General features: G+C 39.9%; 1 protein-coding gene and 5 long non-coding RNA genes across 9 annotated transcripts; 2 read left to right on the top strand and 4 right to left on the bottom strand.

Annotated features, from left to right (window-relative positions):
• Positions 1-5,462: 5,462 nt before the first annotated feature.
• On the bottom strand, positions 5,463-17,249 carry LOC146525238 (uncharacterized). Its single transcript, XR_014874102.1, has 2 exons — positions 15,374-17,249; positions 5,463-15,217 (listed from the first exon to the last, which is right to left on the bottom strand). It is a non-coding gene; the product is annotated as an uncharacterized LOC146525238 (long non-coding RNA).
• Positions 17,250-18,465: 1,216 nt separating this feature from the next.
• Positions 18,466-30,218, bottom strand: slc67a1 (solute carrier family 67 member 1). 2 transcript variants are annotated; one of them, XM_085159527.1, is made up of 10 exons: positions 29,588-30,218; positions 26,201-26,298; positions 25,978-26,123; positions 25,692-25,824; positions 25,286-25,398; positions 24,448-24,558; positions 23,176-23,276; positions 22,459-22,560; positions 21,085-21,205; positions 18,466-20,827 (listed from the first exon to the last, which is right to left on the bottom strand). In XM_085159527.1, exons 1-10 carry the CDS (start codon positions 29,741-29,743, stop codon positions 20,640-20,642), a joined length of 1,269 nt encoding a protein of 422 aa, XP_085015653.1. In that variant the 5' UTR covers positions 29,744-30,218; the 3' UTR covers positions 18,466-20,639. The 2 variants fall into 2 exon arrangements, with proteins under 2 accessions (XP_085015653.1, XP_085015658.1); XM_085159532.1 differs by having other exon boundaries at positions 27,818-29,704.
• A 7,173-nt stretch (positions 30,219-37,391) lies between these two features.
• On the bottom strand, positions 37,392-38,124 carry LOC146525236 (uncharacterized). The gene is made up of 2 exons (XR_014875090.1): positions 38,014-38,124; positions 37,392-37,981 (listed from the first exon to the last, which is right to left on the bottom strand). It is a non-coding gene; the product is annotated as an uncharacterized LOC146525236 (long non-coding RNA).
• A 1,649-nt stretch (positions 38,125-39,773) lies between these two features.
• LOC146525235 (uncharacterized) lies at positions 39,774-44,307 on the top strand. Its single transcript, XR_014875089.1, has 3 exons — positions 39,774-40,146; positions 43,666-43,860; positions 43,959-44,307. It is a non-coding gene; the product is annotated as an uncharacterized LOC146525235 (long non-coding RNA).
• An 82-nt stretch (positions 44,308-44,389) lies between these two features.
• Positions 44,390-46,701, top strand: LOC146525234 (uncharacterized). The gene is made up of 4 exons (XR_014872033.1): positions 44,390-44,524; positions 45,071-45,609; positions 45,714-45,815; positions 45,958-46,701. It is a non-coding gene; the product is annotated as an uncharacterized LOC146525234 (long non-coding RNA).
• Positions 46,702-55,138: 8,437 nt separating this feature from the next.
• Positions 55,139-64,205, bottom strand: LOC146525233 (uncharacterized). Of its 3 annotated transcripts, XR_014874997.1 has the most exons (6): positions 63,155-64,205; positions 61,129-61,209; positions 58,312-58,416; positions 57,409-57,566; positions 56,924-56,982; positions 55,139-55,970 (listed from the first exon to the last, which is right to left on the bottom strand). It is a non-coding gene; the product is annotated as an uncharacterized LOC146525233 (long non-coding RNA). The 3 variants fall into 3 exon arrangements; XR_014874999.1 differs by lacking the exon at positions 63,155-64,205 and having other exon boundaries at positions 56,924-56,979; positions 61,129-62,118; XR_014874996.1 differs by lacking the exon at positions 63,155-64,205 and having other exon boundaries at positions 55,140-55,970; positions 61,129-62,118.
• Positions 64,206-72,089: the final 7,884 nt, after the last annotated feature.

The raw sequence follows: 72,089 nt of genomic DNA, 5'->3' as shown, positions 1-72,089 counted from the left end.
ACCAACCTGAGTATGCTTAATCTCATCTGCTCTCTGAGAGCAGCATGGCTTGTTGGTTAGCACTGTTGCCTCACAGCAAGAAGGTCCTGGGTTTGATGTCACCATCTGGCTGGAGCCTGTCCTTTCCAGATACTCAGGCTTCCTTCCACAGTCCCAGGACATTGCAGTTAGTGGGGTTAGCTTAATTGGTGATTTTAAATTCACCCTAGGTGTGAGTGTGAATAGTTGTCTGTGTCTCTGTGTTAGCCCTGCAACACACTGGCAACCTGTCCAGGGTGTAACCTGCCTCTTGCCCGATGGTAACAATTTTCAGACTTAGCAGTAAAAATAGTAACAATTTTTGTAACAAAATTGTTACTATTAAAATGATTGCCTCCCATTAAATTCGTCCCTCCCAATTCAAGTGTATAATGGTAAATGTGGTGGCTGCTATAGGACAAACATGTCCTATAAAAAATTTCTTTATACTATATTTTAAAAATTGTATTAAACAATAGAAACGCTTAGCAGTAAATCAGAATAAAAATGAATATGATCAATCTTATATTTTTGTGGTACTCAGATAGAAAATTGACTGCAGACCAGATCCCCAGAGTTTCTCCTTAGTACTTGGCAAGACTTAATTCATTCTGAAAGAGGCTGTTAAGCTTTTTTAAAGGAGTCCGATATGAGTCAACGAAGCTCACTTCTGTCCGATCGCAGTGATACTGAGAGGAGTTGTTAAAATTTCGTTAGCTACTTTTAGCTGCTGTTAACTGTCAGTAGGGATGGCAATCAAGATCCTGGTCTTGTAGCAACATAAAGTATTAGGAACACCACCTAAAGCCCAGTTCTGACTAGGGTACTTTTTCCCTCTTACTTCTTTTTTTCCCTTCTCCATGTAAATGAATGTTTATATGAGAGGTGTCTTTCCTCACACTAACAGAGAAAAGAACAAGCATCAATAAGATGAAATAGGTTATATTCAAATGAAGACCACAACAGTCTTTAAAACCCTGCAAGCAGGAACAACCAAATCTGATACTACGAGTCATGGTGCCAGTTATTTATCACACACCCGTTGAGCAAGCAGACTGTGACCCTGAAATGATTCTATTCCCTCCTAATCCACATACAGTATGTCTTACACACTTACAAACAAATGATAAAACAAGATTAATATTGTTTTAATGTTGCTTTTTTATGTGTGTGAGGGCACATACATGCTGTGAAACAGATGTTGTGAAGGGTCGTTACTTTGCCATGGAAAAAATTTGGACATGAACCTCTTTAGTTATAGTCTGTGGTCTTGCTGACCCCAGCCTGGCAGCCAGACCCTGAACTTCAACAGTTAACAAACTGATGAGCAGCTAGGCTTTAGCCTCTGTTTCTACCTGTTCATGTTTCTAAAGTAGCATCATTGTGGTGATCACTTTAAAGTCTCTTTGTGCTTGTTTTCATCTTCGCTTTGTGTTCATAGCTAAATACTTTGTGTTGTGTGTGGGACTGCAGCCTATAAGCTCATATTTTTAAATGGTAATTATGAGACAGTGTGCTTCAACAATTTTACGGAAAAACATGAATGTTTTGTAAGTAGTAATGTAATGAATTACTTCCTCGTGGGAGTAAATCAGTAATCTACTGCTTTACTTTTGAGAAAGGTGTTTTGTGTAATACATTACTTGTTTGAGCAACAATTCCAATACTGACCACAACAAAGACAGGAAATACCTGCTTGTAGCCACGCTATGATATCCCGTTCCGCAACCACTTCAGTGACAAGATTGTACCATGTATGAGCAGGAAAAGTTTAAAGTTATGGCTGAACTGTCCCAGGCATCTTTTGTTGCCCAACTACAAATGGGTGGACCTCCAGGTCAACGTAAAGCTACGTGACCGTGACCGCTCATTATATCACAGCGGAGTGGTAGATACAAAGCCCTGTACTGCTCTATGTTGCACCTTAATTTGTTTTTATATAATTGCGTGGAATGAGTCTTGAGTTGAATGTTTTTAATAGGCAAAAAATACTTAAATAAGTTGATAAGTAAATGTTAATTTTTTTTTTTTTTTTTTTTTTTTTTTTTTTTGCCTGTCCCATTTGGCTCTTTTGCCATCAGAATTATTGTCTAAAGGCAAAGAAAGATGCCCAATGGATTTTCTTTACCAAATTGACCATCCCAGCTTTGCCGTAATGGTCCATTTGATTCACCTTTTATTCTTTATTTTATTTTCACTTGCTGAATACGGGACAGACTTGACTGGGGGAAAGAAAAGGGAGAAAGAAAGAGGGAAAGAAAAACAGTTGAGAAGAGGGACGGGGGAGAAGGGCAAAAAACAAAAACCAACAGAATAAGCAGAAAAAAAAATACATATATCGATCACCTGGATCACCTGTTGAGAAAGAAAAAAGAAAACAAGCAGAAGAAAACGAGAGTAATACAATAAACAACATCACAATGATATATGGGAATATGACAGTAAATACTAAATATTAATCATTATTGTGCAGCACGTAAGATCGACAGCGCAGTGTGCATTGAGGTAGGAGCCAAAAAGGGTGTAGTTTGTGTGTGTGATCACCCGTGTGTACACCTGTGAGCATGGACGCGCTTGTTTTTCTTAAAAGGTTCCCTCATGTAATGATCTGCTAGAGGGTGTTGGGGGCCACTGCCCCGTCCTCCAGGGCATGAAGCAGGCATGGAGGAGATCAAAACTCCAGACATCCAGAGGCCCTCAGAACACAAGAGACCAAGGAAGACCAACAGAGGGGCAGCCGTGCCACTGTCCCAGAAAGAGCCGAGGAGAGTCCCAGATGAGGGGTCACCCAGCAGCCACGGAGCAGAAGCCAGGGGGGGCTGCAGTGACGTGCCCGTGAGCTCCGCCGGCAGCCAGCTGTGCCTGAGTGACCGAGCCCCAGGCCGAGAGGCCGGGGACACCCCACCTCCGAAGTGGCCCAAGCGAGCCCCAGGCTCCAGGCCCCGATAAGCAGCCGCCAAGGAGTGAGCCGGTGTGTACCCGGACGCCCACCCCCGGACACAAAGAACCACCAACGCACCGATGTCTGAGGGAGTCCGTCCCCGGCAGGGGAAGTGGTGGGGGGAGATAGGCCTCCAAACCTTGGAGGGCCTGAGCTGTCCTCAGAGAGGTGGCGTCTGATACCCAACCTGACATATGGACACAGACATACAGGCACACACAGATACAAACATCCATTCCCACCCTCATGCTCTCATATGCACTTACTCCACACTCAACCAACGTGGAGACAGACATAAAGAGACGCTGTACACACAATCACACTCCCTAAGCGTACTCTACGAACCGGGTCTACCCTTCAACCGTCAACCGGGTACCCTTGCCCCTGGAGGGGGGAACTGCACCCAGACCCAGGTTGTGTTACCCTTTTCCCTGCGGTGGGGAGAAGCAGACCGCCCCGACTCCGCAGCAGCAGGGAGGCCCCACACTCCGGACCCCAGTCGGACGGCCAACTTCTCCTCCTAGCCCCCCTGCTCCAGCAGACCGCAGAGAACGAGGGTGAGAGAAGACTCCTAACCTCCCTCCACCCGCTCATTGTAGTGTTGATGTATGTGTGTTCTAAGGTGCATTTAAAACCCAGGAGGGCATGGAGCTACCTGCCAGAGAGCAGCAGGTAAGCGCATAGTCCCTCCTGCTAGCCCTCAATGTCTACGTGTATTTAAAATTGAGAGGTGGGCAACGACGCCAGGGGTGAGGTGTACACCCTGATGGCAATTGGGATTCCGTGTAGCATGCCCACCCCCAAGATCCTATATGTATGTGTAATGAGAGTGTGAGTAATGTGAATGTCTAAGTTGCGGGATAAGATTGAGGCAGAGGCAGCCAGAAGGGGACAGAGGGGGGGGTTACCTTCTCTGCTCCCTGGTGACACACCCCTACTCCAAGGCCCTGCATGTGTGGGTGGTTGTGGTGGAGCGGGAAGAGGGAGGCAGCTGGAGATGGGGAGGGAAGGAAGGGAGGGGCAAGTGACCCCTCCCTGGGGCCAGCTCCCCCGCTGACCCCAGTAGGCACCCCCATACTCCGCGACCCGCCAGGGAAGGGGGGCCCAGGCCCATCCGAACCGGGGCCCAGCGCAGCGGCGCCGCCCGGCCCCACAGAGCCCGGGGCAGTCCACCCAACCCCACCACAGAGAAAACTGCACCCACCCCATCATCCACTCATCTTCCAGACTACATAAGACAATAGACGCCCAGGCTGAGATCTTCCTCCACCCCTCCTGTATCTCCCCCTCTTGCAGAGAGAGTTCCTGAGAGAGGAAAGCTCCTGCAAGATGTGACAACCCCCCCCCCCCCCCCCCCCACCAGTTGAAGAGCCCCCCAGGTGGCTCGGCGCACCGGCGGCACCCTGCGCCAGTGGCGGGCCCCCATATACCCACCGGCTCACAACCCCGGCAACACACCAACCAGGACCCAGGCCCCCGAGGCCCGGCCAGGGCCCCAGGCCAGAGCCGGAGCGCCCCCAGAACCTCACGCCCGTCCCGGACCCACCCAGGGGCAGCCAGGCTACCAGGTCAGTAACCCCCGTCCGTCAGCACAGACCCTCCCCTAGCCCCGCTGCACGTAGCCACGAGGAAACCGTCACCTGAGAGCCAACAGAGCCCCTAACTGGCCATGACTGCTACCCCGGGTTGAGCCCCCCAAGGAAGATGCTCCCGGGGAACCCCCCGACGCCCTAAGCCCGACCCTACCCCCACACCAATCACAACAGTGAAGGCGAGACCAAAATATGACCCCCCACCCCCACTAGGTAATGGAGCTGATCAGAGGAGCCCAGAGCGATTGCTCTGATGTGGTGGCAGAGGCTGTATCAAGACTAATGTAATCTAATAGATAATTTCTATATTGGTTAGAATTAAGATTGTTTTTATTTTTCCAGTTCATGAGGACTGTTTTCTTGGCTATGCATAGGGCAGTGAAAACCATATGGGCTATATTCTTTTCTGAAGTGACATTATCTAAGCTGCCCAACAAACACACTAAGGGGGAAGTTGGGATGTTACATTTCAGACACTTTGATAAGTCTTCACATATCTCGCGCCAAAACTTCTGAACTGGTGGACAGAACCAAAGAGCATGGATATAATTGTCCGGTGAATTGGTTTGGCAGTGTGAGCAGTTGTTGGTAGATGCAAAGCCCATCTTGAACATCCGATGACCTGTATAGTGCACTCTATGTAGTATTTTGTATTGAATTAATTGAAGACTGGGATTTCTGATTAGATGAAAGGTTTTTAAGCAAATCTGAGACCAGAAGTTTTGGTCTAAATTAACTGATAAATCCGCTTCCCATTTTGCAATAGGAAGTGATATTGATTCATCTGTTTTAGAAAGCATTCTGTATATTTTGGATAGTAATTTGGGGGTTTTAAGAGTAAAAAATTGAACCACACTTGGTGGTGTTTGTAGTTCAACTTGACCCGGTTTAAATTTCTTTTTTATTATGGATTTAATTTGTTGATATTCTAAAAAATATTTTCTTGTTGATCCCATATTGTGTAACTAGTCTGTCAAATGAAATAAATTCTGTTCCTTCTAGTATATGTTCTACATATTTGATTCCTTTACCATTCCAATCTGAAAAGTTTATCATATTATTGTTTTGTAATATGTCAGGGTTGTTCCAGATAGGTGTACGTTTGCATGGGATTAATGAAGACTCTGTCAACTTCAGAAACTCCCACCATGCTGTCAGAGAAGAGCTGATGTTGATGCTTTTGAAGCATTCATGTCGTTGGATGTTTGAGCTGATGAATGGTAGATCTGAAATCTCTAGATTATTGCAAAGTGCTTGTTCTACATCTAGCCAAGGTTCATCTAAAAGGGTATGTTTTAGCCATCCTGAGATAAACTGAAGCCTGTTGGCTAAGAAGTAGTGCTGAAAGTTAGGTAGTTCTAATCCTCCTTTATCCTTGGTCTTTTGTAGTGTTTTTAAGCTTATACGTGGGGGCTTATTTTTCCAAAGGAATTTGGACATATATGAATCTAGAGATCTGAACCAATCTTGCGGCGGTTTAGTTGGGATCATTGAGAATAAATAATTTATTTTTGGTAATACCATCATTTTTATAGCAGCAACCCTTCCCATGAGTGATATGGGTAGACATTTCCATCTAGCCAGATCACCTTCTACTTTCTTTAAAAGTGGGGTATGGTTTAATTTAGTTAGATCTGCAAGCTTGGGAGAAATATTAATACCTAAATATTTTATATTTCCCGATTGCAGTGGAGTAGAAGAGGAATTATGGAAGCAGCAATTAATAGGAAGGACTGTAGATTTTGACCAGTTAATTGAGTAATCTGATATTCTTGCAAAAGAGTTTATCAATTCAATCACCCCAGAGATATTGGTTTGTGAGTTTTGGAGAAAGAGTAAAACATCATCAGCATAAAGGCTGATTTTATGTTCCACGTTCTTGCATTTTATGCCCTTAATTGCTGAATTCTGTCTAATTGCTGCTGCTAGTGGTTCGATAAAAATTGCAAACAGTGAAGGGGAGAGTGGGCATCCCTGCCTGGTGCCCCTCAGGAGACATAAGCTGGAGGATGTCTGGTCATTTGTTCTGACACAAGCTGTTGGGGAATTATATAATATTTTTAACCAGTTGATGAAAGAAGATCCAAAACCAAATTTGTGTAAAGTTGCAAATAGAAATTTCCAGTTAACTCTGTCAAACGCTTTTTCTGCATCTAAGGAAAATATTGTAGTTTCAAGGTTTTTACTGTATGAGTAGTCTATCAAATTAAGTAATCTACGTGTATTTGTTGATGAGTGCCTACCTTTTATGAAACCAGTTTGGTCAGGATGAATTAAGAGGGGGGTTATTTTCTCTAGTCTCTTCGAGAGAGCTTTGCAGATTATTTTGAGGTCTACATTAATAAGGGATATTGGACGATAGCTTGAGGGATATACAGGGTCTTTGCCTGGTTTTAGCAGGAGATTAATGTTTGCAGAATTCATATTTGATGGAAGTCTGCCCTTTTCTTTGATTTCTAACAGCGTTCTGTAAAAAACTGGTGCTAGAATCGTCCAGAATTCTTTGTAGAATTCTGCAGGAAAGCTGTCTGGACCTGGAGCCTTATTATTGGACATACTTATCAGGGCTTCCTGGAGTTCACCTGATGTCAGTGGCGAATCCAGTGCTATTGCTTGAGAGTCTAATAATTTTGGGAGAGTTATGTTGTCTAAAAATTGATCAATTTCCTTTTTAGATGGGTTTATTTGTGGTGAATACAACGTTTTATAGAAATCCCTGAAAATGTTATTTATTTGTTTCGGTTCATATATTGTGTTCCCAGATGAATCTTGAACAGCACATATAGTTGTTTTTTCTTTATTTATTTTTAGCTGGTTTGCTAGAAATTGACCGGATTTATTACTATGCTCATAATTTTGTAAGCGTAGTCTTTGTACTAAGAATTTTGTTTTTCTATCAATTATCTCATTTAATTCTAGTTTTGTTTTGCGTATTTTGTTCAATGTTTCCTGATCTTGGTGGGACGCGTAGGCTTCTTCTAGTGATTTGATGTTTTTTTCTAATTCCTGAATATTTTTGTTTTCTTTTTTCTTTTTATGTGATGAGAAAGAAATTATTTTACCTCTCATCACAGCTTGCCCTGCTTCCCATAGAACAGAAGCTGATGTTCCGGGAGTGTCATTAAAGTCTAAATATGAAGTCCACTCTTTTTTAAAATATTTAATAAAGTCTTCATCTTTAAGCAGTGATGTATTAAATCTCCAGTTTTTACTTGGCATAGTATTATTCTTGTGCATTAGTGTTAAAGATACAGGAGCATGATCGCTGACAGCTATAGGGTGAATCTCAGTGTCTGAAATGCCACTCAGCAGTGAGCTGCTGACCAAAAAATAATCTAGACGAGAGTAGGAGTGATAAACATGTGAAAAAAAAGTATATTCCTTACTGGTGGGGTGAAGGGAGCGCCATGCATCGCAAAGACCAAAGTCGCTCATATACTGTTTGATAATATTTGTGGACTGCCAATTACACTGAGTTCCTGCTGTATTGAGCCTATCCATTTCTTCATTCAGTCCAAGGTTGAGGTCGCCTCCAAGCACAAGTGTGCCATCTAAGTGTTCAGAGAGTGCACTGAAAAAACCATGAAAGAATGAGGGATCATCAACATTTGGACCATATACACTTACAATACATAGCTTTTTATCAAGTATAGATAGTTTAATGATTAAGAATCTGCCCTCTGGATCTATAACTGTATCGAGTACTGTGAAATTAATTTTTTTATGGATTAAAATTGCTACTCCCCTTTGTCTAGAATTATAACAAGCTGAGAACACATTAGGAAACTCAGGTGTTTTAAGTTCATTCGAACCTCTAAGAGGTCTGTGGGTCTCTTGTAAAAGGACAACATCTGCCTGTAGTTTTTTGAGTTGGTTAAATATTTTTAACCTCTTTTCTCTGGAGCCAGCTCCATTTACATTCCATGTAACGAATCTTAGTGCACCCATAAATGTCTGTACATAACTAGGGGTGTACTCTGTGTGTGTCGCTTAGACAGGTGGAGAGAGTACATCACTTGTTCATAAATAAGGAGAGGGAGAGAGAGAAAAAAATGTGTGGCGAGATGCTCCCTGAGTCTGACTATGTGTTTGCATATTTACTAATATGAGTATGCTTGGCTTAAGTCTGTGTATCCTGTAGGTCTGTGTGCGCTGTCTGACTGATGTAAATGTGCTGCCGTTGAGCGCATGACTGTGCGTGATCGTGCAGTGAGTAAGTGTCGAAATAAATGATGTTGTTTGTGGATGAGTGTGGAAGCAGGTGATCGAAGCAGTGAAAGAAATAAAGAAAGAAACCAAGGACGAGGGTGAGCAGCATAAAAACAAGAGGGGGAAAAGAGAGAAAAAAAAAAAAAAAAAACGAGAAGAGAGAAAAGAAAACGTAAACATTCCAATTAACTCACTGACGGAGAGTGACGGTGTTAATACTGCTATGAAATCACACTTAAGATGCGATTTGATACCGGTAAGTTAAACAGATGTTAATGCAAATTAGTGTGAGTGGATAGGGAAAGGGTGTATCGGATTCTTATCTGGTCTGAAGTTAATACAGCCACGGAGTGATGTTGGGGTCGCGGTGGAGCTGTCCGTCCACGTACAGCCGGTCCACAGCGATGACAGCGCGGGAGCCTTTCTGGATGAAGCCACGTCGAATTGGGAAGAGGACCCTGCGTCGTTCCAGGATCTCTTTGGGGAACTGATTGTTCACGCTGAAGTCCGTTCCTTTTAATTCCCTGCCGCGGCTTTTCACATGTTGCTTTTGTTTGAAGTGGCCGAATTTGGCCACGATAGGACGTGGTCTCCCGGCCGTAGCCCGAATGGGGCCGAGGCGATGCACCCTATCGAAGACGATGTTCTTCACCGTGTCCTCCGGCAGCTTCAGGTGGTTTTGATGAAGCTTTTTACCGTGGTCTCCGCGTCTTCTCCAGCGGCTTCTGGAATACCAGAAAATACTAGATTATCACGCATGCTACGAGCTTGTAGATCAATAACCGTTTCTTTTATTTTTTTATTTTCTCTATTGAGCTGGGTAACATTTTCTGTGAGAGATTTCACCGACTCCCTTAGCGTGGCATTTTCAGCAGCGAGCGTTTCCACTTGCTGCTGGCTGAATTCCAGGGATTCTCGCAAGCATTTAAATTCCCGGTGAAGAATCTCCACCAGGGACAGCCTTGCGTCGAAACTGGACAATCGCTTGTCGATTGACTCCAGTATGTCGGCAATATCTTTGCCAGCTGGCGATGTTGTGCCGGGGGAATCTGCCGGGCGTTGTCTTTTCGACGACGGCGTCTCAGATTTGGCCGGGGAAGCTGCACTCTGGGCCTTCTTCATCACGAGATCCTGAAAGCACTGATCAATATAATCTTGGAGAGCCTCTAAACTCTCCCCGTTGTTCTCCAGGGTGTTGGAGATTTTTTCTTTTTTTTTGCTGATCCAAAAATTGATCCGATCCGTGACTTAAAACCATGATCCGAATCGAACCATGAGATTTTTGATCCGTTGCACCACTAATAACCAGTCTCTAGCCACATGGGTAAAATGTGATTACTTGAAAGGGTGATGTCACTGTATTTAGGTATGGTGGGGGGAACATGGTGGCTTCCACAAACCGGCGCCTGCTCCTAAATGTTTTTAATGGATTAATTACAAGTTTATGAGAATTTTTATGAGATAGATTTATGAATTCAATATCCTTTTCTTCTGTTAAATAATCTAAAAAAATTACTGACTGTACCTTTAATATTGTGCTGATATCACTCCAGTTTGTCACAATTGCTATTTATTCACTAAATGGACAAAGACATCCTGTAAATACAACAAATATTTTTTTTAGTCAACCTAACACAGTTTTGGGTTTGGATTATTGTTTAAATGGCATTTTAAGCCATTTGCCATATCACACTAGGGAACAAAATACACAGTGCTGTATAGTATACTGTATATTTACAGAGGCCCATATGGGTATTTATGAAAGGGAGGCACAGACAGTTTTTCATTTGAAAGACTTTTCGGATTCCGGTTAAATAGATACTAAAATTGCAAAGTAACAACACTGGAGGCTGAAATTATACCACATATATTTGTTTTATGGACAGCTGTGGAACATGCTCTGCATATTACCCTGCAAAATATTTGTCTCATTTAAACCAACTGCAATCCTCTTCCAACTGTAACAGCCCCAACCTCAAGGACAATTATAAAGTTATAATGAAGTTTCAGGCAGTGTGAAGATTTTTTTTTTTTTTTTTGTCTCTTGTACGCCTTGAATGTGAACAGTTTTAAGTTAAATAAAAACAACAAAACACACACATAAAATACAACTACCCACAGCCATTCACTGCTAAGGGTTTGTAGATCTCCTAAACAAACCGCGGGACCCTGAGCTGTATCAAGAGGCTCAGCCGAGGTCCAATCTGACATTTATCTCTCGGGCCATTCTGCTGATGGCAGCACGACATCGCTTTAGGAAGCAGCTGTTTACTGTCAGAGATCTAGGTCAGGACAGAGAGGCAGAGCTGGACACTGCTAGCAGACTATATGGCCTCTCGTGCATCTGTAATAGCCTCTAAAGGATACAGGAGGGGGGTGGACGTGGTCACATCAGAGGAGCGGCAGATATTGGAGTACATGATAAAGTAAAAACATTCAGTCAAAGGCCAATAAACAATGAAAACTTAAAATCATCCAGTTCTAACAAAGCGCATTATAAAAGTAAAGAAAAAAGCTCACAACCAGTCAGAAAAGGGCAAAATCTACTGTACGTGCTTTCAGTCAAGTCCTCAGCTGATGCCATTTTTCCATTCATGGAAGAAATGTTTATAAAACAGCTAATAAGAAATTGAAAGAAATAATTTTATGATGGCACAATATTATCCTTCCAAATGATAATTAAACCTACTCAGAACACCAGAGCTAATTGCTGTTAAAATGTATATAAATGTAATTTATTATTTCCAATTATAAGATTAAACTTTTATTGTATTTACAGTGTTGTTAGTGAAGTATTTGATATCTTGGGCACTGAAATTCCTGTTACAGTTCAATAGAGAATCAGCTTAAGAAGATTTGAATAATCCTTGTCAATGTCATCTATGATCAAAGAGTAGGATTACAAGTTCCAGGTATTTACTTATTTACTATGAAAATAAGTAAATACCTTGAGATATTATAGCAACTCACTCACAAATTGACCTGAATACTTATAGATATGTATGCAAAAATTATTTTTTAAAAAAAACTAGAGATGGCACGATACCACTTTTTTATGTCCGATACCGATACCGATAGCATAAATTTGGATATCTGTCGATACTGATAAGAATAGTGTGTTTAATCAATAAAACTTTTTTTTTTTAATATCTTGCTGCATTTTGTAAAAGTTCATACTCAAGTTTAAATAAACAACAACACTAAAGCTATTCTGTTATACCTGTATGTAAAAAATACACTGCACCCAAAATATTTCATAGTTCAGCAATACGGATCAAACTAATAACCTTAAATCTACTCCATCCTTCCTATTCTGGTATTTTAAAGAGTACTTAGCAGAAATATTAAGCAACCTAACTAATAGGGTTGTAAACTCCCAGCAAAATAAAAATAGGGAACCACCCTCCACCTCATGATGCTTAATCGATGTAATCAACTTTAATTTGATGTAGTGTGGAAAAAAAAATGCACAGAAATAAATTATTTTTCAAGAATAATTAAATAGATTCAACATCTTTCTTCAACAGAATTGCAGACAGATGGTATCTTCCCAAAGGAAAAAGTACTAGCTTACTAGGGTATATTAGACTTAATAGTCACTATATACAGTAATGGACTTCTATTCATTTTACATCAGATTAAAACTTTGGGTGTAAGATTCAGATAATTATTTAATAAAAAATGAGAATAAGAAAGAAAAGTATGTCTTTGTGCCCCCTTTTTCCATGTTAATGCCCCCCTGGCTAAACTTTGCTAGATCCGCCCCTGCACAGTTACCAGCCGTCAGCTAGGTAGAAAAAGATCCTGGTGTAGAAAGTAATATTAAATAAATTCTAATAACAGCTTATCAAGGTTAAACGTGCTGCTGTTGTTCAGCCGCTGGTTTCCTCTTTCTGGTGAGAAGTGGGCCAAAAACAAACAAGAGAGACGGACTCGCGACAGAAAAGCTGATCAGCTGATCAGTTGCAGTTTCATGATTGAAGTAGCAGCAGGAGAGAGAGAGAGAGAGAGAGGCAATCGCTCCATATATCGGTCGTTAAGCTTAACGTGGGAATGCTTTACAAACATTCAGAGATGAACTTACACACTTGCTTTACTTCTCTGTGGGATAACTTCCTCGGAGATTAAATGCTGGTTTGGTAGCGAGGCTACACACACACACACACACACACACACAGCCGCTCTATCACGTGATGCATACTGCTGCGACGTGCTATGGTTATGAGCCGAGTTATGCCATGTTGCAAGTTTTGTGAGGTGCTTATTTGATATTTAATGGATCGGATTACATTTTTTATTTCTCTCCAATATCCGATCCAGTAATTTACGTCAGTATCGGACCAATACCGTACCATTTTCCATCTCTAAAAAAAACCCCTAAAACTTGCATCTTCAAAACACATGAGTAATTATTTATGCTCCTATCAGCAGTCTTTTGTCCAATAATGTAAAAACAAAATGTTGAAAATGATTCAATAAATAATCTGTCATTTTCCATTAAAGTAATTTTTAATGTCAGATTATGTACATCTACTTTTTTCTGTCTACATTTCATTTCTGCATTAGCAGCAGTAAAACAAACTGTTTATACATTTGCTGGCAGATGGCTATCAGTCAAAGACCTAATTTACTTCAACCACTGCTTCTGCTGCTGTGGATTAAGGCAGATGACTTTAGATGAGATTAGGACCCCCGTGGAAATGCAGAGGAAGCAAGAAGCTTACAGCAAATGAGGCAACTTAACTGACAATATTTTGTGAAGTTAACAATACAATGCCACTCCTTTATTTTACAAAATGAAAGAGAGTTGTACTTTCTAAAAGGCATGTCAGAGAGAGAAAAAATGTGCGCAAATTATCACAAAATCAGGAGACAGATGCAGACTTTTCAATTTCAGAAAATTCAAAACTGTGGCATTTATACAATGAGTCATACCGGAGGGTACATTTTTGTGTCACCTGGGTATCATGCCCTTTTTTGACTGTACAAAAATGTTAGGATGATAGTTTATGTTCTGTTAATGTGGTTTACTTTTTTTTTGATCTGGAAAGTTGAGCTCAGGTATGTATTGTTTCCAGATGTTCATGAAGAAAAAACAGAATTATTTACAGTTTTATGCTGTTAAAGAACAAACAAGCTATTCACATTATTATTTGAATTACATTATTTTTGTGTTTGCAGTTGGCATGAATTCACAGTACAGTAAGTGTTTACTGTACGTCTGGTGTTAACAAGGGATCCAATGGGGCTCTAATACCCCCCACCCGCCCACTGCCCATTAACCCTTCTCCAACCCTCAGGCTCATCTACTGACTGCTGACACAGCCATTACTCACCAGTTTAAAGCAGCTGCGTAGCTCAGCAGGCTTGGTGAGATTTTGGGGACGAGGGTGCTGCATGATCGTTTGGGAGGAGGTGGCTCACTGCAAAGGGTCAAGCTGATGGGTAGCTGGGATTACCACTGACACACCATCTGTCACCCAAATGTTGTGATAATCAGAGAGAGGAAATCAATACCCTGACTAAATATCATAGACATGTAAGCTCTTTTAACCTAGAGTAAAGGCCAATTTTCACAGTGCCTTGCTGATGCGCAGAAGGAACACGGCTGATAACTGATTCTCAGAATTGTTAGAACTTTATCCTATCCTGAATTCTGAAATGGACCCATCCAGCTACAGTAAATCCCAGATAAATCCAGCAATAACTTCAATTGTTTTTAATCTGCTGTATTAAGAACTCAAAATACCCACACAACATGTCATTACATCATACAGGATAGTCTAAACAATATGACCAATAATGGTCAGATTTATCTCTGGAGAACACAGATGCTGCTCTGTATGAGTCATCCAAACAACATCCAAACAAAGCTTATGGCTGATAATTCAAACAGACGCACATGTTTCCCGCTTTTAACTCCTACACCATATTGTTATCTAATCGGCTCTGTTGTAATTAAAATTCAATCAACATCCTGTCTTTTTAGACATATTACCTTCAAACATTCAAATCTCCAACTCTTAATCCTAAAGACAACAAAGACTTTTCATGCAGCCACATGTGTCATAAAGAAGCCTTTTGTGTTATGCCATATTAGCTTCTATGTAACCAATATGGTCTTCCACAAGCAGAGGATGGGAGATCCTGGCTGATGTAGCAAGAGGCGACAATCCTCTGAGGTCAGTGCAGTGGGCATTTATTGTTCTGTTGTTGAATGTGATGCTTCTGAGAGGCGTCAGTGGAGGATTAGCGATCGCTGGCACATGTCAGGGAGTGAGAGTGTGGACCAGAGCGTGCAGGACAAGCCAGGCGTCATGGGGCTCTGAGCCTCCTGACACAAGGCTGAGCATGCTCTTCACTGAGGAGGGGGCAGCTTGTCTTCAAAGGTGTGAAACAACACACACCCTGGACTTTTTCCACTTGTCACAATCTCATGTAAGCAACTGACATGACTCTGAAAATAGAGCAAATGATAGCTGGTCAGTGCACATTTGATATTTACTCCAGAGAAAACAGAACAGAATGAAACACAAAAGGGAATAAACTAAATAGCACTTAATCAAGGAACTGAGAATGCTGGGAGATAAAGGACAAATATAAATAATACAACCAATGATTCAAAGAAGCAAAACCCAAACAGTCCAAAGCCCATGGCACCATGAAGGTCCAGGATGTATCCTGCTTCTCACCCTGTGGCAGCTGGGATAGGACCACATCACCACTACCCTGAACTGGATAAGTAGGGACAAAATAGATAGATGGATGGTAACTAATAGTATTGTTCCATTTTTTATTCAACTTCACTGATTCTGTAGTTTAAGTCTACCTGCTACACAATGATCTCATAATCTGCTGAAACCCTTTAGAAATTGCATTATTGCCATTTCATGCATTATATGTATATATCACATTTCTGTCTGAAAACAAAAATATAAATAAATATTTTAATTTTAACTTCATAGGCCTGACACGGTTAGAAAAAAAACTCCTTTCTTCATCTTGGAATTGCACAGCCAGTGTCCTCAGCCGTTTACAACAAAGTCAAGCTGCTGCCATGTAATCAGAACGGGAACTCGAGCTGTCCCTCACCAGGTCGCTGTGGCCCCACTCATTATCTTATCACCTATTGTAACCCACTGTAATTCCCCCGCTCATGATTGATGATGTCGCTGTCTGATTACACCAAGACAAAACCCCCCTAAGATCACCTTTCACTCCAGTGGCCAACTCCAAGAGTTCCATGAGGTCTGCTGGAAGGATGATGGAGCAGGAGCTGTGCAGCCATGTTGAGCTTCTGTCATGTACACATCAGGTTTTTATAAACTCTGAACAAGAATCAGCACTCTGCTGTAAAACAGTTCAGACACATTCTTTTACCAACGTAATTAAAGACTATTACCTAATGGACAAAAGTCGCACTGACTTGGGGTGAAAGTAATTACATTTTGGTTAGACTGTCTCATGTTTGATTGATATGGATGGTAATTTTCTAGATGTACCTCACAAGACACTGATCAGTGTGCTTCTGATAAGGAGCACCGTGTGGTGCTGCACAGAAAGAAGTAAGAAAGCCTCGGTATAAAACATTTAGACTGAAGGCTTCTCTGCTACAGATCATGTCCCTGGCCTGCCTCGAACAAATCAGATAGGTAACCTGTGCTCTTTTTAAAAGAGACAGTGAGCCTCATCTCTCCATGCGGCAGGTGGAGACAGATGCCTCATTATCTATACCACAGGGGACAAAACAAGCCTGGGACCTGACGGCCCCCCCCCACTGGCATTTAGTTTCCAGTGCGCTGACACAAGGAAACCCTGGACCATCGCCGGGCAGCGCTCATCTCTGACCTCAGTGAGCGCAGGTCGCTCGCAGAGTCACATTAAACTTTCAGAGGACCCAAAGGTCCCCATCAGGAGTGTTAACAGCAGCATTGTCCCAGATCCCCCTGACTCAAATGGCCAAGTGTAACAAGGCACCCCCTCCAGTGGTCAGGACTGCATCACCCCCCCAGCCCGGGTCCGTAGATACAGTGACACCCTTCAGCTCCATCTGCAGCTCCTTTGACTCACATAAAGAGGCAGAGACAGGAGATTCAAGAGCATGCTCCTTGTGTTTTACGAGCTGCACTGACACTCTACACCTATGGAAGACATTTGATGGCTTGGACTCCAGCGAGTAATGAGTGAGGGCAGGTGTGGGATCAGCATGAAAAGATAGAATTCACACTGAGGCAGCTGATCACATTAAAGGTGAAGTTCACCTGAGCAGGGTGCCAACTAAAACTTATTAAACACATCCTTCCTATCTTCTCGCTTCGGCTTTTGGGGGGTTTACTTTAATCATCATTTAAAAGGTGTTTTCTAAACACCTTTGTAAGTAAATGCAGTTTTAAATCTAGATTTTTTATTTTTTTATACTTTTATGCTTAGCTTCAAAACGTCTCTTAAAATATAATTTATAAATATTCTGGAATTTTCCTGCTATTTCTTTTTTTTTTTTTGGCGGGGGGGGGGGGGGGGGGGGGGGGGAGGCAAAACAAAAATAAATCACCTCACTGTCATCTGCCAACTCTTTTGTTTATTTGTTTGTTTTCAATCCAGGATTGCCGATCATATTATTTAAAAAAAGCAACAACGACAACAACAATATTCAAAATGAGCTTATTTTGTAGAAACAATGAAAACACCTGCTCCAGATTTTATGACATCACTCCAACATGCAGCAGCCTGACGGCCAGAGGAAGCAGACTACTGCCCACACTGTGATGAAGGTTTTATTTATCCTTCTCAGAGTATGGAAATTTTTTATGTGAGCTATTTTTTTGATACAAATACTTACTTTTTTAATTCACTTTTTATTTTACTCCAGACTTATTTACTCATCCAAATCATTCCAGACTGATCTGAGCTGCACAGAATAGCTAACTCTGGCAAAGGCAGTCCTCGCGAATGTCACTCAATCCACAGATGCACATATTAGGTTTTCTTTGCTCTTTCTTCATGATATGTTGCAGATAGAAATGTATTTGGAACATGTCTGCAACAGTATGCAAAAAGTATTTTTGCATGCCCTTTACATGAATGTTTGATTAAAGTTAATGATTTTAATAATGAAAGATAGACAATACCATTATGAAAACAACATCAATTCAGAAACTTCCTGATTAAAATCTTTTTACAAATCCCCATTGAAGTATATTTCTTCTCCATAATATCATATTTCCTCTACTACCATGCAGCTTATATAAACAACATGAAGGAAGAGAAAAAAAAAATCTCTTCCTTCATGTAGTTATTATGAACTGTGTGAAGGATGAGGCCTGGACTGGTTTTGATTTTAAGATGATATTTCAACATTTGTTTTAACCAGATTTCTGATTTCGTTTTAAAGTTCAGGCAAAAGTAGATTTGTTCTTCGCGTTTCTTTAAGCATGGACAAAGAATTCACTTTAATTCAGTATATTAATATAACGCCACACTAACAGCTGTCTCAAGGTTCTTTATATTGCAGAGTGAAGATCTTACATTGTTAGACAGAAACCCTCTAAATCAGAGCAAGCACTTGGCAACAGTGGGACAGAAAAACTTCCTTTCAACAGGAAGAAACCTCCAGCAAAACCACGCTCAAGGAGGGTGTGATGGGTTGGAAGGATTTGGTTTTTCCTTTGGAATATCCAGGAACTCATATCACTCATATCGAAACTCACATTTGTGGTTTCTTTACTCTCTGAATTAAGTTCTCTCAGCATTTGCTTAAATGATTTCTTACATTTTCTTTTATCTTAAGTCGAAATGTCAGGACAAGGAAGCCTATAAGAATACATGTAGTAAAAACTACATTTCTACCAGTACGCCGTGTGGAAGACCTCTCTGCTTCTAGCTCAGTGATGCGAGCTCTGAACATTTCTACAATTGCTTCATCTACAGCAGCCTGTCATTGAGCCAAGCTGTTATAGGCATTTCGACTTCTTTTTAAACACCTTCTTGCTAATTTCTTTGATCTTCATTAAGGCAGGGGACAGCTTTCAAGCACTTTCAGCCCCTGCTTCATCAGACACTCTGTGTGGGTAGTCCATTCCTGCTAGCTCCAGTACTTGATACCATGAACAGGCTGACATATGCTGGAAATTTAATCTTAACCTTTAATCCTAATCTTTATTGTGTCTCTGTTTACTATAATTACACCTGAGTCACCTGGTGTATAAACAAGAATCCCTATTCACACTGCGCTGTGTGATCTGGAGAGAGCAAGATACACACACAATCATGTATTTTGTGTTCATCTGGACTGCTTAGTTTGTATAAGGAGAAACTCTACTGGTGACACTGATGCCACTTACACAGCACACAGCTGGATGCTAAAAATGCTAAACCAAAACTGATCTGTGTTTCTAAACTGTATAAGAAATGTACAAGAAATAAAGAGTTAATGAATGCTTTAGGCCTGAAATATTCAATAATTTTAAATACAGCAGGTAAAATTAGTTTTGAACACGTCACCAGTTTTCTAAGTAGATGTATTTCTAAATGTGCTATCGAGATGAACTTCTCACCAGATGTCGGTAACAACCCATCCAATCCACACATGCAAAGAAATCAAACCTATATTTAATATTTTCAATACTTTTTTTTTACCAGCTGTATGTTGGTTGCAAACTCTGTTAGAGCTCCAAACAGACTTTGCCAGACTAATACAGCTTTGATGTTGTAGATGTCTCATAGATTTAAATTCAGATAGGATTACAGCTTATAAAAACCTTTTCCAAATTCATATCAGGTGTTGTGAAGACCTATAAATATGTATCTGCAACAGTATGAAAACGTATTTCATTTTTGGGAAAAATTGACTTGATGGTGTGTTACATTAGACACGGATTGGCCATTTTGTAGGTGGCTGCAGTGTTATGATTTTTCCATTTATATACAAATGGAAAAGTTAAAGTGAACAAAGGCAAGCAAAATCAGAGGACACTAGTTAAGTTCTGTAAATGTATTTTAGTTACTTCATTCCAGTTGGTGGTTACTGGATATTGGGGGCACTTAGACTTTTTGTGGGTTGCCAAAATACCCAGAAACGCTCCAGCGACTTTATATCCATCACATGTTTAACATGAGGTGAAACAGAACAAAAAAGGTTTGGGAACCACTGGTTTAATCTTTAACATGTTGTATTTTATCAGTTCACTTTTTTTCACCACATCATTCTAAACCTAAATATGAACGAGTAAGTAAAAGTAGTTTACTTACAGTGGTGAGTTGAAGCCTGGCTGGGTGATACTAAGGGTGTTCCAGGACAGCACTGGCATCAAAGTCTCTGAACTATTCTGGCAATTATTATTATTAAATTTGCTTTTTTTTTTTCCCCTCACACATTTATTTATATGAAAGTTTACAGCCATTAAAAAGCGTGGTTGTTTAGAATTAAGATTGGTCCTTTTCAATGCAAAGGTAAGTCTACAGTGCATTCCTGACTTTGAATTTATATAGAAAAAACAAAAGCATTTCCGAAAGTTTAATGCAAAACAATAACTTAAGAAAATTAACTTTTATTCTAAATTGTAGTAGCAATGGAGTTGGCCCTGTTTTCAATCATAATCAAACTGATTAAACTCTGATGTTTATGTGAACAACGAGCCAATAAAACCATCAGCCAGTAAAATGGAGGATTTGGTGCCATCTAGTGATCTGACACTGAATCAACAGAAACTTGAACAGAGCACAAAATCTGGAATAATGGGATATGATCTAATTATGGCAGTTACTAAAAAAAAGGGAAATATGTGTGTATGTGATGCTTGTTTTTAAAATCAACAGCTGATTTCCATCTCCTCTCCTTTTTTTGAGTTTTTGAACAAGCGAGACAAAAAGACTGAGAGGTGTCACTTTCTCTGCTCGGCTGTCTTGTTGAGTCGTCGCTGTAGCAGGTAGACAAACACAACAATATTCATGAAAAACTGGATTAAACCTATAGAGGAAATGCCGTAGTTCATATACAGGAAGCCCCCTATAGTAGGTCCCACTGTGCGAAGCAGAGATTGAACAGATGCGCACAGTCCCAGCATTGTGCCTGCAAATGAGAACAAGATTAAAACTGGCAATAATTCTTTACACTATGTCACAATAGGTTCACCTGTAGTTTTCTAAACCATTTTATTTGGTATTATTACATTTTATCTTGGAATGCTGGAGTGTCTTTGCTTCTTTAGTTTAAAGCAGCTTTATTCAAATGCAGTCACACATCAAGTGATCTAAAATGAAGCTTTTTAAGAGTCGAGCCTGTCAAACACCATCTGGTTGTAATAAAGTAAAGCGGGATGGTCTCACCTGTGTCAGAGGACGGTACACTCTTGGTGAGGATGCTGTCTGTGATGACATTAAACACACTGAGAGAAAACATCATCGGGAGGATGTTAAAGCAGAACTGCCACACATTCTGTATATATGCCTGTACAGAGAAATATCAGAAATAAACAGTTTTCAGCAAGGAGTTCAATGGCACATTATATTCATTGCTAGGTAATTATGTTTAATAGGGGTTGCTGTCACAACGAGTCCAACGAATGCCTGCAGCAGAACTCTAGTGGGCTGTGCTATTGATTAAGTTTTTGCTCTGGATTTCTATGGATTTTTTTTTACCCATATTGTTCATATTGTTTCCTGGCCTCCTTTTAACTGTTTCTTTTTATTCTGTCTTATACTATTGCTCTGACCAACTTTGAAGGACTTTGGTCAACTTTGATGTATTATTTATTATGTGCTATAGAAATAAATTTTGATTTGATTTGATGACGCTCCCCAATTCAGCTGTGAATCCAAATATCTGTCTTAAGGGGCTTTGGCAGTGTGGCAAAGGGGTTAACTGATAGTGAGGCCTGTTAGGGGCAGCACCATGTACGAAACATGTAAATGTGGCTGTTAGCATATTGATGTATCAATTCAAAGCTCTGCTATGAATTGATACAGTTTTACGCCCCAGTCACAACTGGTGGTTACCAACCACTTGGTAAAATTGAGTATTTCTCAACTAGTTGTGAGTGGTTCACAGTCCATTGGAAGTCCCAGTCATGCAGGCCTAAAGCAGTCACCGAGCACTTGATATCCTCTGGTCATCGAACGCTCTCCATTTAATGTTTGCGACGGACATTTTCACCTTTCACTTTTTCAAGTTAATTAGTTGACATTCCTTCCATGCAAACTATGAGTGGCTGGAGTACTCTAGCAGCAACCAAACCAATCACAAAGGTTTCAGCTGCAGCAACCTGTTTTTGACGGATTTCACCCAGTGCCAACCAGCAATCTCAAGCTGTTGAACAAGCTCTTGGGCTCTTATCTGAGCTGATAAACACCAAGAAACATGAACACATTCATAATAATAAAACAAACAAAAAATACCCTAACAAATTCACACTTGTATACAGGTGAACAAGTATTCAAAAAAGTACAAGCACAATATCACAGAGGTTCAATACCAGGCGATAGTAAAAGTTGTAGTAAGATTTACTATAAAAAAAAAAACTCATGGTAAAAAAAAAAAAGGGGGGGGTTAAAACTTTTCATTTTACTTGCATCAAACAATGGAAACAATTTTTTTTTTTCATCAAGCTGAGACAAGAGTTTTGCTTCTTAAAAAGAAAAGCTATGGAGTACTTGAGTGAATACTTTCTCTCTAAGGGGTGTGTGCTTATGTTTTGTGCATACCTGAGCCAGTCCCACAAAAGAGGACACTCCAATGGATAGAAGCAGCAATGAATTGTCAGAGTACCTTGCCGTAAGCCGACCGATCACTCCTCCTTGAATAACCTGAACAAACATCTGGGTTTTACTCATTTCATCTTGCAGTCTGGTATAATCTTAAGCTCAACCCCCCAACATATCACATACAGTCCATTTGAAAAGTGAATCTTTTAGTCAGTGACCACTGGCTTCTTGGTAATCTCTCTGACAAAGACCAGACTACTTAGTTTAGCTATATTGGAATTTCTTGGACCACCGTTGGTGGTTCCAAAGGTTCCCCATCTGACATTAAGAGGCTATCACAGGTTGGGTTTTTTTAGTCTGACAACTGCAAGACCTTAAACAGACCTGTAAGTAACTTTCCTAATTGATGAATTCAGCTAATCACAGGTCTAATGAAGTTATCGAAGCATATTGGGGACTGTTGTTTTAATGGAGGAACCATCAGAGCTCAACCCCAAGTGCGAGCAAGGATACGTCTGCAAACATGGTGTTTTATTCTTTCAGTTGTTAAAGAAAAAAGAAAAACAAACAAAATACTCCAAAAACCTGTTCCTTAATTTGTCATTTAGTCTAAATTAAACAAGTGAATCATAAGTGAATTTTGGTCTGTAATATAACAAAACATAGAAAACTTGAAAAGGCTAAAATGCGCCAATTCATTTTGGATTTCAGTCTTACCATTTGGACGATGCCAAAATAGGCCATCAGGTAGCCATTCTGCTCAGGTTGCAGCTTAAAGAACTCCAGTGCAATGATAGAAAACATCACTTGAAAAATGCCTTAGAGCACAAAACAATTTTGTTAGATTTACATGTGATTTATGATGACACCATCAAAGTTGGCTTTGTGTCTCTTTGTGGCAATTTAATTTTCTGTTTGCAAAATGTTTTCAGGACTGCTTAACTTCAGTGCTGGCCTGATATGCTGATTTACAACGTTACAGTTGTATTCAAAGTAGCTTGCAAAGAAAAGCGTCTGGACTTCTTTAAGTTGCTTGAAGACGATTCACCTCTCATCCGAGAAGCTACACCTTGGCTCAAGATACACCTTGGCTCAGGCGATTAGAGGATCATCAGGGGGTCCTTTTGTCCCTCTGTGGGGGGATACTCCCACTAGGTTTAAATCTGGGACTACCCACGATTTGACCTTAGAACTGAAGAAGCTTCTCGGATGAGAGGTGAAACGTCTTCAAGCAACTTAAAGAAGTCCAGACGCTTTTCTTTGCAAGCTCCTTTGACTATGACGACCTGGATGACTGAGAACCTTCACAGACATGTTACAGTTGTATTTATCTTGAAGTTGTTCTTGGTGCCATTTGTCTAAAGCCTGCTCCTGTAAGGCCAACTTCCCTTTACACAAACTTGCTTCTGATTGGCTGCTCCTTGCAATTCCAGAAGGTCCAGTTGGGGCTTCTGTGTACTCTGCCTTGCTCTCAAATTATCGTGTTCACAAGGTTTTCACAAAACTTCAGGATTCAAACTCATCAGAACATTTTAGTAGAAACACCTATGGTATCAATTTGAAACTCCTATGTTGCCTTTTTCTCGAGTTATTGCATTCACAAACCTGGGGGTCCATGCTGCCCACCTGCCTGCCTGCCCAGCAGGGTGATGACGAACCCCCATCGAGCCTTTTATAGCTGAGCCATCACAAGAGTATGAAGCCTGAACATTTGGCTCACAGATGTTTGACCAGAATTATTTAAAATTTTGTCCTGGTTTAACATGAGCATATACAAATTTAGCTACATATTCATACCCATTTTAATACACATAAATGTAGATGAGCCCAATCAGAACATATCACCATAGGTAACCTCCAAAAACAAAATGGCAAAAAAGAAAAACATTTAAAGAGTGTGTAACTTAAACACAGTGATATTAGGAAGAGACACAACGTTTGTATATTGCAAAGGCTTAAACCAAAACATCTTCACACTTCAAGTCTCACCTGATGGCAAACCAGCGACTATCTTGATAATGAAAGTCTGCATCACTGTTGGAAACTTCATCAGCCTCGTAATTTCACTCAGATTGAATACTGACTTCCTTCTGTTGTCATCTGAAGTAAAATCAAAGTGCAAGAGGTACAATTACCATCTCATTATGTGTTATGTGTTTCTACCAATAAGTCAAAGTAGAATAACATGTATGTAGAGAAGTCCCAGGGAAATTTCAGTGCTGCTCTCAGATGAGAGGTGAAACGTCTTCTAGCAACTTAAAGAAGTCCAGACGCTTTTCTTTGCCAGCTCCTTTGACTACGATGACCTGGATGACTGAGAACCTTCACAGACATTCCATACCATGGTTTGGATTATTTGAAACCAAAAAGTGACTCTCTCCAAACATCTCTAAAAAATGTATTACCTTTTTTCTCTTTTAAATACATCTATATGGAAAAGAATGGCACACTGCAATTTTAAGGACATTTGAGTATGTAATTATGGAAGATGATACAGTAACACAACATCAGAGACTCAGTGGTATTCTGATAATAATCTACCTGGATTATTACATGGGATTTTAAAGACTGGCATCAATGGTTTTCTATGAGATGATCCAAAATGTGAAAGAAAGAAAAAAAAAGCAAGAGCAGAGTCATAGTTTTTAAAGAAAAAAAGTGCAGCTGAGAGTGACAAAATCCAGTTGAGTAATTTTTATGTGTGCAATGAAGACAGCTGGATTCGAATTACCAGCTCATCCCTGTTGTTGTGATCATGAAGCCAAGGCCACTTTGTACAGACTTCCCAGACAGCTGAGAACATTAGGTTGAAAAGAAGTAGGCTTACCTGTAGTGTTGCCTCTGGTTGTTTCAGCTTTTGTATTTTGGGGGATGAACTTTAAAACCAACAGCAAGCTGAAGGCACTCCCTGCAGCACCAAAACATGCAGTAAACTTCTCCCTGAGAAATACAAAGTAAAAGTGGTGTATGGGGGACACTTTTGGCAAACACACACAATGACTGTGATTTCCATGTTTCATAAAAGCGGAATATTCTAACCTAAGCCAAAATGTCTTCCTAAACTGTATAAAGCGCTTTGAGTGCTCGGACAGAGTAGAAAAGCGCTATATAAGAACCAGTCCATCCAAACCAGAGATGTTTTTTATTTCCTTTGGCTCTGTCAAAGAGTCAATGGTTGCTCAGGTTGGTTTCACACCAGTGCTGCTGTTAATGATACACACTGTGACACTAACCCATAGAGTTTGCTCAGCTGTCCGCCTAATGTGGAGCCAACTATCATACCGATGCCAAAACACAGACCAAGCTTGGATAAGGCGTCGGCCCGTTTCTCAGGTTTTGAAAGGTCTGTAACAACCATTTGTGATGCTGCAGACAGAGGTGGGACAAAGAAAAAAATCAAGTGAAACTTTATTCAGGATAAATAAAATGAACATTTAGAATAAATCTGAATAAATGTAAAAAAAATAGTTCAGTCACATTGTTAGCAAAGGATAAAAAAACGGTAGGTTTGATGCTCACCAGGGAGGACATGCATAAAGATTGTGGGGATTTTATGGATGAACAACATGGCTGGAGTGTCTGCTGTGGCCAGCAGCAGAAAGAAGACAACAGTTGAAGCACATGCCAGGGACAAAGCTGTCCGTGCCCCAAATAGATCTGCAAACCTGCCAAAAAAAAACAGACCCTACAGTCACATTTTTCTACACTGTGTCCAAGCAAAAAATAGCGAACAGAAACTCACCTTCCAAACATTGGGCCCCCGAGCAGCTGAATAACTCCAACTGTAGTTTGCAAATAACCAAACCACAACGTGTCGAAGCCGAGCTTCTTTGCCAAATACTATAGAGAGCAACATAAGTAAGTGACCGTTATTTTTTTGTGACAAGTGGTCACAAAACAGAGTAAAATAAATAAGGAAATTAAACACCATAAAAACAATACAAAAACAATTTAAGATCAAAACGAAAATAAAAATCATTAAAAGTATCAAAGAAAAGCCTGATTAAACTAAAAAAAGATTCTTAACTGGTTTTAGAAAGAGTCCACAGAGTCAGCTAAAGTTAATTGTTGCGAGAGACTGCTCTAAATCTCTGCCCTTTTGTATGTGGAATGACCATTAGATTCTGAGCCTGTGATCAAACCCTACAAGCAGAGGTGTGCTTGGTAGAAGATAAGGCAAACAGTTCGGAGCCTGGCCATTAAGTGCTCTGTATGTGAAAACAAAAATTTTATAACAAATTGTAGAATCTACTGAGAGCCAGTTTAAAGAATATAAAATGGTAGTGATTTGAGCTTGGCTGCTGAATGTGTTAATAGTCTTATTACAGTTCCCTTGCTTCATTGCTTTCGAAAGACATTAATGAGAATTTACCCAAGCCAGAAAACAAGGCATTACAGTAATCCAAGTGCAATGATGCAAATGCATGACTAATTTTCTCCAGATCCACCAAAGAGACCATATGTTGCAATTCAGAAATGTTACATAAATTAGAAAAAACAGGAAAAAGACTCCCCTGGTAAGATAGACTTTACTGCCAAAACCCAGAGAAGAATCAAATATTACACCAAGACTTTAAACACTGGATTTAACTGCTGAACAAAATGAACTAAGACCAGTTTAAGACGAGGTCATTGTTAGAGAACCAATCACTAAACAGTGGACTATCCAGCTGTTGGAGCTTAAAAGACATGTACAACTGAATGTCATTAGCATAGAAGTGATAATGAGTGTCAGAAAATAACTTGTGTCTTGATAGACACAATAAAAGTACATCCTTGTTTATGCTAGTCAAGAGTCCGCATTCAAGGCCTTCCTTTATTTTTTATTGATTTATACACTTTAGAAGAACTGTGAACTAATACCCAGCCAACATACCAAGGCCAACATTGGGTATGTGGATGAACTGTGGGGGTGTGTGGGCAGGGCAAACCCACAGTCATCCCACCCAAGCCCCAAGTGTGTGTGCTCACACAGGAACCACAGCAGTTTTGCCCTTTAGGGGCCCTGTATGGGTTTTCTAAGGGTAAGTTCACTTTGTGTATTGATGTTGTAGGGAAAATTTGCTACTGCTAGAAATGTGCTTAAGTCGGACAGCAGGGCCAACCCCTAAGATCAGTGGGACCTTCTTTTCTTTTCTATAGTAACCATCCCCTCAGATTTGAAAAAACAAAAAACAATATTACTAAACATAAAACAAAAAATAATCAAAAACTTGCGACTTCCAATTAGTAGGAAAATCAATCTCCCACCATGACCCCGTTGCTAGGTCTAGGGTAAAAACCTCCATAAAGGGGGGGGCCCTATAAAAAGTTTGAAAACTGAAAATATTGTTCCCATCTTATAGTCCAACGTATTTACCTCCATCCGGTGTTGCTCCTCCCGTTCTTTGAATTGATGAGGCAGCAAAGTTGGGAAGATTTTACGTCACAGAATGAGAAGTTTTAGAGTCACTTATGTTTACTGCACTATGACTAGACTATGACTAAATGATGTGTTAGCTTATATTTTTAGATTATTCTGAAATTTTAATTTCTGCCAGTTTCCTGCTGCTTCTTTTCCAAAATCCTTAATTTACATTTTAAAACATGATTATTTCCATTATGCCACATACATGTAGTTCTACTTTATCTATCACATTTAAAAGCTTATAGTTAAAAGGCATTTTGATGCTTCCAATCATGTTATTTTGACTCCTGTTTCATGTGTGATAAGTGTGCCAAAAACTACAAATTTGTGCCCCTGGAAAGACAATAAAACATTAACTCATGTACAAGTGGCCTTTCTATGTGGAGCTTGCATGTTCTCCCTGTGTTTTCTTTCTAGCTTCCTTCAACAGTCCAAAGAAATGCATGGGGTTCGATTAACTGGTGATTCTAAATTTGCCACAGCTGTGAATGTGAGTGACCCAAATTAGAATAACTGGAAGAAAATACATGGGTAGTATTCGATAATGCATTTCTATACTGCAGATTTGTTTTGTGTATCCAAATCTGATGACTAACTTTATGTTTTCGATCACTGCAGTGAAACTAAATTTTCAATACCATGGATACCTCTCGGCGCCAGCTACAAGGCCGGAGCTGAACAAAAACACCCTGATAACGACTGTGTTTAGTCTGTTCCTTCCCATTCCATGCAAGGCCACCTGGGTTGGCTGGAAGACTGTTTACTTAGCCTGGCAGGGCGAAGGACACTGTCTCAGCTGATCTATCGACACGCACACACATACATATACTGATACTGATAAGCACTCACTGACGCATCACCCTCCCTACCCCGGATCCAACGCCACCTCCAACGCTTACCTCCCCTCTGATGTGGACATCGGGTCAGTTGGAGGCGCAGTCGAAAGATTGCAGCGGTCCCAGATCAGATGTACACACTGGAACTCTTTCCCATGTTGCTTGTCTGTGTTTATTGTGCTATGGTGTGTTGATATCTGTGCATTCCTGTATTATCCTTTTGTGTTACACATTTCGATGTTTTTTTTTCCTCGCTACCTAGCCTGACCTGTCTCCCCAATGTGATGTTTGTGTATTGTATGTACGGTCGGCAAGGTCTGTCATCTCGGTTGTGGGCAAAAGACCTGCAACTGACAAATAAAGGCTATCTCATCTCTCATCATCTCATCAATATCTGTTCTTAAGTATGAAATTTAGTAAAGATCCTAAGATTTAGCAATACAATACAACACTTTGCTACATGTACATACTGGCATAGTTCTCATCCATACAAAGTATAAATACTGCCTATGTTCCTGAACAGCCACATATCTGCTGCTTTAACAAAGTGAATTTCACAACTCTGGGACTAATAAATGTCATCTTATCTTATCCCATCTTATCTTGTCACAGTGATTAAGCACATTTCAAAGCAGGATGCTTCACTGTGTGTCACTGATATTCAATGATATGAATACCCCCTTCTCCAGTGTTTACTATAACTGTATCTAATAGCTACTGTTAGTGTTTCATATAAGACCTGTGGTCAATCTTGCACTCTTAATTAAAACGAGATTTTCAGCCATAGCTGATATCAACGTCAGTAAATCCAGCCTCAATCATAACTGTGCGCACTTCAGGGAATATGGGGACATTTCATCTTCTTCTTCCCATGTCATATACTCACAGGGGTTACTGAGAATTGTAAAAACATCCAAGTGGTATCCAAAGCGGCGATGAGATACACAGCGTAAATTGTTGTCATCCTCTGTGAATCGTCTGCGACGTTTGAGGAAACAGAAGCTTTGTCCGTTTCCTCGTTTCTTTCACCTCTTCGACTCATTTTTGCTCCTTGCTGACAACAGCTGTAACAAACCTTAATGTGTGCTCTCTTCAACAAAAGTAAACTGGCAGACAAAAACGTCCTTTGATCTAGCGACCTCTTGCACAAATTGTTAGCCAACCGGTACTCTGGTTGTACTTTGGAACATGAAGGCGTTACAAAGTTTGACGTTAGTCGGTTATGAAGATAGTTTCCGGTCTTTACATTGTTTGGTCATCGGTACAGGCGGACCTATCGCTGCCTTTATCTACGTATCAGACAGAGCAGTTGCTAAAAAAACAGCAATGGGCACGTAAACCTCTATGAAAGAAAATCCTCAGGAAGTTTATACAGTGATGCTTTCAGGAACTCCTTCTAGGCTCGTACATTAAAGCATTTTCGAGATCTCTCATCTTCCCTGTCTCGTTTCGAGCATAACATTGATGTGTTTTTTTTTTAATATGATACAAAACAACATATCACATGTTAAAACTGTAAGATCTTTTTTACTGAAAAATATATATTTGGGTTAATTTGTCTCTCGCTTTTTATAGCATTAGAGTTATTCAACAGTTAAGAGCCTCGTTTTTGTGTTTTATCATTTTATACTGTGCCAGTGTTTCAGTGAGAAACCAACACGTTCTCACTCCCAACTCGTCAAATGTGTGACGCATAGTCAGGCTCCCTCTGCAGGGTGCCCCCCTCGTGTCGAGAATTGACGTGCAGGGTTCTCCTATTGAATACTATGCTGCTTCCTAATCGTTGTTTATTGAGGACAAAAAATTTCCGCGGAAGAGCCTGTTGTTCGTATATTTATACATTTCCGAAATCACATTATAGTGACATATACTGAACACAATATATTATATAATGTAAACAACTACCTGAGAAACAGCAGATACAGCAGATAAATTAATTATAGACTATTACTTTTGTATCATTTATTGCATTTGTGTAGGGAGAGGTGGGTAATGGCGCAGCTAGAGACTGGGTGACTTTATTCACCCGCTTCGGATGTTATCAGCAGTAGCGGTTTTAGATACGGGCAACACGGGCGGTTGCACGGGGCGGCATCGTGGTGGGGCACATCGGCAAAAAAATAAATAAATAAATAAAAATTGCTCGTACTCATGCTGCCCCGACGTCAGCCAGCGCATACTGGGAATGGCATAGGCACCGATCGGTTTTCTATCGCCCATTTGCTGGGAGTAAGGGCGCCCTCCGTTTGCGAGATGCGCCCTTAAGGTAAGCAGAGGAGAGGGAATTCATTTAATTCCTCCTGAATTAAATGAATGAATGGATAAAAGTTAAATGACTACAAACCTAAAGCCACTAGTTCCCACACTGGAGTTCCCTAACACTGTGTTAACTGTACTGAGCTTGTATCAACAGTTGTAACAGGCTAAGCTACCTGAGACTGCATTGAACGATTATTTCTATCTTAATGGTTTCAGCTCATATGTTCTTTTTCCTTTCAGTAGATCAAAGCAGCTTGTGCTCTTTCTGCTCCCATTTTGATGGCAAGAAGAAGAAGAAGAAGAAGAAGAATGCTTCAGGAAAGTGGCCTTCATGGTCTCAGTGAACAGTCATGGTCACACACTGCATGTGGTTTTAAAAGCAACATATCTGTTCACCACAACAATCGAGATGTTTAGTATCAGCTACGGTTTGTTCTTGAACATCAGTTCTGTTTTCTACTTTGACCACTTAGACCAAAAAAGTGTTGTTTTCATATTCTTTCTTTTAAATCTATAAAGCACCTGTTCATTTTTTTTTATTAAAATTAGTTTCACATAAATGTTAGTTTTTCCCTTATGATCTTTTAATGCTTACACTGCACTGTACACGTCTACATTAGAGACATTTCTGTTACCTATGTATGAGACTGGGCTGCTTGACTACAATTTGGAAATGGATGCAAAATCACACGGATTGTGCTATTGTTTGTTTTTTAATATGATTCAATTTAATTCAATTCAATAAAACTTTATTGATCCTGAAGGTTGACCCCGAGGGAAATTTGGGTTAAGGCCAACACAGGACGTGTCTGACTAAGCAAAGATTAATCTGATCCCATTTCTACCTGTCTCTACTGTTTCAACTGTAATTGTCAGGATATATATTTATTCCAGCTCTCATAGGGCAAAGGAATGACTCAGACTTGTCAAATGTTCTTTGACTTGATACACAATTTGAAGTTCATAATTTTCTTACAAATAAAACTATAATAACAAACATGAACACCTGTGCTTATTTCTGAGACATGGATTTTTTTTTAATGTGTTCACATTTAGACAGTGTACATTTTTATGCTGAAACTGTAATGGTGAACCTGAGGTGATGGTCAACACAAGACAAATATATAGAAATATAAAACAATATTGAAGTGATGTCTTTACCCTCTGCAGCGTGTGGACGCACACAATCACCTTATTCACTGTAGTAAACATGCGCCGCTAGCCCACGTGACTGACTGTCTCCATGGTTACATCGTATATTATTAGCTATGTAAATAGCTTCCAAAGATGCCGCCATAGCTCTCTGCAGCTGTAACACTTCCACGCTTTGCAAATCATTTCACGTTTTTGATAGTTATGAAGACAGAAAATGTTTTTAAAGTCATGCTAGGCAGTTGCTATGGTGGTTGCTGTGGACTTGGGTGGACCGCGCGTCCGATTCCTGTTATTAGCTGTCCGCCGTAGGAAGGCTGCGTTCCATTTAGAAGTAGTGACAGTCTGCCGTAACTCGAACTCAAACCCCGCTTTGTTCTTTATTTAAAGGCATTTTATAGCCGTTCATGACATGCATGCACCACACACATATAAAACACTTTGCTTCACTATGAGAATGCAGCTTTACTAAAACCTTTAAAGTATCTGATATAGGATAGAAAAATGAAGCAACCAGAGATTTAATGATGAAGAGTCTGGGTTCTGTAGTTCACGTTTTACAGTCCTGAATGACTCTCTGCACATCCATACAGTAGCGGTTTTAGATACGGGCATCGTGGTGGGGGGCGGCATCACGGATATCGGCAAAAAAATAAAAAATAAAAATTGCTCGTACTCATGCTGCCCCGACGTCAGCCAGCGCATACTGGGAATGGCATAGGCACCGATCGGTTTTCTATCGCCCATTTGCTGGGAGTAAGGGCGCCCTCCGTTTGCGAGGTGCGCCTGCTGCTTGCGGCGCAGAGAGGAGAGGGCGGGGCGGCGGGGGATTCTCTGGCTGGTTTGAGCAGCATCTAATAACCAGGGCCGTGCAGAGAGGTTTAAAGGGGCGGGTGCTCAAAGTTAAAAAGGGGCACATTGAACCAGGCTGAATAACAACAACACACATTCATCAAGAATCTAATATGGGCAACAAGGCAAAGCAAACGTAGCCGATGTTATACCTGATGGGTACAATGTTGCTGTTGAGGGGTTGCTGCTGATAGTGCTGGAGGGCAGGGCTGTGTTGATCTGAGACTGTAGACATTAAAAAGTCCATAGGAGAGATGGTAGCTGATTAAACAAGTGTCATGAGATAATAACAAAATGCAAAGATTGGTGACAGCGCTTGGAACCATAAGGCAACAAAAAACTGTGAGAAATAATTTAGGCTGAATCACTCTTTGCTTCTCTTCTTCCTTCCATCCCATCATCTCATATATCACTCTCCACTTGCTGTCTATCTGAGAACAAGGCACAACTTGCTATTGCAATAAACTATAATTTAAAAATCCACACCTAACAACTCTTGCACTTAATCTATAATAAAATGATGAGAGAAAAATGTTATAACTGGTACAACGGGTACATGTGCTCTTTGTAATCCAGCTGCTGAGGGATCCACTGCCTTTAGTAGCCTCACACAGCTCCTACTGTTTCCTCCTCATGTCCTTACCAGGCATGTCTGGACAATGTTATATCATGAGTAATATTTTTTTTAAAAATCCATCTAAATAAAACACACACATGCACGCACAGTGACATTTTAGACCTTCTTCAGAATACTGTATATACTATGGGCATCACTGTGCTGATCCAGAATCCTTACATTATTATTTATTACTAGGGCTACAATAATAAACCAATGAGGAGGGGGAAGTAATAAATATGAAATAATGTCATTATGATGATTCCATTTGTTTCACTATCCACTCTGTGCAGGGGCAAAGCTTATTACATTTTTAAACTGTAGAGATACAATGATTTTACTGCTGTAAAATCCAAATTTTGTCTTATGTAAAATATAAATCTAATATAATCTGCTTCTTAATGTATGTTCTTTAAAATACAGCGTGTGTTTTTTAATATATTATATAATAATGCATAATTATGTGGACATGCATATTAGATCGTTTTTTAGTGAAATATAATCCCTCCAGAAAGGCAGGAAAAGCCCAGAAAATTACTTTAAAACTAAATATGTTCTAAATACTTTAAAACTAAATATGTTCCCTAAAACGGTGACAGAGCTACAGACCCATGACAGCCTTACACAGGTAGCCAGCAGCTATGACCAGCACTACTTGTGCAGTTAATAAAAGGACAGGTAATGTTTGTCGCGCTGTTGCACACACAGCACGCTCGTTTGTTTCAGTTCGTCAGTTGCAACAAGACAACTTACCAACGTGTCCGTAATAAGCTAATACTCCTGTGTGCTATACACTACAGTGTACACTGTACACCTACTTACTGGTTTTGTCGCATCAGTTTGTGTCTCTGAGTTAACTTGTGTTTCTCCTACAGCTCCGGACCGCAAATGCGCATGCTCTTTGTGAGCTCGTTCCCGGCTCGTAACCAGCGCGTTCTGCCGTCAAGGGCGATCATTGGTTAAATGTGATCATGTGACTGATGCAAGCCAGATCCTTTTATGTAGCAAAACTGTGATTAAAAGTTAAATATTATTGTTGAGGGGTGCAGACAGGACTCCGCACGCACACACACATTAAAAAAAAAATTAATAATATTTTTTTAAAAAGTTGCCTCAACAAAAGGGCACTTTGGGCACCCATCAGGAAAGGGGCGGGTGCTCAAGCCCCTCTAGCCCCCCCCTCTGCACGTGCCTGAGTTTCAGCATAAAAATGTACACTGTCTAAATGTGAACACATTAAAAAAAAATCCATGTCTCAGAAATAAGCACAGGTGTTCATGTTTGTTATTATAGTTTTATTTGTAAGAAAATTATGAACTTCAAATTGTGTATCAAGTCAAAGAACATTTGACAAGTCTGAGTCATTCCTTTGCCCTATGAGAGCTGGAATAAATATATATCCTGACAATTACAGTTGAAACAGTAGAGACAGGTAGAAATGGGATCAGATTAATCTTTGCATTTTGTTATTATCTCATGACACTTGTTTAATCAGCTACCATCTCTCCTATGGACTTTTTAATGTCTACAGTCTCAGATCAACACAGCCCTGCCCTCCAGCACTATCAGCAGCAACCCCTCAACAGCAACATTGTACCCATCAGGTATAACATCGGCTACGTTTGCTTTGCCTTGTTGCCCATATTAGATTCTTGATGAATGTGTGTTGTTGTTATTCAGCCTGGTTCAATGTGCCCCTTTTTAACTTTGAGCACCCGCCCCTTTAAACCTCTCTGCACGGCCCTGCTGAAACTGTAATGGTGAACCTGAGGTGATGGTCAACACAAGACAAATATATAGAAATATAAAACAATATTGAAGTGATGTCTTTACCCTCTGCAGCGTGTGGACGCACACAATCACCTTATTCACTGTAGTAAACATGCGCCGCTAGCCCACGTGACTGACTGTCTCCATGGTTACATCGTATATTATTAGCTATGTAAATAGCTTCCAAAGATGCCGCCATAGCTCTCTGCAGCTGTAACACTTCCACGCTTTGCAAATCATTTCACGTTTTTGATAGTTATGAAGACAGAAAATGTTTTTAAAGTCATGCTAGGCGGTTGCTATGGTGGTTGCTGTGGACTTGGGTGGACCGCGCGTCCGATTCCTGTTATTAGCTGTCCGCCGTAGGAAGGCTGCGTTCCATTTAGAAGTAGTGACAGGCTGCCGTAACTCGAACTCAAACCCCGCTTTGTTCTTTAATTAAAGGCATTTTATAGTCGTTCATGACATGCATGCACCACGCACATATAAAACACTTTGCCTCACTATGAGAATGCAGCTTTACTAAAACCTTTAAAGTATCTGATATAGGATAGAAAAATGAAGCAACCAGAGATTTAATGATGAAGAGTCTGGGTTCTGTAGTTCACGTTTTACAGTCCTGAATGACTCTCTGCACATCCATACAGTAGCGGTTTTAGATACGGGCATCGTGGTGGGGGGCGGCATCACGGATATCGGCAAAAAAATAAAAAATAAAAATTGCTCGTACTCATGCTGCCCCGACGTCAGCCAGCGCATACTGGGAATGGCATAGGCACCGATCGGTTTTCTATCGCCCATTTGCTGGGAGTAAGGGCGCCCTCCGTTTGCGAGGTGCGCCTGCTGCTTGCTGCGCAGAGAGGAGAGGGCGGGGCGGCGGGGGATTCTCTGGCTGGTTTGAGCAGCATCTAATAACCAACTCGCAAAATAAAACAAAATAAAAACAAAACAACAAACACGAAAACACCAGACATCATGATGCAGACTTATAATTTGAAATTCGAAATTCTATACAAGAAAAGTGAGCACGAGAGCCCTCGGTGCGCCTGCTTGCTGCTGAAGTCAAAGTAAACTTTATTGTCATCTCCGCTACACACAGTCCAGTATATAGAGAGACGAGACGACGAGGCTCCAGTTACAGCAGTGAAAGTAAACAAACAATAAATATAAGAAGAGTAAGAAAATAAATATACACTTTAGGACTCGGGGTAAAGGGATCAATAACAATTTAAAATTTATAATTTGCAGTTTGATGATTTAATGCAGTGGCGATTCTAGGATCAGAGCTTTGAGGGTGCTGAGCACCCAGAGAGCTGCTCATCCAGGCAAGGTAAACTTTACTCATCACAATGAGACTTCTTCACCGTCTCTGTCAGTCCCTGCATCCCTAAATGCCTCCAGTTGTCCCGAGTTCTCTCTGACTGCCTCCTTGGTGCATTTAAACCCCTGTTCCTCCCTGTCCTCATCGTCTGTTGTCTTCATCTCCGTTATCAGTCATCATAATTTTACCCTCTCTGTGCAAGTCTGCAAATTTCTTTATTAAATCATAAGTTTCTTAAATTCATCAAGTCTCTCTGTGCCTGGGTCCTAACATGATATCACTGTTTTGTACAATTTAATCCCCACATTTGTGAAAGAAAAGCAAAACACTTTTTTGAAAAGTCTGTAACAAAACCATCAAATCTGATCAAGGTTATTAAAATGCTGTCAAAGAAGAATGGATTGGAATTTAAAAAAAAAATACATATCCTAACCTTAATTACTGGGGGAAAATGATGAATGATGCTCATAGTGAGTAAAAAGTAAACTGTGTGCATTTTTTGGACAGAGATTCACTTCTAAAGTGTATGTATAATACAATACAGATACATAAAAAATACACTCCAAAAATAGAAGAGTCCTTGAAATATACAAAATATTATTAGAAAATGGAGACACTTGGCCTTTGGTACAATGTATACAATGTATGAAAATATCTTTACTGCAGATACTACTATGGCTCTGCAGATTTTTTCTTTTCTTTTAACCTATGTCGCCTCACCTTGAGGTTGGTAAATCTGTCTATCACATTTTGGTGGTCAAGTCTCTCACGCATCTCTTTCTCAACTGACATCACAGCCAGGTGCTGGAGTCTGCTTTGACCCATGGTCCTTCTCAGCCAGGTATGGAGCTGACTCAAGACACTAAAAGACCTTTCACAGCTACAGCTGCTAACTGGGTTTGTTAGGGCAACCTGAATAACAGTTTTCAGTTTGGGGAAGATCTAATTATCCAGAAGATTGTACAATGTTAACATATCTGGAATGGCACCAGCCTCACTCTTGAGCTTTATAAAGTCTTTGGCAACCGTGACTTCCTCTGACTGACGGTCAATATGGTAATGCAGTGCCAGGGCTGACAACCCAGTTTGTTTTGCAGATTCTGTATAGCAGCTTTAATATAGGGAGAACACAACTTCCAGATTGTATGAGTTGTTTGTATTAGTTGTTTGTCTTTCTTTTTCTTTGCCAGTTTAACAGTTCCTGTTTTGCCTGTTAGTACTCCCTGTCTGTTTTCTTACCTGGTACTTTCTGATCTTGTACTTTGTCCTCATGTTCCCCTCTTTCCTCTCTCCCTCTTTGGACTGACAATCTGTACACACACACACACACACACACACACACACACACACACACACACACACACACACACACACACACAACAGGAGTTATAAGGTTAATGGGCATCCAGTCAGTTAGCTAGTTAGTACCTTGGGTTCAATATCGGCACATGCACATATGGCAAAATAACCAGTTTCTCTCATTACATTTCAAACGGGACAGTGGTAACAACAGCAGGCTACGGACAATGTTAAGTTTTAGATTTTAAATAGGCTGTATACATTTCAATGAGATCAACAGGGCAGTCAAATATCGCTAATTTTACTACAGAGCAAACATTGTCGGAAAACACGTTTTCAACTAGGGCTGCCACAAACGATTATTTTGATAGTCGACTAGTCACCGATTATTTTTGCAATTAGTCGACTAATCAGATCATGCATCCATTGGATGTACAGCGTACAGCTTATTGCACCAGCATGCATCTGCTCTCATATAACTATCATTAGCTTACAGCTCTAAGTGTTTAAGGTATGTGCTAACTAAAAATAAAGACAAGATGATAGTTTATTAAATTTGAATGAAATTTGCAGATTGTTTCAGTGAAGTTTAATAAACTCATTGTTATCTAAAATATAACAGGACACCGGAGTAAATTCTCCAGCATCTCACACTTCTGATAATCAGCTGTCTGCTTGACGTTTATTCAGCTGTATAAAAACTATAACTTTAATCTCAGCCAAACCAATTTACTCAGGAACAAATAAAATACTAAAAAAAGGTGGTCTCAGCCACCATTGCTCTGGCAGCAACAGCGCTAGAGCGAGTTGGAGAGAGCCGAGCTGGAACAAACCATTTTGGGAGGGGGGAGGGGTTATCCATACTCTTGTTGTTAAAATGTTCCATCTCAATTAAGTACTGTATGCTTTTTATACTTTTAGTAGTGTGTCCCACAAACAGCAAATATTTTCAAAAAAAGTAAGACATCTTTGGGGGTGCTTTGATTCATTTTTGGGGTGCTGAAGCACCTCCAAAACTGGGCTAAAATCGCCCCTGATTTAATGTCTCACACACAGCCCTTCGAAAGGGGAGGGGGGCTGGCTGCTTCCAAATAGAGGACATTTCGTTCATAATGTTGTAAATCCAAGCCCATTATGTATTCATGATTTGAATCCTGGGTTGTGTGAAATCTCAGAAATAAACCCTAGACAAAGTGAATCTGTGAACTAAGGTGTAGGTGTGTTAGGTTATGTTGTGGTGATCCTCAAGTTGGGGGATTTGTGTTCATACTGGAGTGCAAAATTAAAACCAAGATGGACAAGAAAAGTTCAAAGCCATCAGGTCCTCAGTTTAGAAAAAAGAGAAAAGAGGAAGAGAAACGAGCAAAAGATACAGGTAAGCAGATGTGTGATTGGATAATGGCAGGTCATCCTGAAACAATCAGAATCAGAATCAAAACACTTTATTAATCTCTAAGGAAATTATGTGAATTACAGTTGCTCCAAGAAGAAATGGTAAAAATAGCAACTGTAACAGACTAAACTCCAAACAATACATTATGTTACAGATTTTAATATTAATTAGTCATTGTTAATTGTTGATTTGTCCTGTTCTCATTGTATGAGGAATTATGATGGCTGTTTGGTAGCTGTTTGCATACAGTGCATCAATGCATACTCTCTCTCTCTTCATATGTGTGTGTCTGTGTGTGTTTCTCTGGCGAAATTCAGTATGGTTCCGACAACAGTTTTATGTTAATGTATAATCCTAAATATGTTTTATGTGTGTGTGTGTGTGGGGGGGGGGGGGGGGGGGGAGTGTTCGCCCGGGGGCGCCAAATGGGCTAGGACCGCCACTGGTTATCAGTCCATTGTGGAGGTAAACACAGACGACACGAGAGCTCTCGATTGACACTGCTCGTTTATTACTTATCACCACACAACTGAACTCTTTTCCCTCCAAAACACAGCAACAACACTTCCTGAGAACTGGGTGTGAGTGGAGCCCTCCAGTGGTCCACCACACCATACAATGGGCATTATTAGCACAAATCAGTCCCATAGATATGGGCCATCTCCTGCTAGATTGTTCAGAAGGTTGTTATCATCCATCCAGATGGAGGATCACTAACAGGAGCGTGGGAATACTCCAGAATCCACTCTGGGTGGAATCCGGTGGATACAGCAGTGTTTACAGGTGAGACCATTTAACCGGACAGCATTTATAGAATGACTATTAAAAGTCAGCGAGTGTCAATAATGTTAATGTGGTTATGTTAGTAATACACCGAGTGCTAATATAACAGCTTTAAGATGCATTTGTAGATATTATTACGTGTTTTACCGTCTTTATGGTGCTAGCTTAAAGTTACGGTGTAAACGTTAGCTTATATTGTAGTAAAGCTATTACTGTTTAAACGATGTTAGCACAGAAATATTAGCTTCTGTCATGACTGATGAAGTTACTAGTTAATAAAGTTTCCAGTAAAATGTTTAATCGCAGCCACAGACTGACAGTAAATATCCCGATTAGCTTCAATGCATCTGTAATAAATATGTGCAAGTTTCAGTGCTTCGTTTAAACTGTATGATACTTATACTGACCCAGGGTCAGTGTAAAATACAATCCTAGCTGTGTGAACAAAGCCTCCTTTAATCCTGCATGACAAACCTCAGGATGCAGGTTATTATTACTCTTTCCTGCTGGCACACCTGTCACACCTGAGAGCCAGCTAGAAACTTACAGTGACGTGGACATCATGCAAAGACTGCCAGACTCTGTAATACTGTAAATGATCAGTGACTCAGGTTAACACTAAACTTTAAACAGTACCTCTGTGTCTCTGTGTGCTGAACATTTAGGATTGAGTCAGGCTGCATCAGCTGAATCTGTTATTTGTAAATATCAATATTTTTTATTCAGATGTGGGGATAATATGTAAGACTGCAGTGAAGCGATGTACCAGATTAATCCCTGGCCAAAGGTATCTTACATAAATCAGACTACTGATCCAGCCACATTAGCCTTTTGTGAGGTCTGTTTAAAGTAGACTAAAAATGAACTCCAGGTTCCTGAGAGGTGGACTGTGAGCACAGAAACACATGTTCATACATACAGCTGCAGCAAGCTTACATTAATTTTAAATAGATTTGTTACTCTGATGTCTGTCTCTCTGTTAGTCCTCTGACAGACTGGTGCCTGTCCAGGTGTGCTCTACCTATGACTACTGGGAAAGGCTCTAGCTCCTGTAATAGAAAATTTCTATTATTCTCATTTAAAGTATTTAAGTGCTTATGCATATGCTTAGTTGTGACACTGTTATAGACTGTTCAGTGAAAGTTTCTAAAACTAGATGAACTTACTTCAGCATCAGCAGTTTGAGAAAACAACTCCCTTTACAGGTGCTGATTCAATTCAATTCAATTCAATTTTATTTATATAGCGCCAAATCACAACAAAAGTTGCCTCAAGGCGCTTCATAGATACAGAGAAAAGCCCAACAATCATATGACCCCCTATGAGCAAGCACTTTGGCGACAGTGGGAAGGAAAAACTCCCTTTTAACAGGAAGAAACCTCTGGCAGAACCAGGCTCAGGGAGGGGCGGCCATCTGCTGCGACCGGTTGGGGTGAGAGAAGGAAGACAGGATAAAAGACATGCTGTGGAAGAGAGACAGAGATTAATAACAGATATGATTCAATGCAGAGAGGTCTATTAACACATAGTGAGTAAGAAAGGTGACTGGAAAGGAAAAACTCAATGCATCATGGGAATCCCCCGGCAGCCTACATCTATTGCAGCATAACTAAGGGAGGATTCAGGGTCACCTGGTCCAGCCCTAACTATATCTTTTAGCAAAAAGGAAAGTTTGAAGCCTAATCTTAAAAGTAGAGATAGTGTCTGTCTCCCGAATCCAAACTGGAAGCTGGTTCCACAGAAGAGGGGCCTGAAAACTGAAGGCTCTCCCTCCCATTCTACTTTTAAATACTCTAGGAACAACAAGTAGGCCTGCAGAGCGGGAGCGAAGTGCTCTAATAGGGTAATATGTAGGGATGGGTACCGGTATCCGGTGCCATCATGGCACCGGTTCTGACATAAACGGTAGTAACCAGACCGAAAAGCAGCGCGTATTTCGGTGCTTTATTTCGGTGCTTTTTTTTTCCTGAGCTGTGATACACTTTCTTCTTCCTTACATTTCTATTGGCGGTTGGCAAACAACTGAAAGGTGCATTACCGCCACCAACTGGTATGGAATGATACACTTTAGATTCTAGCCAATCATTTTACGTTTCGAGGATAGTAGGCGGGTCCAGGTACGTACGTTCTTTTAGAGCAGAGCTACAGATTAAAAATGCCCAAGGCGAAGCGGTCAAAAGTCTGGCTGTACTTCACAGCAAAAGATGCAAACTCAGCAGCCTGCAACAAGTGCTTTAAGCTGATACTGTCAAAGGAGGTCACACTTTAAATCCGATGAACCTAGCCCTGCCAGTGTAGCAGAAATGATGATGGCAGCAGCAGCCGTTCTTCTCTGCGTGAGTAGCTTAATGTTGTTCGTGTGTAATTTACGTTGAGTAAGCTAACCGCGTTATTAAATTAATGCATGTAACGTGAACTAGCAAACACCATGCGGCTGTCTTCTTGTTTGATGTCAGATACTCCCTTCACCCTGGCCAAAAAGGCTAAAATGACCGAAGAAAAAGTGGAAAACAGCTAAACATGAGAGGTTTTTGGACAAAGTTTGTGTTTTTTCCATTGTTTAAGCTGCTTCCAGCCCAGAGTGATACCATATATGCCGTATACCTGCAGAAAAGACTAACATTGTTATCTTTTTACAAAAAAACAGCTGAACATGAGAGGTTTTTGGACCAATTTTGTGTTTTCCATTCTTTAAGCACCGGTTTGGGCACCGTTTAAGCACCGGCACCGTTTCAAAAGTACCGGTTTGGCACCGGTATCGGATAAAACCTAAACGATACCCATCCCTAGTAATATGGTACTACAAGGTCATTAAGATAAGATGGGGCCTGATTATTTAAGACCTTGTATGTGAGGAGCAGGATTTTGAATTCAATTCTGGATTTAACAGGAAGCCAATGATAAGGCCAAGGGCACAAAACAGCATAACCATTGATCCGTTAGGTTTCATAGCGAGACACGTGAAGTCTGGTAGGATCAGTTTGTAACTTCCTCCCTCTTCCTTGGAATGCATAAAGGAGTAGGAGCACGACTTCTGTGGCAGAGCTGACATGACTGAACTGTGATGTTTGATGTGTGTTGGCTCTCCTGCGCGCAGTAATAAATAGCTTGATCACAGCCCTTTCTGTGTTGCAGACTTTATCTACAAAATTCCACGATACCCCCCACCCTCCCACTGTGAACATGAATTGAATATTCAGAAGAAAATGAATGGATAGACTGACATTTGTTTAAATACTTCTAGAAATCTGAGCTGTTGGTGTAGTAATAATATTAGAGCTAGCAATCTTTCTTACTGAATCTCTACCATGAGTCACGTTACCTGAGATTAATTCTATGTTTACCTGACAGCCTGGACAAATGTGCTCTGTGAAGGATCTTAACTGCTTACATTTAAGGAGCCTGGTCATATTTAATTGTAATATGAACCAATGATTTTCTGATTGCTGATTCTAAGAGAGTCTTTGTGGAAATCCCGTTTGGCTTTTTGTCATTTTAATTCTCTTTTCCATTTTCCAGAACAGTTCTCCACAGTCGCTGTCCACATGGGTCAGTGAGACCAAGAAGCACACTGCTAATGTGTGGACTCTGACCAGCAACATCCAGCAAGACCCAGACAGCGTTTTCTATCTCCCAGCTGGAGTTTTTTGTTTGTCTGTGACTGGAGAGTCAGATTTTTGTTGAAGCTGGAGGAACAGCCTCACACTCGCAGAGGTAAGTCAGTTTGTAGAGATCCCTCCCATCTTGACTTTTATGTGCTAGATTTCTTATCTGAAACAGTAATATTTCAGTGACTGCTGCTTATACCACAGGTTAATACACGCTACTGATCCCTAATGGGAGAATCATCAATTTTGCCAACAAAGAAGCCTGGTGGATGTTTGTTTGCAGTCTGATGATGGGACATCATGCTCTGCATCTTCAAAGTTTGTCTCTTGATTATTATTCATACACAGTAATGTGAAGTATGCATATATCTAGTATAACTGGACCAACCTGGTGCTCTTCATTTATGGAGGCTGTTGAGTCTGAATGTTGGATGTTGTGTATCTCTTTGTTGGCTTTGTTGTCCTCAGTGTTTTTGCAGGATCAGAAATCAAAACCAGGATGACCGTAAATGTTTCTTCTCCAATTGGATGATGATAAGACTGTAACATGGGATGCCACCTTTATATTATATATATATATATATATATATATATATATATATATATATATATATATATATATATTATAATTATCACTTTTTCTTTAGCAACTTCAAGTCTGTCAGCTTGCTGAGGTCACAGAAACAAGAAAAGAAGCTTGACTTCAGAGTGTTGTTTGCAGTTTTCTGTTGTCATGATCTCCCCTGAAGTTTATCACTATTACCCAAGCAGTAAGTCCACAGTACTGTAATGATGATTCTGACTTTGGTCATGGTTGCATAATATTTTAATAATATACAATTATTGTTTGTAATTCATATTTTTTTCTGTTAATCAAAAATTTACTTTGTGAAATTTGTATTTGAGAATGAAGAATGTGACAATATATTTTTGTTCAATATTTAATTCATTCAGTTGCAATTGTTAAATGAAAAAAAAAAAATAAAAAAAAAAAAAAAAATATATATATATATATATATATATATATATATATATATATATATATATATATATATATATATACTAATTTAGCAAACGAATTTATCAAAAATATATATAAATATATCGGTGTTAGTTTTAATAAATTAATTTGACACCTGTATTGAAAATACTATATTGTATTCATACAGAATCAGTATGGTATTATTGTTTGTCTGTTCACTGATTGCTGAAACTAAGAGCTACTTTGATCTGTTTAGATCTAAAGTATCCAAACTCGAGCTCTAATGTTTCTTCACCCTTGTGTGTGTGATATCTGATTTCCTACATGCTGGCAGAGCAGAGCAGTCGTTTGTGCTCACAGATGGAGGCGGTGTGGAGAGACGGTGGTGTTTCCTCAGAAGAACTAGCAGAGTCACAAAGGGCACGAGTCCATCTCACCACCTTGACTTGCTGACTGATGCTCGTCTGCACTGCACAGAGGAAATCAACTGACTGAGTTTTGTCCAGTGCAGTGTTATGCAATGTATATTTGTTTTATGCTTACAGATATGTTTTTCTTGACAGAGGCTCTGCAGAGGTTAGGCAAAGCAGAGAAAATATGTGCTTTACAGTTTACTGTGATTTACTGGGATATTTGTTGCCTGATGTTTAGCAGGAATGGAGAAATGGAATCAAAGGGAGATGTTTTTGCTGTTTTTGTAATGATGTAAGTAAATCTTCAATATTATTTATTTGCTTGGTTATATTAGGAGTGTTTCTGAGTGAGGGAGAGAGGAGTCATCATCCAGGTAAAGTGACGTGGATCAGTGGATGCACTTGTCTCCCCTTTAAAGGAGATACTCTTAGAGAGAGACGATCCGAGTCATCCTTAAATGTTAGTGCTTTCAAATACACAAACATTTTTAAAGGACAAAAATGAACATCCCACTTTGACTGTAATGCAATTGAATCTTTGCATGTGTGTTTTCAAACTCTCAGATGGGCAGCATATCAGTCTTGGACTGTCTAACCTGCCGGAGCAGCACTGAATGATCACCACACTTGAGCATGTTCCTGCAACATTTAGCAGCTTTGCTTTTGGTAAGTAGAGTTACCTAACTACAGTAACTATAAACACATGATATCCATTTCTAACAGCCTGGTTACTTCCTGACAGTTTTTTTAGAAATCATGTGGTCACCTGACCTAACACTGTTTCTTCTTCTTCCCCTTAATGTTGAAGTGTCAAATGTCCAACAGCTGGAGAGGAAACTACACCAGTGTACTGGGATGTTTCAGCAACACGTGCCAGATGCTGTTCCTTCATGGTGACATCATCAGAGACAGCCCCACCCACCTCAGGACCTCGCCATTGATCATGATGATTATAATAATGACAGCGAGCGGAACTAAGACTGTAAAAATCCACGACCAGAATGTTTAGATGCTTTCTAATTATTAATGAATACTCAGAGCCTCTTTCTGTGTTTTGTCTGTTTTGTTTTTTTTTACCTCATTTGTTACTAACAAAGTTCACCAAACTCACACAGTTTACATTCTGTATGTTTCCATTTTTACCAGCCACACTCTAACTGCATTTAAGAAAATAATACTTAGAAATCGTCGTTTTTCTCTTTTGTAATTGATGATAATTCAGTGAATATACTGCGCTGCTTCCTTTTATTGCATCTCACATTGCTTTAAGTTTTTCAGTGTCCAGTTATTTTTTTATTGCTGTTTGAATTCTCTGTATGTTTGACCCTGTAGACTGTTTGATGGACTGCTTGTCTTCCTGTTTGTAACCGCCGCCTGTTTTTGAATAAAGATTTGGATTTCTGACTTTAACACAGCCTCTGCGTGTCCTCCCTTTGTGTCCTCTTCCTCTGTGAATGTGTTGCATGTGTCACAGATTCATTTTATTAACAGCTTTCCCACAGTGAGTTGCATCTGCATTCATTCACAGCACATTTCAGAAGGATTCAGATTAATACAGTGATCTTATAGTCAGAATTATCCTGACAGACAGCCACTGTAAATTATCTTTCATCAGGTAAATTTTAAAGTTCAGTATTTCAAAGCAGGAGTTATGAGGAATCATATTGGCATTAGGACTGTAACAATATGTACTTACAAAGTCAAAGTTTTTTAATTATGTTAGAATATTGGAAGACAATCAACTTTTAGTGTTTTCTGTATATTAATTATACTGAAATAGAGATGGTGACTCTAACTGTACAGAAGTATACTAAACAACTGACAATCTAACAGACATCATTGGCCTGAGCCGTCATGCACAGTGAGTCTGATCCTTTGCTGTGAGAGTATGACAAGCATGTTTCTGGTCAGTTTGGAAGAATTAATATCACAATGTTGATCTTTTTTTAATATTCCTTCTCTTTTACAACAAAAACTGTGATCAAAGCTGCTTATGTTCACAGCATGTAATAATAGTGACAGTCTAGGGCATTGTGGTCTGTTGAGCTAGGGTTAGGGTTAGCAATTCAGACATATGTAATCAATATTACTCTTGCAGGGCTCTGTCCTGGGATGCTTGAGTGAAAGGTAATGTACACCCTGACCAGGTATCCAGTCTGTCAGAGTTGTTTTCAATATTTGGTTCTAAAATATGAGTGAAAACAAAAATCCAACTAGGATTCTTGTATATGATGAATGAAGTCTGTCTTTGACTGTATTGTCCAGCTGATCCCCAGCAGGTGAACCTTATCATGACAAACAAGGTCACAATGTAAAAAATTAAACAGCAACAGTCTAAATGTAAAGTGCATTCTAAACTCCTCTTCAATAAACTATATGGATGCAGTGGCGGTCCTAGCCCATTTGGCGCCCCGGGCGAACACTCCCTCTGCCCCCCCCCCCCCCCCCCCCACACACACACATAAAACATATTTAGGATTATACATTAACATAAAACTGTTGTCGGAACCATACTGAATTTCGCCAGAGAAACACACACAGACACACACGTATGAAGAGAGAGAGAGAGTATGCATTGATGCATTGTATGCAAACAGCTACCAAACAGCCATCATAATTCCTCATACAATGAGAACAGGACAAATCAACAATTAACAATGACTAATTAATATTAAAATCTGTAACAAAATGTATTGTTTGGAGTTTAGTCTGTTACAGTTGCTATTTTTACCATTTCTTCTTGGAGCAACTGTAATTCACATAATTTCCTTTATTTTTAGTTAGCACATACCTTAAACACTTAGAGCTGTAAGCTAATGATAGCTATATGAGAGCATATGCATGCTGGTGCAATAAGCTGTACGCTGTACATCCAATGGATGCATGATCTGATTAGTCGACTAATTGCAAAAATAATCGGTGACTAGTCGACTATCAAAATAATCGTTTGTGGCAGCCCTAGTTGAAAACGTGTTTTCCGACAATGTTTGCTCTGTAGTAAAATTAGCGATATTTGACTGCCCTGTTGATCTCATTGAAATGTATACAGCCTATTTAAAATCTAAAACTTAACATTGTCCGTAGCCTGCTGTTGTTACCACTGTCCTGTTTGAAATGTAATGAGAGAAACTGGTTATTTTGCCATATGTGCATGTGCCGATATTGAACCCAAGGTACTAACTAGCTAACTGACTGGATGCCCATTAACCTTATAACTCCTGTTGTGTGTGTGTGTGTGTGTGTGTGTGTGTGTGTGTGTACAGATTGTCAGTCCAAAGAGGGAGAGAGGAAAGAGGGGAACATGAGGACAAAGTACAAGATCAGAAAGTACCAGGTAAGAAAACAGACAGGGAGTACTAACAGGCAAAACAGGAACTGTTAAACTGGCAAAGAAAAAGAAAGACAAACAACTAATACAAACAACTCATACAATCTGGAAGTTGTGTTCTCCCTATATTAAAGCTGCTATACAGAATCTGCAAAACAAACTGGGTTGTCAGCCCTGGCACTGCATTACCATATTGAGCTTCAGTCAGAGGAAGTCACGGTTGCCAAAGACTTTATAAAGCTCAAGAGTGAGGCTGGTGCCATTCCAGATATGTTAACATTGTACAATCTTCTGGATAATTAGATCTTCCCCAAACTGAAAACTGTCATTCAGGTTGCCCTAACAAACCCAGTTAGCAGCTGTAGCTGTGAAAGGCCTTTTAGTGTCTTGAGTCAGCTCCATACCTGGCTGAGAAGGACCATGGGTCAAAGCAGACTCCAGCACCTGGCTGTGATGTCAGTTGAGAAAGGGATGCGTGAGAGACTTGACCACCAAAATGTGATAGACAGATTTACCAACCTCAAGGTGAGGCGACATAGGTTAAAAGAAAAGAAAAAATCTGCAGAGCCATAGTAGTATCTGCAGTAAAGATATTTTCATACATTGTATACATTGTACCAAAGGCCAAGTGTCTCCATTTTCTAATAATATTTTGTATATTTCAAGGACTCTTCTATTTTTGGAGTGTATTTTTTATGTATCTGTATTGTATTATACATACACTTTAGAAGTGAATCTCTGTCCAAAAAAATGCACAGTTTACTTTTTACTCACTATGAGCATCATTCATCATTTTCCCCCAGTAATTAAGGTTAGGATATGTATTTTTTTTTAAAATTCCAATCCATTCTTCTTTGACAGCATTTTAATAACCTTGATCAGATTTGATGGTTTTGTTACAGACTTTTCAAAAAAGTGTTTTGCTATTCTTTCAAAAATGTGGGGATTAAATTGTACAAAACAGTGATGTCATGTTAGGACCCAGGCACAGAGAGACTTGATGAATTTAAGAAACTTATGATTTAATAAAGAAATTTGCAGACTTGCACAGAGAGGGTAAAATTATGATGACTGATAACGGAGATGAAGACAACAGACGATGAGGACAGGGAGGAACAGGGGTTTAAATGCACCAAGGAGGCAGTCAGAGAGAACTCGGGACAACTGGAGGCATTTAGGGATGCAGGGACTGACAGAGACGGGGAAGAAGTCTCATTGTGATGAATAAAGTTTACCTTGCCTGGATGAGCAGCTCTCTGGGTGCTCAGCACCCCCAAAGCTCTGATCCTAGAATCGCCACTGCATTAAATCATCAAACTGCAAATTATAAATTTTAAATTGTTATTGATCCCTTTACCCCGAGTCCTAAAGTGTATATTTATTTTCTTACTCTTCTTATATTTATTGTTTGTTTACTTTCACTGCTGTAACTGGAGCCTCGTCATCTCGTCTCTCTATATACTGGACTGTGTGTAGCGGAGATGACAATAAAGTTTACTTTGACTTCAGCAGCAAGCAGGCGCACCGAGGGCTCTCGCGCTCACTTTTCTTGTATAGAATTTCGAATTTCAAATTATAAGTCTGCATCATGATGTCTGGTGTTTTCGTGTTTGTTGTTTTGTTTTTATTTTGTTTTATTTTGCGAGTTGGTTATTAGCAGGCACGTGCAGAGGGGGGGGGGGGGCTAGAGGGGCTTGAGCACCCGCCCCTTTCCTGATGGGTGCCCAAAGTGCCCTTTTGTTGAGGCAACTTTTTAAAAAAATATTATTAATTTTTTTTTTAACCTCGGGGTTGACCCCGAGGGAAATTTGGGTTAAGGCCAACACAGGACGTGTCTGACTAAGCAAAGATTAATCTGATCCCATTTCTACCTGTCTCTACTGTTTCAACTGTAATTGTCAGGATATATATTTATTCCAGCTCTCATAGGGCAAAGGAATGACTCAGACTTGTCAAATGTTCTTTGACTTGATACACAATTTGAAGTTCATAATTTTCTTACAAATAAAACTATAATAACAAACATGAACACCTGTGCTTATTTCTGAGACATGGATTTTTTTTTAATGTGTTCACATTTAGACAGTGTACATTTTTATGCTGAAACTCAGGCACGTGCAGAGGGGGGGGCTAGAGGGGCTTGAGCACCCGCCCCTTTCCTGATGGGTGCCCAAAGTGCCCTTTTGTTGAGGCAACTTTTTAAAAAAATATTATTAATTTTTTTTTTAATGTGTGTGTGCGTGCGGAGTCCTGTCTGCACCCCTCAACAATAATATTTAACTTTTAATCACAGTTTTGCTACATAAAAGGATCTGGCTTGCATCAGTCACATGATCACATTTAACCAATGATCGCCCTTGACGGCAGAACGCGCTGGTTACGAGCCGGGAACGAGCTCACAAAGAGCATGCGCATTTGCGGTCCGGAGCTGTAGGAGAAACACAAGTTAACTCAGAGACACAAACTGATGCGACAAAACCAGTAAGTAGGTGTACAGTGTACACTGTAGTGTATAGCACACAGGAGTATTAGCTTATTACGGACACGTTGGTAAGTTGTCTTGTTGCAACTGACGAACTGAAACAAACGAGCGTGCTGTGTGTGCAACAGCGCGACAAACATTACCTGTCCTTTTATTAACTGCACAAGTAGTGCTGGTCATAGCTGCTGGCTACCTGTGTAAGGCTGTCATGGGTCTGTAGCTCTGTCACCGTTTTAGGGAACATATTTAGTTTTAAAGTATTTAGAACATATTTAGTTTTAAAGTAATTTTCTGGGCTTTTCCTGCCTTTCTGGAGGGATTATATTTCACTAAAAAACGATCTAATATGCATGTCCACATAATTATGCATTATTATATAATATATTAAAAAACACACGCTGTATTTTAAAGAACATACATTAAGAAGCAGATTATATTAGATTTATATTTTACATAAGACAAAATTTGGATTTTACAGCAGTAAAATCATTGTATCTCTACAGTTTAAAAATGTAATAAGCTTTGCCCCTGCACAGAGTGGATAGTGAAACAAATGGAATCATCATAATGACATTATTTCATATTTATTACTTCCCCCTCCTCATTGGTTTATTATTGTAGCCCTAGTAATAAATAATAATGTAAGGATTCTGGATCAGCACAGTGATGCCCATAGTATATACAGTATTCTGAAGAAGGTCTAAAATGTCACTGTGCGTGCATGTGTGTGTTTTATTTAGATGGATTTTTAAAAAAATATTACTCATGATATAACATTGTCCAGACATGCCTGGTAAGGACATGAGGAGGAAACAGTAGGAGCTGTGTGAGGCTACTAAAGGCAGTGGATCCCTCAGCAGCTGGATTACAAAGAGCACATGTACCCGTTGTACCAGTTATAACATTTTTCTCTCATCATTTTATTATAGATTAAGTGCAAGAGTTGTTAGGTGTGGATTTTTAAATTATAGTTTATTGCAATAGCAAGTTGTGCCTTGTTCTCAGATAGACAGCAAGTGGAGAGTGATATATGAGATGATGGGATGGAAGGAAGAAGAGAAGCAAAGAGTGATTCAGCCTAAATTATTTCTCACAGTTTTTTGTTGCCTTATGGTTCCAAGCGCTGTCACCAATCTTTGCATTTTGTTATTATCTCATGACACTTGTTTAATCAGCTACCATCTCTCCTATGGACTTTTTAATGTCTACAGTCTCAGATCAACACAGCCCTGCCCTCCAGCACTATCAGCAGCAACCCCTCAACAGCAACATTGTACCCATCAGGTATAACATCGGCTACGTTTGCTTTGCCTTGTTGCCCATATTAGATTCTTGATGAATGTGTGTTGTTGTTATTCAGCCTGGTTCAATGTGCCCCTTTTTAACTTTGAGCACCCGCCCCTTTAAACCTCTCTGCACGGCCCTGGTTATTAGATGCTGCTCAAACCAGCCAGAGAATCCCCCGCCGCCCCGCCCTCTCCTCTCTGCGCCGCAAGCAGCAGGCGCACCTCGCAAACGGAGGGCGCCCTTACTCCCAGCAAATGGGCGATAGAAAACCGATCGGTGCCTATGCCATTCCCAGTATGCGCTGGCTGACGTCGGGGCAGCATGAGTACGAGCAATTTTTATTTTTTATTTTTTTGCCGATATCCGTGATGCCGCCCCCCACCACGATGCCCGTATCTAAAACCGCTACTGTATGGATGTGCAGAGAGTCATTCAGGACTGTAAAACGTGAACTACAGAACCCAGACTCTTCATCATTAAATCTCTGGTTGCTTCATTTTTCTATCCTATATCAGATACTTTAAAGGTTTTAGTAAAGCTGCATTCTCATAGTGAAGCAAAGTGTTTTATATGTGTGTGGTGCATGCATGTCATGAACGGCTATAAAATGCCTTTAAATAAAGAACAAAGCGGGGTTTGAGTTCGAGTTACGGCAGACTGTCACTACTTCTAAATGGAACGCAGCCTTCCTACGGCGGACAGCTAATAACAGGAATCGGACGCGCGGTCCACCCAAGTCCACAGCAACCACCATAGCAACTGCCTAGCATAACTTTAAAAACATTTTCTGTCTTCATAACTATCAAAAACGTGAAATGATTTGCAAAGCGTGGAAGTGTTACAGCTGCAGAGAGCTATGGCGGCATCTTTGGAAGCTATTTACATAGCTAATAATATACGATGTAACCATGGAGACAGTCAGTCACGTGGGCTAGCGGCGCATGTTTACTACAGTGAATAAGGTGATTGTGTGCGTCCACACGCTGCAGAGGGTAAAGACATCACTTCAATATTGTTTTATATTTCTATATATTTGTCTTGTGTTGACCATCACCTCAGGTTCACCATTACAGTTTCAGCAGGGCCGTGCAGAGAGGTTTAAAGGGGCGGGTGCTCAAAGTTAAAAAGGGGCACATTGAACCAGGCTGAATAACAACAACACACATTCATCAAGAATCTAATATGGGCAACAAGGCAAAGCAAACGTAGCCGATGTTATACCTGATGGGTACAATGTTGCTGTTGAGGGGTTGCTGCTGATAGTGCTGGAGGGCAGGGCTGTGTTGATCTGAGACTGTAGACATTAAAAAGTCCATAGGAGAGATGGTAGCTGATTAAACAAGTGTCATGAGATAATAACAAAATGCAAAGATTGGTGACAGCGCTTGGAACCATAAGGCAACAAAAAACTGTGAGAAATAATTTAGGCTGAATCACTCTTTGCTTCTCTTCTTCCTTCCATCCCATCATCTCATATATCACTCTCCACTTGCTGTCTATCTGAGAACAAGGCACAACTTGCTATTGCAATAAACTATAATTTAAAAATCCACACCTAACAACTCTTGCACTTAATCTATAATAAAATGATGAGAGAAAAATGTTATAACTGGTACAACTGGTACATGTGCTCTTTGTAATCCAGCTGCTGAGGGATCCACTGCCTTTAGTAGCCTCACACAGCTCCTACTGTTTCCTCCTCATGTCCTTACCAGGCATGTCTGGACAATGTTATATCATGAGTAATATTTTTTTTAAAAATCCATCTAAATAAAACACACACATGCACGCACAGTGACATTTTAGACCTTCTTCAGAATACTGTATATACTATGGGCATCACTGTGCTGATCCAGAATCCTTACATTATTATTTATTACTAGGGCTACAATAATAAACCAATGAGGAGGGGGAAGTAATAAATATGAAATAATGTCATTATGATGATTCCATTTGTTTCACTATCCACTCTGTGCAGGGGCAAAGCTTATTACATTTTTAAACTGTAGAGATACAATGATTTTACTGCTGTAAAATCCAAATTTTGTCTTATGTAAAATATAAATCTAATATAATCTGCTTCTTAATGTATGTTCTTTAAAATACAGCGTGTGTTTTTTAATATATTATATAATAATGCATAATTATGTGGACATGCATATTAGATCGTTTTTTAGTGAAATATAATCCCTCCAGAAAGGCAGGAAAAGCCCAGAAAATTACTTTAAAACTAAATATGTTCTAAATACTTTAAAACTAAATATGTTCCCTAAAACGGTGACAGAGCTACAGACCCATGACAGCCTTACACAGGTAGCCAGCAGCTATGACCAGCACTACTTGTGCAGTTAATAAAAGGACAGGTAATGTTTGTCGCGCTGTTGCACACACAGCACGCTCGTTTGTTTCAGTTCGTCAGTTGCAACAAGACAACTTACCAACGTGTCCGTAATAAGCTAATACTCCTGTGTGCTATACACTACAGTGTACGCTGTACACCTACTTACTGGTTTTGTCGCATCAGTTTGTGTCTCTGAGTTAACTTGTGTTTCTCCTACAGCTCCGGACCGCAAATGCGCATGCTCTTTGTGAGCTCGTTCCCGGCTCGTAACCAGCGCGTTCTGCCGTCAAGGGCGATCATTGGTTAAATGTGATCATGTGACTGATGCAAGCCAGATCCTTTTATGTAGCAAAACTGTGATTAAAAGTTAAATATTATTGTTGAGGGGTGCAGACAGGACTCCGCACGCACACACACATTAAAAAAAAAATTAATAATATTTTTTTAAAAAGTTGCCTCAACAAAAGGGCACTTTGGGCACCCATCAGGAAAGGGGCGGGTGCTCAAGCCCCTCTAGCCCCCCCCTCTGCACGTGCCTGAGTTTCAGCATAAAAATGTACACTGTCTAAATGTGAACACATTAAAAAAAAATCCATGTCTCAGAAATAAGCACAGGTGTTCATGTTTGTTATTATAGTTTTATTTGTAAGAAAATTATGAACTTCAAATTGTGTATCAAGTCAAAGAACATTTGACAAGTCTGAGTCATTCCTTTGCCCTATGAGAGCTGGAATAAATATATATCCTGACAATTACAGTTGAAACAGTAGAGACAGGTAGAAATGGGATCAGATTAATCTTTGCTTAGTCAGACACGTCCTGTGTTGGCCTTAACCCAAATTTCCCTCGGGGTCAACCTTCAGGATTAATAAAGTTTTATTGAATTGAATTAAATTGAATCATATTAAAAAACAAACAATAGCACAATCCGTGTGATTTTGCATCCATTTCCAAATTGTAGTCAAGCAGCCCAGTCTCATACATAGGTAACAGAAATGTCTCTAATGTAGACGTGTACAGTGCAGTGTAAGCATTAAAAGATCATAAGGGAAAAACTAACATTTATGTGAAACTAATTTTATTAAAAAAATTGAACAGGTGCTTTATAGATTTAAAAGAAAGAATATGAAAACAACACTTTTTTGGTCTAAGTGGTCAAAGTAGAAAACAGAACTGATGTTCAAGAACAAACCGTAGCTGATACTAAACATCTCGATTGTTGTGGTGAACAGACATGTTGCTTTTAAAACCACATGCAGTGTGTGACCATGACTGTTCACTGAGACCATGAAGGCCACTTCGCTGAGGCATTCTTCTTCTTCTTCTTCTTCTTCTTCTTGCCATCAAAATGGGAGCAGAAAGAGCACAAGCTGCTTTGATCTACTGAAAGGAAAAAGAACATATGAGCTGAAACCATTAAGATAGAAATAATCGTTCAATGCAGTCTCTCAGGTAGCTTAGCCTGTTACAACTGTTGATACAAGCTCAGTACAGTTAACACAGTGTCAGGGAACTCCAGTGTGGGAACTAGTGGCTTTAGGTTTGTAGTCATTTAACTTTTATCCATTCATTCATTTAATTCAGGAGGAAGAAATGTCAGGTGGGTGCAAGCTGGTTAGATGCATTTGGTCCCATGCTGTCTTTAACTAAATGACTTGGTTCTCTTTATGGCTGGGCTGTATGTGGGGTTATATCATGTTATTTGGGCAGGAGTACCTGTCCCCTGTTAGGCTTAGAAGGTTTCTCCATAAGCAGAGTTTCTAACTCTTATAGCTTTTAGCACATCTGTATCTGTGCAGGCTGACAGGTTTTTGGTGGCTCTTTTTACCCCACACTGGTTGTGAGTGTGTAAATAGCCCCACTAGTTCTTTTGGGTTGTAGTTAACTTGGGAGGAAGGGGTGGGTCTGCCAGGACTACATGAATAACAATTATCTGGGATACATAAATTTCATAATGCATGCATATATCTCTATCAATTAAATCTGGCCTGAGTGCTGCCATTTTTACATTCAGTTATTTCTCTTAGAAATGTTGGAACTAAATAATGAATGTGTTACAGTTAAACTGACACTGGTCAGTGTAAATGGCTCATTGGGACATAGAAACCTTTAAATTAAATCCCATCACCTGATATCGAGTGTCAAACAATATCAAAGCTGTGAAAGCTGCTTACAGTCAGAATTTATAAAAACAATGATTGTAAATAAATTCAAACTAGTGAGTTTTTCTCTTTGTGCTGAATATCAACACTGTGATTTCTTAGACTGTAAGCTTTACTTCAGCACAGTTGTAGAAGCCGTCACTCCAAATGTCTTTTGATAACAAGAAAAAATACCTTTTCAGTACACGGCCTGAAGTTCTTCTCCAAACATCTTCTGCCATCGGCTTTGTCTGCTGGTTTGAAGACAATAAACCACAAAAAGATGATTTAGTCACTTTGTCTGCATCATGCAGCTCGAATGTGTCGTGTAACGATGTTGAATCGTTATCCCTCTGCTGTGTCTGTAGGATTGTACTGTACAGCATCTCATTGATATGTGAGGAATGCTAATGTAACACGATAACAGACGTCTGGTCTTACATCATTAAAATATAACAGGCAGGAGATATTTAGATATTTTTATACTTATATTACATTTTATAGCTGACAGATATTACTAAATAGATAGAATTTACTAAATGGTTGATGTACATGGAAAATATGTCCATAATCACAAACGACCATGAGAGCCAGTAGAATTAATTCAACTGGACACTCAAAAGACTTCCTTAAATGCTCTTTAAGTGGCAGAACAAACGAACAAACAGTTAATTGCTTACTTGAGATGAAATCTGCTCAGCTACTTTGAAAACAGCTTCTAACTGGTTCCTCCTTTAACATGATGACTGCTCAGGGGTAAGGCCATGATGCAGTCCAGCAACCTTTATGGTTCTGCATTGATTCACCAGGAACTATTAGGGAAACCTTCCAGCGCCTCCTGTGAAAGACACAGGCATAAACACACAAACATTTATTAACATGTTCCACAGTTTTCCAGTTCGATTTTCTCATCCTGTGGACAACAACGTACAGAGATGCAGGTTTATTGTTAACTTTTGTAAGGTTTCTTTACTGAACATATCCAGCTGCAGCTCCACTGTGATCCTGAACTGGATAAGCACTTAAGAAATGTGTCAATAAATGGACATACATCAACTTACTATATTTATCCAAACAGACTGGACCAATAATGCTTCACTGAGTTAGAGACGTTAACAGACTCTTCTATGTAAGAATGTCTCGTGCTGATAGACCTGCAAACTTGACAACAAAGGTTTTTCAGACTGCATGTAGCTGTCCTCTATGTCAGCTCACACATTTACATTTATGTCACACTTATTTCTGCTTTCCCATTTTTATCATTATTACTTAGATTTTGATTGGATACCTTGAGTTTGTAAATGATCAGATTACATAATTGGAATACAATTCAAAACAATTCATGTATCCAATTCAAGGTCCCTATCCCAGCTGATACAGGACAAAGACAGGCTGCCAGTTATCGCAGGGCTAAGACAATACGTGTAACAGAAAATCCACTTAAATGTTTGATATTTCTAATAATAATCATAATTATGACTATTATTTAAAATATTATTTAAAGGTTTCTTTATAAATACATTTGGATTTTTTTATAACCCCTAAAATATAAACCTGAGCTGTTTCAGATTCTGAGATCTGACCTCAGTGAGCAGGCTGTGTCCTCACTGCAACTCCCTCTTGGAAGGACGTCTGCTTCTTGTCTTCCCCCAGTGTTGACCGCCTGCCCTTAATGTCACGTACTGTACCTGAGGAACAAAAAGGACAAACACTTGCCTTCATTTAAGAAGTACATTCATACAGAGGTAATCTATGGAAACACACTAGTTCACCCTTTGGGAGGAATCAGTTCCTGTGAAACATTTCTGTAAATCAACATCGTGGAGAATGAAATGAGTTCTTCAGGTGACTCAGCAGACCCACACTGACAAATGAAACTTCTGTGGAAGAAGAATATGAATTTTTTTGATTTCCAATCCAGTTAAACTATTAAGGATGAAGCAACAGTGCTCATCTTTGCTCTTCTGAAATCTGTGTTAAACAACAACAAACATAAATTAGTAACAAAAATACAGCTGAGTAGAGGCTTTACAAACCACCAGCAGCCATAATGCTAAATTTTAATCTTCAAAAGTTTCTGAGCCGTCTTCAACCTGCTTTTAACAGAGAAAAGTCCCACAGTCAATGCAGCCCTACTCAATCCTAAATGTTCAGCACACACACAGAGACACAGAGGTACTGTTTAAAGTTTAGTGTTAACCTGAGTCACTGATCATTTACAGTATTACAGAGTCTGGCAGTCTTTGCATGATGTCCACGTCACTGTAAGTTTCTAGCTGGCTCTCAGGTGTGACAGGTGTGCCAGCAGGAAAGAGTAATAATAACCTACATCCTGAGGTTTGTCATGCAGGATTAAAGGAGGCTTTGTTCACACAGCTAGGATTATATTTTACACTGACCCAGGGTCAGTATAAGTCTCATACAGTTCAAACGAAGCACTGAAACTTGCACATATTTATTACAGATGCATTGAAGCTAATCGGGATATTTACTGTCAGTCTGTGGCTGCGATTAAACACTTTACTGGAAACTTTATTAACTAGTAACTTCATCAGTCATGACAGAAGCTAATATTTCTGTGCTAACATCGTTTAAACCAGGGGTGTCCAAACTCCGGCCCGCAGGCCAACTGCGGCCCGCGATCCATTTTTAATTGGCCCGCAAGTAATTTTATAAATAGAATCGAATATGGCCCGCACTTCAACTTTTGCTTGAGTGTATTGCACTTCTTCGTTTTAACACCAGGGGGAGCTACTGTCGATCGAGGCAGTTGCTCCACCAAAAAGGACAATCACAGAAGAAATTTAGCCCAAGTTAGTTACTAAACATGGCAGAACCAAAGAAGCGAAAGGTAGAAAGTGAATGCAGAAAATTTCAGACATGGTGGGAGAGTGAATATTTCTTCAAAGAATTCAAGGGGAAGTGTGTCTGTTTGATCTGCACTGAAATTATGGCAGTTATGAAAGAGTATAATGTACGACGTCATTATGAAACCAAACATCAGGCCTATGCATCCTACACTGGTGCTGAGCGAGAGCAGAAATTAAAGCAAAGGGTATCTCTCCTGCGGGGTCAGCAACAGTAATTTTTTCGTGCTCAAAAGGTCCAGGAAAAGGCTACAATAGCCAGCTATGAGGTCGCCCAACTCATCGCAAGACATGGCAAGCCTTTTTCAGATGGAGACCTCATAAAACACGGCCTCGTTAAAGTCACCAAAATAATGCGCCCGTCAACAACGTCAGCATGTCCAGAAATCCAGTTGCTGAAGACTTGTCAGCCAACATTAAACTGCAACTGTCTGATAAAGCTGTGCTTTTGATCTTTACTCCATCGCATGCGATGAGAGCACCGATGCCACAGACACCGCACAGCTGCTATTTTTTTGCGGGGAGTGGACGAGCACTTTAGGTGAGTAAAAAATATATTCCACAGTACCCGTGTGTTAATGTGCAGGTACACATGCTTCAAATATCAATAATGCGCATCAATTCTGTCACTACCCTGCTTTTGCACACCACTTTCTTATATGCGCTTTTCTTGTTAACACACAGAGTACACACCGCTGTGCACTGCCCACGTACACGCAAAGTCAGCTGATCTCATCTGATGCAGATTTGCTCCTTGATCAAGTGACATTTGTCTGGATTTTTGGCACGAGTGGCGATCAGCACCGCGGCTGGATGTCCCGATTTACATACCCAGCGCAGCTGATACTCACCAGAATAATTTACTAAAATTATATGCACTCCTGTTATTAAGTCCAGTTCAGTCTGTTAATGTTGATAACGGTTTCAAACGAACGTTAATAGGTGTGTTGCTAAGCCTAATAACTTAAATAACAAACTTGAAATGTGCCCGTCCCATTTTCCCCTTTATTGTTTTTTCTCTGTGCTGTAAATCTTCTGTCTAAGAAGAAATCTGAGGCTGCTGTTCTGAGAATGAGCTACCAAAGCTTTTTCTGAATAAATCAATAAAGATCCATTTATGGAAAGCTGTGATGAAGGCAGTTTTGTCTTTAATTATATTCAACAATATAATATATTCGACCACTTGTAAGTGATTTTTCTAAGTTTAATACACTAAAGTTAAGGCTATATACCTAATTCCTAGTAAGTGGCCCAGCCCCTCCTATATTTTTATGTATGTGGCCCTCAGTGAAAAAAGTTTGGACACCCCTGGTTTAAACAGTAACAGCTTTACTACAATATAAGCTAACGTTTACACCGTAACTTTAAGCTAGCACCATAAAGACGGTAAAACACGTAATAATATCTACAAATGCATCTTAAAGCTGTTATATTAGCACTCGGTGTATTACTAACATAACCACATTAACATTATTGACACTCGCTGACTTTTAATAGTCATTCTATAAATGCTGTCCGGTTAAATGGTCTCACCTGTAAACACTGCTGTATCCACCGGATTCCAGCCAGAGTGGATTCTGGAGTATTCCCACGCTCCTGTTAGTGATCCTCCATCTGGATGGATGATAACAACCTTCTGAACAATCTAGCAGGAGATGGCCCATATCTATGGGACTGATTTGTGCTAATAATGCCCATTGTATGGACTGATAACATCCGAAGCGGGTGAATAAAGTCACCCAGTGGCTAGCTGCGCCATTACCCAGCATACATCTCTCCCTACACAAATGCAATAAACGATACAAAAGTAATAGTCTATAATTAATTTATCTGCTGTATCTGCTGTTTCTCAGGTAGTTGTTTACATTATATAATATATTGTGTTCAGTATACGTCACTACAATGTGATTTCGGAAATGTATAAATATATGAACAACAGGCTCTTCCGCGGAAATGTTTTGTCGTCAATAAACAACGATTAGGGAGCAGCATAGTATTCCCTGCACGTCAATTCTCGACGCGAGGGGGGTACCCTGCGCGTCGATAAGTGAAGCAGAGGGAGCCTGACCATGCGTCACACATTTGACGAGTTGGGAGTGAGAACGTGTTGCACTGGAATATGTGAACATATTACTTATTGAGTCCTTTCTCAGTCCATGGGTTGTAAAACCGCAACATCCTCCATCCGTAGTAAGAGAAAGCGTCTGTGGCAATGACCAAAATGTCTCCATACAGCTGGGGCGATTCTAGGATCAGAGCTTTGTGGGTGCTGAGCACCCAGAGAGCTGCCCAGTCAGGCAAGATAAACCTGTCTCTGTCAGTCCCTGCATCCTTAAATGTTGTCCTGAGTTCTCTCTGACAGTCACTTTGCTGCATTTAAACCCATGTTCCTCCCTGTCCTCATCGTCTGTTGTTTTCGTCTCCGTTATCAGTCATCATAATTTTACCATCTCTGTGCAAGTCTGCAAATTTCTTTATTAAATCATAAGATTCTTAAATTCATCAAGTCTCTCTGTGCCTGGGTCCTCACATGACATCACTGTTTTGTACATTTTAAAACAATTTAATCCCCACATTTGTGAAAGAAAAGCAAAACACTTTTTTGAAAAGTCTGTAACAAAACCATCAAATCTGATCAAGATATTTAAATGCTGCAAAAGAAGAATGGATTGGAATAAAAAAAAAAAAATACATATCCTAACCTTAATTACTGGGGGAGAATAATGAATGATGCTCATAGTGAGTAAAAAGTAAACTGAGTGCATTTTTTGGACAGAGATTCACTTTGTATACATACTGTATGTATAATATAATACAGATACATAAAAACACTCCCAAAACAGAATAAATTATTACAAATAAATTATTACAAAATATTAAAAAAAAGAATATAAAAATGGAGGCAACTTTGCCTGTGGTAGAATGTATACAATGTATGAAAAAATCCTTACTGCAGATACTAATTTTGTGTTGTAAGATTTATGAGTTTCTTGCTTTCATAGTGGTACTTAGGAGAGCTTGACATTTTTCTCAGGTGGTACACACTGTAAAACGTTTGAGAAACACTGATAAGTGTGTGTGTGCTTCTGGAAAAGATTTAAAGCTGCTGTACAGAATCTTTGAAACAAGCTTAAAACATTTTTAGAATATAAACAGAGCATCTGCTTCTCTTTACAGCTCCTCACTCCACCAGGGCACCGTTTGGCACTTTCTGATAGTGTGCAAATGTGATGTACGTACTGCGGCAGTCATACAGATAACTGGACAGTCCAAAAGTTGGCCTACCTATTACTGGCTGAGGTTTTAGTAGAGTTGTGGCTGAACCACATAAAAATATATCATTAATTTTAATCTCCCCAATCCATTATAATGTTATGTTGGAATGTTGTTAAAGAGGGTCAAAAATGTTTCAACCCAGTTTGTTTTGCAGATTCTGTATAGCAGCTTTAATATAGGGAGGACACAACTTCCAGGTTGTGTGAGTAAAATCAGGTTTTTTCTCTTTGTCAGTTTAACAGTTTGTGTTGTGCCTGTCACTGTTCCCTGTCTGTTTTCTTACCTAGTTCTTCCTGACCTTGTACTTTCTCCTCACGTTCCCTCTTTCCTCTCTCCCTCTTTGGACTGACAATCATACACAAATAGATTGTATTCAATTAGATGAAAAATTACATTAATATGAAAAAAATTCTATTAAGATCGCTAACAAAAAGTCCTCTCTCAGTGTACTTTCAACCAAAAGGCAAATAACCAAACCACATGAACAACCAATAAAAGATATAAACAAACACTGATCCAATTCAATTATTCTTGATTGATGGATCATTTGATCTTACACTTTTACCTGAATGTGGCTCCTTTTTTTGAAAAAACTTCCTTATGAATCCATCCATTATGAATTAATGATTAATTAATGATTATAATTAATCATTACAATATTATCCATTATCCAATATCCATTATGAACCTGGCTGTCTCTCTCTACACACACACACACACACACACACCAGGAGTTATAAGGTTAATGTTATGTGACGGCTGTGTGCAGGCAGGAGAAGGACCCAAAGTGCAGACTCCGGAGACAGAAAGTAACTCAAAACAGCTTTAATGTTAAACTCAAAAAAGTAACAAAACTGAGTATCCAAAAAATAAACTTACACGGACAGACTGACAGAACACACAGCTAGATAAACGGTAGATTGCGACAATGACAAACTGAAACACAGGGCTTAAATACATAGAGGGAGCAATCAGGGAATGGACAACAGGAGGGAAACACAGCTGGGGCAAATCAGAACTGACGAGACAAGGAAGCGTAAATTGAACACACTGAGATAAGACAGAGACCTTCAAAGTAAAACAGGAAACACATAACACAGAGTGAACAAAAGACACAGACTCACATGCAGGCACTACAACAGAGGGAACAGAGATGTGGGACCAGGGCAGACACAGACACTGACTGGACACGCGGATATAGCAGACAGGGGAGACATCAACTAAGGATTACACAGAGACAAACCATAAGACATGACTCTAACAAAAACCCAAAGACTAGAAATTATAAATAATATAATAAACTCAAAAACCCTGGGTCAACGACCCAGGCATCCTAACAGTTAATGGGCATCCAGTCAGTTAGCTAGTTAGTATCCATTTCAAACAGGACAGTGGTAACAACAGCAGGCTATGGATAATTTAAAGTTTTAGATTTTAAATACGCTGTATACATTTCAATGGGAGCAACAGGACGGTCAGATGTCGCTGATTTTACTACAGAGCAGAACGGATTGTAGAGTAGCAAACATTGTCAGAAAACACGTTTTCAACACAGCAGGTTACCTGGTGTAATGTTTTTCAGCTAAAAAGAAACATGGTCTGACTCCTACCTAACTATATAAAGAGTAACTGAAGGTTAAATGCAGCTAATATGTCCTGTTTTAAGCCAGACACTAACATCTCCGCTCCGCTGTGTCTCAGCCACCATCCTAGAGCCAGAGCAGGGGAGAGGCGAGCTGGAACAAACTATTTTGGGAGGGGGGGTTATCTATACTTTTGTTGTTAAAATGTTACGTATCAAACAAGTACAGTACTGTATGCTTTTTATATTTTTAGTAGTGTGTCACACATACAGCAAAAAAAAAAGAAATCTTTGGGGGTGCTTTGATTCATTTTGGGGGTGCTTCAGCACCCCCAAAATGGGCTAAAATCGCCCCTGCCATACAGTCTTTGTGAATATGAAAATATTTTTAAAAAATCTTTTTAAAATGTATAGAGCTAAATATAAAACGTGTCTGTGAGTCCTTCAGTCCAAATACTCGAGGTCGAGAAGAATATATAGCAGCCGCTGATCCCTCAATGGCACCAGTAAGACGGCAGGACGGCAGGGCCTCTTCCTCAGCAGAAAAGTCTCCTCCACTGCTAGCAGGAGAATGACACATGAGTATTTTAAAGGTACTGCGTGTACAGATATCACCGCTGGCTCACACAAGCTGGCTCTGACACAGCTACAGACCTTGACTGTGTCCCAATCCAGCGACCGCACGCTCCTGAGTACGCATTTTGAAACCTATTACGTCACAGCGACGTGACGACGGCTGTCCCAATTTCAAGTGTACTCCAAATGCGCCGTCAATTTCCCCAAATTTGAAGTGTGGTCCGCTGTACACTTCGTGGTCCCATATATCCCACAATTCATAGCGCGGTGGTGGGTGTGGATAATTTTGCCGAAAAATACGGCAGAGGGCAGAAGCGGAGCAGCCAGAGAGTAAACTTTCAAAAGTCAGTTTACTGAATATGATGTCACTTATTTATGTGCGAATGTTTAATAATGAAGAACATTAAAACATGACTGTTGGCCACATGTCAGCAGAGTTATGTGACATTAGTGATGTGTACAAGTAACTTGGTTTTAAAGCCTTTACTTTTAAATATATGCCGTTCAATAGTCAACCTTAATCTTACAGAGAATGTGATGATTTTATGGATAATTAAAGTCAGTCATATATCCACAAACACAACAAGCTGAAAGTCAGTGAATGCTGCGGGTTTGCAGTCCTGAATATCACAGCACAAGCAGGATTCACTGCACTGTTAATGTTATATTGCTGCCTCTGTTCGGTGGTGTCGAGCCAAACGGACTTTAACGTGTGTTTGAACGAGCTGACGGTTCACTCGTTAAGCTGAAAGAAAGATGCAGGAGTCACACGTGTGTCCACTGTACCATCTGGGAACTCTTCTTGCTTAGCACTCGTAATAACACAAACACTAAATCCTCCTTCTCTTGTGCTGTTTTGTAGCAGTGTCTACACCTGAGACTGTCACCTGTCTGTCTGTCCTGCACTCTCTCTCTCTGTTTCTTTCTCTCTGATTGTGTAATAAAAGTATGAACACGTATTTATAAGTTACACTTGTGTTTGAATCCTGCAGCTTATCACACATTTGATTTCCATGTGTGACAACTGCAAGTGTCCAGAGTGAGGACAGACTGAGGGACCCACTGCTGCACATCATCTGTGAGGCTTTGCACCCCTGATGATCCACCAGGACAAACTCAGCAGTGTGTGAGGAAGAGGAGGAGGAAGAGCCAGCAGCAACTGACAGATGGAGAGAATAGACAGACTGTTCCCTGTTTGTGAAGGACTGCTAGAAAAGTTTAAATAACTAATTGTCTGTCCTGAATCAGTCTTATTAGGTAATGTTCAAATAATTTGATCATTCCAGTGTTTTCAGTGTGGGAGAAAGTACTCAGGGCCTTCAAGTTACACACTATTAAAGGCAGCAACAAGTTTAATATTCAGAAACCTAAAGTATGTATCAGCAGCAGAATGGAGCTAAAAATAAATGTTTGTTTCAGTTCTATGAAGCTTTGAGTATTTTGGATTAGTAGCACTGCTGTGTTTGTTGCATCATATTGCTGTAATTGTTTATATGCTTTATATATTCTGAGGTAAGTTGATCTATAGTGTTACATCATATTCTATAAGGATGTTATGTGTTTGTATACTTTCTGCCCAGTTTGACCCATTTAGCAGAAGTCAGCCTGTTTAAGGCTCTGATGTCTATTCTGTATGACTTAAAGCAGTTATGACATGGTCTGATTTTCTCACCCAATAAAGGAATATTTAATATATCAGTCTACTCTTCATGTTATCAGACACAGTTATCACAGCTCGTACATTTTGTTTTTACACATATATGTAAGCACTGAGCCAAATGTAATAATGCCAACAAATTAAACGAACAATATTTGTCTCTTATATATGATACATCTATATCAGGGGTCGGCAACCTTTCTGATGACGAGTGCCATCTGAAATATTCCTTCAGAAGTCAATGTGCCATATGATTGCATTAGCAATAAATTTAATAACGCTCTATATGAACAGTACACACTATATAGAACCACTTTATAGAATTATATTTGTTTGCAGATGTTGGCAGCTATCAGTGAATAGTTATCAGCTATTTTGAAACAAAAAAAAAGACACTTTTTATCCATAACAACAAATGAACTGTACAACAGAAAATGCAAATGCTATTTATGGTCTCCTCACAACAATGATAAGAAAAATAAACTGGGCCAATATGGCATGTTTGTTAATACAGAGACACACATGTTAATGTGATCTCTGGTCTCCCACTCAGAGACACAGGTCTCCCAGTGTCCAGCATTCAGACGGCTACCTGAGGACACTCATATGAGAGAAAATCTGCTCACACAGATATGTAGAGCCAAATACTGTCAATAAGGCCTCTGCAATGTTCTGAAGACAGTTAAACTTGTCAGGTAGTGATGTCCAGCAGGTGAAAAGGCAGCTCCATGAACACGCACAGCTGTGGATTCCAGCTGCTTCGATGTTGCATTAACTGGCATTAACTTAGCCAGTTAATGCGAGATAAATATAGCTGCTCATTAAAGCTTTCTGGTTTGATCAGAAAATAAAACATTGGTCCATACACCTGAAAGTCCCAAAAACGCATTGTGAATTCTGTCTCGAGTCTACGGATGTATCCGTGTATTTCCGCGGTGCTGATGCTGCGCTGAGCGGAGAGCTCCTGAAGCTTTTGAAGTGTCGGAATGTAGAAAGCTAACAACGTCCCTCTCACCAGTAGGCTAAGTTATTTTAACCCAATTACAAGTTGAATCTGATTGTTAGGTTTGTTAGCTAAGATACCGTCATTAAGAAGCGGCACAACTAATGTGTCTATGTGAGCTGATTTGCGATGTGCACCGCTGGCGTGGCCATTTATTTTTTAATGCACTCTCTCAGATTAATTCACTGCGTGTTGTGCCCAGAGCTGGACTGGGAAAAAAAAATGCCCGGGCATTTTGACTAGAGACCGGCCCACCAGGTATTATAGGAAAAGCCATAAAGCCTTTGAATGAAAACAAATGCTGTTGTGACAATGATGTACACTGTCTTGTTGGCATATGTATGATTTCTATACATTTTACGTCAGATAAAAACTTTGGTTGTAAGCTTCAGATAATTATTTAATAACAGCTAGACATTTTAAATGAGAATAAGAAAGTATTTCTTTGTGCGCCCCTTTCCCTGTTAATGCCCTACCTGGCCCCTGGCAAAACTTTGCTAGAGCCGCCCCTGCACAGCTACCAGCTGTCAGCTACTTAGAAAAGAATCCTGGTGTTATTTGTCTCTCAGAAACAGTTCATAACTTCCCTTCAACTCATTCATGTCACCTAAAAGGTAAACCTGTTTCTCCATCACCTGTTCAGCTCTGATGATTCAGTAAGGACATCTCCTGGTTTCGTCTTCATGTTTCCCTCTCACCAGATAACCAAACCGATATCATGACCAGAAGCTTTTACAGCTGTGGCTCCAGCGAACATCAGCTGATACTAGATATAATATTAAATAAATTCTAACAACACCTGATCAAGCTTAAACGTGCTGCTGTTGTTTAGCGCGACATCTGCTGGTTTCCTCTTTCTGGCGCAAAGTGGGCGATAAACAAACAAGAGAGAAAAGCCAATCAGCTGATCATTGATCAGATTCATGATTGAAGTAGCAACAGGTGAGGGAGGGGGAGAGAATGAGAGAGGAAGAGGCAGCTGACAGCGTAACGACAGAATAAATCCTGCTTTGTGTCTTTTTCCATTCTAGCTGAAGTACGGTGTTCTGACAAACCATCCTACTTTGGCAAAACGTCCTACCGTAAGTAGTTTATTCAATTCAATTCAATTCAATTCAATTCAATTCAATTCAATTCAATTCAATTTTATTTATATAGCGCCAAATCACAACAAATGTCGCCTCAAGGCGCTTCATAGATACAGAGAAAAGCCCAACAATCATATGACCCCCTATGAGCAAGCACTTTGGCGACAGTGGGAAGGAAAAACTCCCTTTTAACAGGAAGAAACCTCCGGCAGAACCAGGCTCAGGGAGGGGCGGCCATCTGCTGCGACCGGTTGGGGTGAGAGAAGGAAGACAGGATAAAGACATGCTGTGGAAGAGAGACAGAGATTAATAACAGATACGATTCAATACAGAGAGGTCTGTTAATACATAGTGAGTGAGAAAGGTGACTGGAAAGGAAAAACTCAATGCATAATGGGAATCCCCCGGCAGCCTACATCTATTGCAGCATAACTAAGGGAGGATTCAGGGTCACCTGGTCCAGCCCTAACTATATGCTTTAGCAAAAAGGAAGGTTTTAAGCCTAATCTTAAAAGTAGAGATAGTGTCTGTCTCCTGAATCCAAACTGGAAGCTGGTTCCACAGAAGAGGGGCCTGAAAACTGAAGGCTCTCCCTCCCATTCTACTTTTAAATACTCTAGGAACAACAAGTAGCCCTGCAGAGCGAGAGCGAAGTGCTCTAATAGGGTGATATGGTACTACAAGGTCATTAAGATAAGATGGGGCCTGATTATTTAAGACCTTGTATGTGAGGAGCAGGATTTTGAATTCAATTCTGGATTTAACAGGAAGCCAATGAAGGGAAGCCAAAACAGGAGAAATATGCTCTCTCTTTCTAGTCCCTGTCAGTACTCTTGCTGCAGCATTTTGGATTAACTGAAGGCTTTTCAGTGAGTTTTTTGGACATCCTGATAATAATGAATTGCAGTAGTCTAGCCTGGAAGTAATAAATGCATGAACTAGTTTTTCAGCGTCACTCTGAGACAGGATATTTCTAATTTTAGAGATGTTGCGCAAATGGAAGAACGCAGTCTTACATATTTGTTTAATATGTGCGTTGAAGGACATATCCTGGTCAAAAATGACTCCAAGGTTCCTCACAGTGTTACTGGAGGCCAAGGTAATGCCATCCAGAGTAAGAATCTGGTTAGATACCATATTTCTAAGCTTTTCAGCGCCGAGTACAATGACCTCAGTTTTATCTGAGTTAAGAAGCAGAAAGTTAGTGGCCATCCAAGTCTTTATGTCTTTAAGACATTCCTGCAGTTTAACTAATTGGTGTGTGTTATCTGGCTTCATGGACAGATAGAGCTGGGTGTCATCTGCATAGCAGTGAAAATGTATGCTATGTCTTCTAATGATGCTGCCTAGGGGAAGCATGTATAATGTAAACAGAATTGGTCCTAGCACCGAACCCTGTGGAACTCCATAATTAACCTCAGTGTGTGAAGAGGACTCTCCATTTACATGCACAAATTGGAGTCTATTAGATAGATATGATACAAACCACTGCAGTGCAATACCTGTAATACCTACAGCATGTTCTAATCGCTCTAATAGAATATTATGGTCAACAGTATCGAATGCTGCACTAAGGTCAAGAAGGACAAGCACAGAGATGAGTCCACTGTCAGAGGCCATAAGAAGATCATTTGTAACCTTCAATAAAGCTGTTTCTGTGCTGTGATGAACTCTGAAACCTGACTGAAACTCTTCAAATAAACCATTCCTCTGCAGATGATCTGTTAGCTGTTTGACAACTACTCTTTCAAGGATTTTTGATATGAAAGGAAGGTTGGAGATTGGCCTATAATTAGCTAAGACTGCTGGGTCTAGAGATGGCTTTTTGAGTAAAGGTTTAACTGCAGCCACCTTGAAGGCCTGTGGTACATAGCCGATTATTAGAGATAGGTTGATCATATATAAGATCGAAGAATTAATCAATGGCAGGACTTCTTTGAGCAGTTTTGTAGGAATGGGGTCTAAAAGACACGTTGATGGTTTGGAGGAAGTAATTATTGAAGTTAACTCAGAAAGATCGATTGGAGAAAAAGAGTCTAACTTAACATCAATGGAACTAAGAGTAGCTGTAGATAATATTACATCTGTGGGATGATTATTGGTAATTTTTTCTCTAATGATAAAAATTTTATTTGTGAAGAAGTTCATGAAGTCATCACTAGTTAACGTTAAAGGGATGGTTGGCTCAACAGAGCTCTGACTTTTTGTCAGCCTGGCTACAGTGCTGAAGAGAAACCTGGGGTTGTTCTTATTTTCTTCAATCAGTGATGAGTAGTAAGCTGTTCTGGCTTTGCGGAGGGCTTTCTTATAAAGCAACAAACTATTTCTCCAGGCTAAATGATGATCCTCTAAATTTGTGACACGCCATTTCCTCTCCAGATTACGAGTCATCTGCTTTAGGGTACGTGTTTGAGAATTATACCACGGGGTCAGGTACTTCTGATTAGAGACCTTAGTTTTCACTGGAGCTACAGTATCCAGAGTCGTACGTAGTGAGGAGGTGAAATTATTAACAAGATAATCGACCTCTGTTGGGGTAGCGTTCAGATAGCTGCTCTGCTCTGTGTTGGTACAGGGCATTGACGATGATAACAGTGGCTGGATTATATTCTTAAACTTAGTTACAGCGCTTTCAGAAAGACATCTACTTTGATAAAGTCCACTCTCCACTGCTGCGTAATCAATTATTGTAAATGTAAATGTTATCAAGAAATGATCAGACAGGAGAGGGTTTTCAGGAAACACTGTTAAATGTTCAGTTTCTATGCCATATGTTAAAGCAAGATCTAGAGTGTGATTAAAGTGGTGGGTGGGTTCTTTTACATTTTGAGAGAAACCAATTGAGTCTAACAACAGATTAAATGCCATGTTGAGGCTGTCATTTTTAGCATCTACATGGATGTTAAAATCACCCACAATAATTATTTTATCTGAGCTCAGAACTAAATTAGATATAAAGTCTGAGAAATCAGACAGAAACTCTGTGTAAGGCCCAGGTGGACGATAGATGATAACAAGTAAGACTGGTTTCTGAGTTTCACAGCTGGGGTGGACAATGTTAAGCATCAGGCTTTCAAATGAATTAAAAGTCTGTCTTGGTCTTTCATTAATTAATAGACTGGTGTGAAAAATTGCTGCCACACCGCCCCCTCGACCTGTGCTTCGAGATTTCTGGTAGTTAGAATGACTCGGGGGTGTTGATTCATTTAAACTAACATAATCATCCTGCTGCAACCAGGTTTCTGTAAGGCAGAGTAAATCAATTTGTTGATCAATTATTAAGTCATGTACTAACAGAGACTTGGAGGAGAG

This window comes from Neolamprologus multifasciatus, chromosome 1 (assembly GCF_963576455.1).
Source record: "Neolamprologus multifasciatus chromosome 1, fNeoMul1.2, whole genome shotgun sequence".
Taxonomy (NCBI): Eukaryota; Metazoa; Chordata; class Actinopteri; order Cichliformes; family Cichlidae; genus Neolamprologus; species Neolamprologus multifasciatus.
This window is presented reverse-complemented; position numbering and strand designations above follow the sequence as displayed.

What these genes read in the sequence shown, in the direction of transcription:
- slc67a1 (XM_085159527.1), bottom strand. Translation starts at nt 29,743, where the DNA reads ATGAGTCGAAGAGGTGAAAGAAACGAGGAAACGGACAAAGCTTCTGTT. An exon ending in AACCAGAGGCAACACTACAG is followed by an intron (nt 24,559 to 25,285) that starts GTAAGCCTACTT and finishes ATTTTACTTCAG; the next exon opens with ATGACAACAGAAGGAAGTCA. An exon ending in CTTTTGTGGGACTGGCTCAG is followed by an intron (nt 21,206 to 22,458) that starts GTATGCACAAAA and finishes TTCTCTGTACAG; the next exon opens with GCATATATACAGAATGTGTG.